This window comes from Mesoplodon mirus (assembly GCF_964341445.2).
Source record: "Mesoplodon mirus genome assembly, chromosome: 2".
In the NCBI taxonomy this organism is placed as follows: Eukaryota; Metazoa; Chordata; class Mammalia; order Artiodactyla; family Ziphiidae; genus Mesoplodon; species Mesoplodon mirus.
The window spans coordinates 78,004,696-78,076,784 of record NC_138977.1 but is presented as its reverse complement, the minus strand read 5'-3'; the positions used below and the strand labels follow the sequence as shown (position 1 = coordinate 78,076,784).

Sequence of the window (72,089 nt, the reverse complement as noted above, 5' to 3'; positions counted from 1 at the left end):
ACTTGTTAATATGGTGTATCACGTTGATTGATTTGCGTATATTGAAGAATCCTTGCATTCCTGGAATAAACCCCACTTGATCATGGTGTATGATCCTTTTAATGTGCTGTTGGATTCTGTTTGCTAGTATTTTGTTGAGGACTTTTGCATCTACGTTCATCAGTGATATTGGCCTGTAATTTTCTTTCTTTGTGACATCCTTGCCTGGTTTTGGTATCAAGGTGATGGTGGCCTCATAGAATGAGTTTGGGAGTGTTCCTTCCTCTGAAATTGTTTGGAAGAGTTTGAGAAGGATGGGTGTTAGCTCTTCTCTAAATGTTTGATAGAATTCGCCTGTGAAGCCATCTGGTCCTGGGCTTTTGTTTGTTGGAAGACTTTTAATCACAGTTTCAATTTCAGTGCTTGTGATTGGTCTATTCATATTTTCTATTTCTTCCTGATTCAGTCTTGGCAGGTTGTGCATTTCTAAGAATTTGTCCATTTCTTCCAGGTTGTCCATTTTATTGGCATAGAGTTGCTTGTAGTAATCTCTCATGATCTTTTGTATTTCTGCAGTGTCAGTTGTTACTTCTCCTTTTTCATTTCTAATTCTATTGATTTGAGTCTTCTCCCTTCTTTTCTTGATGAGTCTGGCTAATGGTTTGTCTATTTTGTTTATCTTCTCAAAGAACCAGCTTTTAGTTTGGTTGATCTTTGCTATTGTTTCCTTCATTTCTTTTTCATTTATTTCTGATCTGATCTTTATGATTTCTTTCCTTCTGCTAGTTTTGGGGTTTTTTTGTTCTTCTTTCTCTAATTGCTTTAGGTGCAGGGTCAGGTTGTTTGCTCGAGATGTTTCCTGTTTCTTAAGGTGGGATTGTATTGCTATAAACTTCCCCCTTAGAACTGCTTTTGCTGCATCCCATAGGTTTTGGGTCGTCGTGTCTCCATTGTCATTTGTTTCTAGGTATTTTTTAATTTCCTCTTTGATTTCTTCAGTGATCACTTCGTTATTGAGTAGTGTATTGTTTAGCCTCCATGTGTTTGTATTTTTTACAGATATTTTCCTGTAATTGATGTCTAGTCTCATAGCATTGTGGTCGGAAAAGATACTTGATATAATTTCAATTTTCTTAAATTTTCCAAGGCTTGATTTGTGACCCAAGATATATTCTATCCTGGAGAATGTTCCATGAGCACTTGAGAAAAATGTGTATTCTGTTGTTTTTGGATGGAATGTCCTATAAATATCAACTAAGTCCATCTTGTTTAATGTATCATTTAAAGCTTGTGTTTCCTTATTTATTTTCATTTTGGATGATCTGTCCATTGGTGAAAGTGGGGTGTTAAAGTCCCCTACTATGATTGTGTTACTGTCGATTTCTCCTTTTATGGCTGTTAGTATTTGCCTTATGTATTGAGGTGCTCCTATGTTGGGTGCATAAATATTTAAAATTGTTGTATCTTCTTGGATCAATCCCTTTATCATTATGTAGTGTCCTTCTTTGTCTCTTCTAATAGTCTTTATTTTAAAGTCTATTTTGTCTGATATAAGAATTGCTACTCCAGCTTTCTTTTGATTTCCATTTGCATGGAATATCTTTTTCCATCCCCTTACTTTCAATCTGTATGTGTCTCTAGGTCTGAAGTGGGTCTCTTGTAGACTGCATATATATGCGTCTTGTTTTTGTATCCATTCAGCCAATCTGTGTCTTTTGGTGGGAGCATTTAGTCCATTTACATTTAAGGTAATTATTGATATGTATGTTCCTATTCCCATTTCCTCAATTGCTTTGGGTTCGTTATTGTAGGTATATTTCTTCTGTTGTGTTTCTTGCCTAGATAAGTTCCTTTAGCATTTGTTGTAAAGCTGGTTTGGTGGTGCTGAACTCTCTCAGCTTTTGCTTGTCTGTAAACGTTTTAATTTCTCCATCAAATCTGAATGAGATCCTTGCTGGGTAGAGTAATCTTGGTTGCAGGTTTCTGTCCTTCATCACTTTAAGTATGTCCTGCCACTCCCTTCTGCCTTGTAGAGTTTCTGCTGAGAGATCAGCTGTTAACCTGATGGGGATTCCCTTGTGTGTTATTTGTTTTTTTCCCCTTGCTGCTTTTAATATGATTTCTTTGTGTTTAATTTTTGACAGTTTGATTAATATGTGTCTTGGCATATTTCTCCTTGGATTTATTCTGTATGGGACTCTCTGTGCCTCCTGGACTTGATTAACTATTTCCTTTCCCATATTAGGGAAGTTTTCAACTATAATCTCTTCAAATATTTTCTCAGTCCCTTTCTTTTTCTCTTCTTCTTCTGGAACCCCTATAATTCGAATGTTGGTGTGTTTAATGTTGTCCCAGAGGTCTCTGAGACTGTCCTCTGTTCTTTTCATTCTTTTTTATTTTTTTTGCTCTGCAGCAGTTACTTCCACTATTTTATCTTCCACCTCACTTATCTGTTCTTCTGCCTCAGTTATTCTGCTATTGATCCCATCTAGAGTATTTTTCATTTCATTTATTGTGTTTTTAATCAATGCTTGATTCATCTTTAGTTCTTCTAGGTCCTTGTTAACTGTTTCTTGCATTTTGTCTATTCTATTTCCAAGATTTTGGATCTTGGAAATAGAATCTTGGATCATCTTTACTATCATTATTCTGAATTCTTTTTCAGGTAGACTGCCTATTTCGTCTTCATTTGTTAGGTCTGGTGGGTTTTTATCTTGCTCTTTCACCTGCTGTGTGTTTTTCTGTCTTATCACTTTGCTTATGTTACTGTGTTTGGGGTCTCCTTTTTGCAGGTTGCAGATTCGTAGTTCCTGTTGTTTTTGGTGTCTGTCCCCAGTGGCTAAGGTTTTCAGTAGGTTGTGTAGGCTTCCTGGTGGGGGGGGACTAGTGTCTGTGTTCTGGTGGTTGAGGCTTGATCTTGTCTTTCTGATGGACAGGTCCACGTCTGGTGGTATATTTTAGGGTGCCTGTGGCCTTATTATGTTTTTAGACAGCCTGTCTGTTAATGGGTGGGGTTGTGTTCCTGCCTTGCTAGTTGCTTGGCATAGGGTGACCAGCACTGTAGTTTGCTGGTCGTTGACTGAAGGTGGGTGCTGGCGTTGAGGTGGAGATCTCTGGGAGGTTTTCACTGCTTGATATTATGTGGAGCTGGGAGGTCTCTTGTGGACCCGTGTCCTGAAGTTGGCTCTCCCACTTCAGAGGCACAGCACTGACTCCTGGCTGCAGCACCAAGAGCCTTTCATCTACCCGGCTCAGAATAAAAGGGAGAAAAAGTAGAAAGAAAGAATTAGTAGAAGAAAGAAAGAGAGAGAGAAAGAAAGGAAGAGCGAAAGGAAGGAAGGAAGGAAGCAAGAAAGGAGGGAGGCAGGTAGGAAGGATGGAAAGAAAGAAAGAAAGAAAGGAGGGAGAGAGGGAGGAATGAAAGAAAAAGGAAGAGTGAATGGAAGAAGGGAGGGAGGGAGGGAGGAAGGAAAGAAAGAAAGAAAGAAAGACAGGAGGGAGGGAGGAAAGAAAAAGAAGTGAAAGGAAGAGGGGTGGGAGGGAGGGAGGAAGGAAAGAAAGACAGGAGGGAGGGAGGAAGGAAAGAAAAAGAAAGAGTGAAAGGAAGAAGGGAGGGAGGGAGGAAGGAAAGAAAGAGAGAAAGAAGGAAAGGAGGGGCAGAGGGAGGGAGGGAGGAAGGGAAGGGAGGAAGGAAAGAAAGAGAGAAAGAAGGAAAGGAGGGGCAGAGGGAGGGAGGGAGGAAGGGAAGGTAGGAAAAAAAGAAAGATCAGGTAAAGTAAAATAGAATAAAGTATGAAATATAGTAGTGTTATTAAAATTAAAAAGTAATTATTGAAAAAAAAAACGGACAGATAGAACCCTGGGACATATGGTGGAAGCAAAGCTATACAGAGAGAATCTTACACAGAAGAATACACATACACATTCATAAAAAGAGAGCACGGGGAAAAATAAAAAATCTTGCTCTCCAAGTCCACCTCCTCAATTTGGGATACTTCGTTGTAAAAAGAGGAAAAGGGCGAGAAGTCTGAAATCTTGCTCTGTAAGTCCACCTCCTTAATTTGGGATAATTCGTTGTAAAAAGAGGAAAAGGGGGGAAAGTCTTAAATCTTGTACTCAAAGTCCACTTCCTCAATTTGGGATGATTCGCTGTCCATTCATGCACTCCACAGACGCAGGGCACATCAGGTGGACCGTGGAGCTTTAATCTGCTGCCTCTGAGGCTGCACAGAGAGATTTCCCTGTCTCTTCTCTGCTCTCACAGCTCCAGGGTCTCAGCCTTGTACCGGGCCCCGCCTCTGCGCATAGGTCGCCGTAGGGCGTCCGTTCTTCGCTCAGACAGGACGGGTTTAAAGGAGCCGCTGATTCGGGGGCTCTGGCTCACTCAGGCAGAGGGGAGGGAGGGGTGCGCCTTGTGGGGCGGGCCTGCGGCGGCAGAGGCCGGCGTGACGTTACACCAGACTGAGGCGCTCCGTGCGCTTTCCCGGGAAAGCCGTCCCTGGGTTCTGGGACCCCAGCAGTGGCGGGGTGCACAGGCCCCCCGGAAGGCGGGGCGGACAGTGACCCGCGCTCGCACACAGGCCCCGCGGCGGTGGCAGCAGCAGCAGCCCCAGCGTCCCACGCCCGTCTCCGGGGTCCACGCCTTTAGCCGCGGCTCACGCCCGTCTCTGGCACTTCCCAAAGCAGCCCTCTTAATGCCCTCTCCTCGGGCACCAGGAAACAAAAGGGAAGAAAAAGCCTCTTGCCTCTTCGGCAGCTCCAGACCCTTTCCCCGGACTCCCTCCGGGCTAGCCGTGGTGCACTAACCCCTTCAGGCTCTCTTCCTGCCGCCAGCCCCAGTCCTCTCCCTGCGCTCCGACTGAAACCGGATACCCGAGCCTCAGCTCCCAGCCCCGCCCGCCCCGGCGGCCGAGCAGACAAGCCTCTCAGGCTGGTGTGTGCCTGAGGGCACTGATCCTCTGTGCCGGAATCTCTCTGCTTTGCCCTCCACACCCCTGTTGCTGTGCTCTCCTCCGCTACTCTGAAGCTTTCCCCCTCCGCCACCTGCAGTCTCCGCTCGCGAAGGGGCTTGTAGTGTGTGGAAACCTTTCCTCCTTCACGGCTCTCTCCCACTGGTGCAGGTCCCGTCCCTATCCTTTTGTCTCTGTTTATTCTTTTTTCTTTTGCCCTACCCAGGTATGTGGGGAGTTTCTTGCCTTTTGGGGGGTCTGAGGTCTTCTGTCAGCGTTCAGTAGGTGTCCTGTAGGAGTTGTTCCACGTGTAGATGAATTTCTGATGTATCTGTGGGGAGGAAGGTGATCTCTGCGTCTTACTCTTCCGCCATCTTCCCAGGGTCCAAAATACATTTCTTAATTGAGTAGTTATGAATACTACAATTTAGCCATTAAGAAAGTAAAATTAATGGAGAACTTACTGTGTGCCCAGAGGTAAATATTCAACAGTGAACAAGACAAAGTTTCCAAATTCAAGAACCTTATATTCTAGTGGGAAGAAACACAATAACTAGTTAAATAAATAAATATGCAACAACATCTCACATAGTATTTACTGTAGAGAAATGTAAAGCAAGGTAAAAAGATGGTGAGTGATAGAGAATGATTATTTTAAGTAAGGTGGTCATTGGAAGATCTCTAAGTAAAGGTAATATTTGAGGAAAAGACTGAATAAAATGGAGAAGCAAATCAAATGAGTTTTGAGGTTAAAATTGTTCAATGAATGAAAAAGATTAAGTGAACCATTCTTGAACAGAAACCTGTAACTAAAATATGAATTTTGATATGCTAATGATAAGAAGTCTTATCAGCAACTAAAAATGGAAAGGATATAAAAAAGAAAAATGTCAACAAGATGAAAATAAATACTTTTATGAAATGTAACCCATTTAAACATCATCTCTTGTGTTATGAAATTATCTCTAGTAGTCATCAAAATGTTGAGTCATTTTTCAAATGAGGCAGAGTGCCCTTTTTAAGAAGTCAAATGAGTTTTTCTCCAGAATACACATAAAATATTGCTTTCCAATATTAAGTTGTTTAACTTTGTTGTAAATTGTTTCACCATAGTATTATCATTCAAGTATGATATGGAAAGGCATTAAAAGTCACATTTTTCTTGAAAAGTTTATGAAACTGATCATAACAATTATGTTTAGAGTGAAAAATACAAAAAGCTCCTGGAAGTATTTGTTGTCAAATAGCAGTTAGAAGATACATATTTTATTGTCATCAAGAGCACAACAAAATGACAATCACAAGTGTGTTCTGCAAAATAGCTCACTAGAGAGTTGGAAGAAATTACTAATGACCAGATTATAAACCAGTTCTTGATCCTAACAGTACAGTGCCCAATTAATTATCTCTGTTCACCATTGAAACTTTATGCAATATGGCTTTGAGTTTCTTATTCAAATAAATTTTATAGCCAAGATTAATTCTCTCTCTCTTTCTCAACTCTGATCCCACAATTTTTTACATAATCATACTGAGACTATAGGGAATTGGTTCCAGTTATATGATCAGGTGGGTTGAGTTAGCCCTAATATATCACATGATTCTTATTCAGACAAGTAATTCCCACCAACAAAGTGATGATAGGATGAATACTATGCTGGGCAGAACAACTGATGTTCTCTTGTTCTACCCCATGACTGCCCAATACATATGCAACCATCAGTGTGAATGACTGATGTGGTATAATGATAGGTCATCAGTAGGTTGTATATCCACACAGTGGTACTTAAAGAAGAGCTGCACTTAAAAGTCCTCAATACTTACATATAATTTTAATAGAGAATAAGTAGTTTCCCTCAAGAGTGGATAAAAGCAGTATAGGGCAAAAGGGCAGATAGGAATATTAGAAGCCTACTGAAATATCTAGTAAAGGTTATTGATATGTATTTGTGAGAATAATTATCATCTTCTAGTCACAATTTTGGGGGAAAATCCCTGTAATAGTTTTATAAATCTTGAAATCAAATGCAGTAAAGTATGTATTCTACCTGATATTGTGTATCAATTGAAATTGTCGGAAATTAAAATGTGGCTTCTGAGGAAATGCTCTTTTGAGATATTGTAGAATAGCAAGAATTCTGTATAAAAATATGTTTAGAAAAGATTGCATGTTTTACTCCCCACTCCCTTAGTGATTAACAAAAGCTCTTCATATGGTTCTGCTAAGTATTACAGAAAAGAAATTTATTTAGTTTTTTTACCTAGAATTTCCTAAATTTATTTGCCTAAAAAAAAATCTGTTTTCTGGTATTAAAAGCCTGTGTAACCATGTTCCTTGGCATACAGTTTGGGAAAGACTGTTTTAGGCAATCTTTTGCTTTACTGTAAAATAGGAAATTTGTGTCATCTGTTTTTCTTAACAGTGAAATTGAAATTTTGAAAGTGAAAGCACTGTTCAGTAGTGCCAACTGAATTTGGCAGCTAGGATAGTATTTTCATGATGACTTTTGAAGCTAAGAGCTGATATTTCTCTCAGTAAAATCTTATTTAATCATAATCTCTTAAAGCTTCAAAAACATCTATGAGAGCAAATAGCCACGGGGATTGAAAAATGAATGCCTTCATGTGTGGGGTCTCATTGGATCCTGTAAACTTTTACAGTATTTTCTTTCTCTATATTTCAGTGCTCATTGCACCCTAGGGGGAGAAAGAGAGAGATAAACACATACATATATATATATTTCAAAAATCTGCGACTGCAAAGTTAATTTTCTTTACTCCAATCTATCAGTAGTCTCAACTGTTAAATCTGTTGTTTAAATCCCATATCAAAAATGAGAAAATTAAAGGGCATTTGTTCTGAAGCTGTTGACTAGGAGTACAAACTGGACAGATTGATAAAATCCATTTTAAGTGTGAAGTCTTATTTAGTCACTTTATTCATGTCATTTTTGGTTTTTAGCTCTTTTACTCAGGTGCAGGCTATAAATATAGGATGATGGCATTGGGGGGGTGAATACTTGTGCATACTTTTATACATATTTTTTCATCTTATCAGAGAAACTACATTATTGCACTGTTTTAGCAAATTTGGACTTTGAATGGTTATGCATTTGTGTCATGCATGTAATCACATTAGAGATGTATGTTCTTGGAAAGAATGTACAGGTAACCTTCCTATACATCTCTCTTGCATTACTCCTTTCTAAAACTTCCTTTGGGGCTGGTTATCTGAGGCCACCAGCAAAACACTGTCCCACATTTATTAAGTGATGACTCTGGTATTAATGTCCAGAATTGAGTGCTGATTCAATATTATCACTCAAGACAACTTACTTCATATTTTTGATTCTCTGTTTATATATCAATAAAATGGGTGTGATAAAGAGCATACTACATTGAATTATTACAAATAAATGGGATAGTATATATAAAGATTTTGAAGAAGTGTATTCAAAAAATAAGTGCTCAAATAATTGGTGACTATTTTTATTACTGTCTAAAATACCTTTCGCTCTAGCCCCTTCTCATCCTTTTAAAACCTAAAAAACTGAACTACTAAAAAGTCTTCCAAACTTTGTTGTGCATCAGAATCATAATAAGGACTTGTTAAAAAAAAAAAGCACAACAAAGCAAAACAATACAAAAACAGATTCTTGATATCTATCTGTAGTCTTCCTGAAGCCAAATATTGAAGTGGGGTTCCTTGCCATATAGATTTACATCAAGCTTTCCTGGTGTATCTTATGCAAGAATGTGAAGTCTGGTTGTATTTTAAATATGTTTTATTGCCAAGTTATTCTCCTACTTCCACCTCCAAATACCTTAAGTATACTTCCTTATTTTCATATCCCTGGCCAGTAGGTTTTTTTTTTTTTTTTTTTATGGATTCTTTTGTTCCCCTGCCTTTGATTAAAAAAAGTCATAGCAGGTATAGTTTTAAAAACACTTAAAATATTTGTTATATATAGTATATAAACTAATATATTTACCTATTTTTATTCAATAAACTTTTCCCTCTGATTAATATAAATACTATGAAAAGTTTCCCATGCTCTAGGTTGACTCTTACTGTCTTCTATTTCAAATTTTTATAGCTTACTGTGAAGGCTCTCTCTGCAGAAGTCATCTTAACATTATTTCCCATTATCCTTAGGTATAGATTTTGGTTTTGTTTTGTTTTTTTTTTAGCAAAGCAAATCTTTGCTTTCTCTAGAGCATAGATGATTTAATTCATCCTCCCAAACTATACACATCCTCTTCTTCTTTTTAAATTAATTAAACATATTACCTCTTTAGGGCTTCCCTGGTGGCGCAGTGGTTGAGAGTCCGCCTGCTGATGCAGGGGACACGGGTTCGTTCCCCGGTCCGGGAAGATCCCACATGCCACGGAGCGGCTGGGCCCGTGAGCCATGGCCGCTGAGCCTGTGCGTCTGGAGCCTGTGCCCCGCAACGGGAGAGGCCACAACAGTGACAGGCCCGCGTACCACAAAAAAAAAAAATAAATAAATAAAAACCTCAGTCTTAAAAAAAAAAAAATTACCACTTTAAAAGTATGAAGATTTTTCTTATTGAGACGTATGGCTTGCAGCATGAAGTTTCCTGGAAGTAGAAATGATTTCGAGTACTCTGCTTGAGCATGGTGGAGTACATAAAAACTTATGTCATACTTTGGTAATATTACTGTTTTATAAAAAAAGGGTGAGGTGTCACATGTTATTGGGTAATAGTCTATGTTAATTTTTAACATAAGTATTTAATCAAAAATTGGAAATATCAGATTATGATTTGGAACTAATCAAGGTAGAGTCATTTAAGTGAGATGCAAAGAGAAGTTTCTGAAAGAAGAAATCACAAGTGAAAAAGTATGAAAGAGCATAATATGTTTCAGATATTCTCATTTTTTCTGAAATATGGAACATTGAAATCTTACAGAAGAGTAGGGTAGAAGGAATATAAGAGATAGGGACAGGTCCAAAATTCTTTTTGTATGCTTGACTAAATAATCCTAATCCAAGAATTAGAGCAGAATATGAGCTACTCGCTGCAGAGATTTTACTAAAGTAAGCCTATGGATAAGTCATCCAGTGCAACTGAGGTAGGAAATGGTACAGTGAACCTTGGAACTCTTAATTCACCATAAAGTAGAATGATGGCAGGGGTTGGAGATTTAAATGAAACTGAAGACCAAGGATTTGTAGTAGCACCCACCAACACAATCATAATTTTTCTCCAGCAGTGAAAACTACCTGGATTTTGGTAGGATGACTAATGGCCTCCCAAAATATCCAGGTGCTAACCCCTGGAATCTTGTAGCAAAAGGAATTTTGCAGATGTGATTAAATTAAGGCTCTTGAGATGGCAAGATAATCCTGAATTATCGAGGTGGGCCAAAAATATAATCAAGAGTGTTTTCCTAAGAGAGAAGCTGAGGGCGATTTGACTACAGAGACCGAAGACAATGTAGGAATTGAAGCAAGATACTATGCTGCTGTCTTTGAAGATGAAGAAAAGAGCCATGAGCCAAGAAATGTAAAAAATGTAGCTGAAAGCTGGAAAAGACAAGGAATTGATCTTCCCAGACTCCCTAGAGGGAAACTGGCCCTCCTGTCACTTTGATTTCAGCCCAGGAAAACTGATTTTGGATGACCCTAAAAAGTGTGATTTTTTCAAGAGAAGTATGCTGTTTTAGGCACCAAGCTTTGTGGTAATTTGTTAAAACAGGCATGAGAAACTAATGTACTTTTTTTTTTTTCCTAAATAGAATAAGAATAGGCATTGACTGGATTCTGAGGAAATAAGGCCACCCACTAGTGTGGATGAACAAGAAGCTTAGGTATTTGAAGTTATCAGTGTGAGAGAATTGAACTGATGGCAAAATAAGGTAGTTTATTCAGAGTATGTTGAGACTAGTAGCTGGTGCTGTGAAAGTGAGACTCAAAGAGAAAGGAAAGGCCATGCATTAGAAGATTTACTGAGTTGAAAGGAGGTTAAATGAAAGTAAGAATTGAGAGATCTGAAGGAGTAAATTTTTATAATAAGAGTTATTAGAATTTTGGAACCCACAGATGGAGCCCAACATGAGGCAATGGAGAAGTGCTGAGGCTCTCAAATGGAGGAAGGTCAAGGTACTGAGAAGTGAGTATTCTATTCTTAATTCTTTTCTCTCTTTTTCCTTTCAGTCCACCCTCAGATAACCTCAAACTAGCAAAAAAAGAAATGTTCAATGACTGAAAAGTGGAAGCTGTGCATTTGGCTCTATTTATTCACTTATTAAATGTTATTTAAGAGTCTTTGGGAATTATCTATGTTTTCTCATGATAAAAAATGACTGTGAAAAAAAAGCATTCGGGATAGTAAATTCATAAATAAACTAACTCTATCAATTTGTATAGGAATACAGAAATAACTGTTGCTCTAATTGTAGGTATAGAGTGTGGTGTTACTTTACTAATGCATTGTATGAGCATTCATTTTCCTAAAGCTGGAGTGTTCTCTTTTTGTTCCTTAAGGCAATAATATCAGAAGAAAATTGGCATCAGTTTCCCCTTCTTAAAATATATTAACATATGAAAAAGAGATTGAGAGGAGACTAAGAAGATTTATGAGACTAGAAAGATTTATAAAAGATCAGCAGGAAGTAAATATTACTAAAATAACCCCTTTAATAAAGAGAGCCCTCTTAGTCTTTCTAGCCTTTTGAATCCAATTCTTTGTGACTCATCCTAGTGATTCCTTCAAGGGTAAGTTATTGTACCCTGGGACACACAACTGAATGGTTCTGGGTCAGGAAGTACTCATAATATAGAAAGTTCTATGCCACATGTTATACATATCTAAATTTTTAGGTAGTCTTCTTCTGGTCATATAGATATCTACTATATTGCAGTTCTCCTCAGGTTATGAAACTTTGCCTATAGATACTGTGGGGTTATTTACAAAATATCAAATAGAATAGTAAACTTAGCAATAGTACTCCTGGAAAATGATAACACATTTCCTGATTTTTTTTTTAACAAATGAGGCTTACATTTTAATTTTCACAATAGAGGGAAATAAGCTACTCTAATTTAACCCATTCTTAGATTGTCTTTCCGTATCTAGTTTGAGAAGGAATTGCTCATCATATACAATTAGCATTGATTTCAAAATTGGGAGAGTTCCTGTTGTTGACACATTTCACAGGGTATCTGTAAGAATTTATGTATGAATTGGTACACAAGTTTATGTCATTGATGAATGAGTAGGGAATAACTGGAAGGATACTGAAAGACAGAAAAGTGGAATAGTAGAGAGTAGTAGAGAGATGACAAGACTCTCAAAGAAAGATATTTTGTAGAAAATGTAATATTCTGAATGTAGGAAGCTAAAATATTATAAGCCTTACTCTACACTTCATGACACATAGGGCACAATATTTAATATAAGCATAGAGAAATAAGTTTAGATAAATAATAATAATGACATTAATACTAATTTTATGCTTGGCACTGTGCTAAGAGATTAGCGATTATCTCTTAAATTCACCAACACTAATGAATTAAGTGTTATCATTATCTGTATTTACAGATTAGGAACCAGAGGCTCTTAGATTCTGTTGGCTGCCAAGATACAAGGGCAAAAAAGTGACAACCTTGACAGGCAAATGCAGGAAGTGTGCCCGCTAGATGATTTGCTTACCTTTATATTACTACTATCAGTCACTATGCCAAGCATTCCACTTAATTACCAGTATTTGAAATAAAAATATGTAAAAATGTAAACTTTATGTAGATATATAACTAAAATTATAGACATATGACATTGGTACTGAATTTATATTATTTCTTCTCAGCATAAGATTTGAAGGAGCTTAGGTATTAAATGTTCCTTCTAGATTTGCTCAATATCCACATTGGTGGGATGGCTTTTTAGAGATTAGAAGTGCAGTTTCATAGACTGATTGTCTGACTGATCTTGAAAACCCATTAATGACATAAATTCTATTAATTCCACATACTCATTGAATGAGAAAACTGGACCCAGACACATTTTAGGTTTGAAAAATTCAATAAGAATAGAATGTTTTCTAATTTTGCCAACTGCATTTTATAAAATCTCCATACATGTAAATCCACACACACACACATATATATATATATATATATATATATATATATATATATATATATACACTTATGAAAGTAAATTTAGATTCTATCTGTTATTTCCCTTGCATTTCCATTCTCACCCTTTGATTTATGGATTGAAAAAGAGCCACAAGGACATTGCAAGAGAAAATATCCTCTTGGTTTTCCTGGTTTGGAACAGAAGTTAAAGTATAGTAAATCTCATGAGAAAGTCTGCTTTGTGACATTTACAGCTCAATTTTACTGATTCAGAAGGTTTGAATAAGCTTCAGCTAAGCATCCAAACTTATCCAGGGTGAACTTGAATTCTGAAACTTCTAAAGTTCCATCATTGGTAATCTGACCTTACTTGTGAAGATGCCAGCCATAGCTTCCCAGTGGAAATCCTCGTTTGCCATTGTACCTCACAGTCAAGGATGAATAAGGTCATATATTTGCCACTTTATTAAAAATATGACATAAGAGCAGGCCGAGAGGAAAACTCCTTACGAATCAATGATGGAAAGAAGTGGGAAGATGTCTTAATAATGACTAGGTAGTATAAGGTCATGCAATTCATCTAGTACATTTCAAAACTATTTATTAGATAAAGTAATAATACCAATTAGTTAAATGTAATTTTGTCAACAGAATTGATATTTTTATGTGTACAGACCAATAATGTCAATAGATCAGTACTTGGAAGAGCAGATATGCAGAATAGTAAAATAATATACATACTAAAAATTATTTAGTTTTATACATGCAGATAATTTCAATGAATATTAAATTAAAATACTTAATGGAGCCTCTCTCTAATATAAATGTATATATGTAATGTACAGTATCCTTTGCATAAGAATGTTTCAGAATAAGTTGAGGGGCAGTTTGGTTAGGAGTAATTAAACACTTGTATATAATTTGAGGTTTATGTCCACCTTTGTAATGGTCTTCACAACTGAACTTATTTAAAACCCTCTCAACAGAGAAAAGTCAACTGATAAAGCTGTTTCAAATTTAAGTTCTTAAACTTTGGTACAGCTGAATGAAAAATAATTTCTTTATTTTTGATTTTCTGTCTTTAAGTTCATGTAAGAGTAAGAAATAAAAACAGTAAATCATCCACAATGGCTTAGTATGTCTTTTTTAATTACATTTTTTCCCCATATACTAATTAGTTTTCTAAAAGTTGCTTAGATTAATCTCAGGATCTCAGAAACAATTTTCAGTACCACACTTTTATTAAGCTCAATCTACTGTATGCAATTTTTAAATAGATTTATAAGAATTATCAAGTGAAGAACAACTTAATGTGTGCATGTTCTTGTCTCTATTTTCTCTTTGAAGGAAAATCTTAGAATCCTGCTATTGTTTTCTTCCTAGTGTAGCAGACTAACATCTGTGCAGTTACACAAACCTGCAAATTACTTTTTTTTTTCTTGTGGGCTAATTGCTTCAAAATTATAGTGGAGAAAGATTTCAAAATCTAAATATAAAGCAATGATGGGCAAAATTAAATGGTAAACATTCTGATTAACATATAAATTTTAATGAGTGTGTTTTGATAGAAAATCTTGAAAATAATGCAAGGATATAGAACTGTTGGCAAATATTTACATTAATTAATGAATTTCTGTAATTGATAGTTATATTTCACATTAAATGATTATTAACCCACATTCATTTTCTTTTCTGCTTTATAAATGAGAATACCGTTAGGAATCTGAAGAAAAGTAAAACTGAGTTGAATTATGCTCCTTTCACAGACTAAGGAAAAGAATGAAAACATACAAGTTTAAATAACAGTATTATTTTGATATATTTGAAACAGAAAAGTGAGCAAAAGACTGTAGTCCATGGAACAAACTCACTTGTGGGACGTTTACTGTCTGGACCATGAATGTTAGTTAAATGTCATCTTCTATTGTTTCTTGTCTCCAATTTCAAGTTTTCAGTAATGAACTGTTTGTACTCACCCACACAAATGTGCCCATACAGAAGTATTTTTCTAGAATGTTCCTTTGCCTTTCTGTCCCAGCTAGTCTTAGTGTACATATTATTTCCTTCCAAATAATTTTTATACAGTTGACTTTTCCTTTAAGTTTAAGATTTCCTGTCTTCTGGATATGGAGTGGTCTTTCTAAAACCCAAGTATAGTCATACCTTTACTTATAATTAAACAAAGTGGTAACAAACTGGAAACCACTTGAATATTCATGAAGGAATGATTTGATTAATTATGCTAATTATCTAATATGGAACAGCATGCCACTATTTAATAAAATGGTCTAGACATTTCTTAAGTATTAACTATTTACCTGGAATGATAGTTATAATATTTCATTAAATGATGAGCACCAAGTACATAGCAATAAGTGTAATATTAACTTTTTAAAACAAGCATATGTGTGTTTGTGAGCATTAAAAAAAAGTTAGAAAATATATTCACCAGGTGGTGGTTACCTTAGAGAACAGAGTGTGAATGGTAGGTATGGAGTTAGGGTATTATTTTGTCTTCCATGTACAGAAAACAAGTAACCTCTAAACCTAAAGAAAAAGTTCTATATAAATTATTCAAAGACTACAACTTGTGATATGAGATTTTCAAGGCACCATTACAGAATAAAAACAAAGAAAACCATACCTGGGCACATCATAGTCAAGTAAAATAAAACGGAAGATTAAAAAGTAAAAATCTTAAAAGCAACCAGAGACAAAAAGACATTACATAGAGGACGTAAAGAAAATGGCTGAATTTTCACTAGAGAACATGTATAACAGAAAATGGTAGAATCACAACTTTATTGTGTTGAAAGGGATCAAAGTCCTGTCATTGAAAAATTCTATATCCTGCAAACATATGCTTTGGAAATGAAGGTAAAATAAAGGCATTTTCCTATAAAGGAAAAGTGAGAGAATTCTTTGCTGGCAAATCTGCACATAAGAAGTACTAAATGAAGGGATTTAGGCTAAAAGAAAATAGCCAGATGGAAACTCAGATCTATAAGAAAAAGTAAAGAATGCCCAAAATGGTAAATATACATAGCGATATGCATAATGTAGGTTTTTTCTCTATTTTTAAAAATATAGTACTGCTTTCAGAAACAATTATAATATTGTATTATGAGGTTTGTAACATATGTTGATGTAATATGTATGACAAAGTACTATGAATAGAGCATATTAAAACTGCTTTTGCAAGTTTCTAACATTTTACATGAAATAGTACAGTACTAACGTTAAATATACGATAAATTAAAGATGCATATTATGATTCTGAGAGCAAAAGCTAAAAGAAATTGCCTAAGTGTAAAGTTAAGAGATATGAAAATGAAATAACAAAATTATGTTAAGCTCTGAATGTAAGTCTATAAAATATCTTCTTAATATCAAATAAGTAATAGATATATCATGCTTCTCATTAGAATCTCAGGGATAATATTATGTACCATTCATTGTGATGTTTCATTAATATTTCCATAAAGAGCCAAGAAAAACTGCATAGAAATTTAAAGTACAAAGGCAAACTTTATAAAAGTATTCAATTTTTCTAAAAGTAAATATACTATATTATTTTAAAATAATATGAGTATATAAATTGTATAAAACAAAGTCAAAATTAAAAACTATTATTTTTTTCCAATCTTCCCCCAGAGATCACTGCTTTAACTGCTTGGCAAAAGGGAGGGCTCCTTATGACTTCACAATATACATGGTAGAAGATCCACAGAAAAGACTGGGATAACACAAGAAAACATGTGTTTAAGAACAGAAGGAATATTATGGAACAAGAGAAGGGAAACACAGGTTGTCATTCAGGATATGATGAAAGAAGTTGCCACTTACCTCTTTAAAAATCAGCCGTTTGGCCCATAAGGAGATACGGTTCCTATTGGATTTCAAGGGATAGTGTACTTGCCAATAAAGCAAGAGCAGAAGGAACCCATAGACTGATCCTAGGAAAAGGTGAAATAACCAATATGTTATAGTTATGCTCTATCTGTGGGACACCATATCATGAATTTAAATTTGTTGGAATGGTAGCTAACTCAAAGGAGTTACTCAAATTGAATGTAGGTTGAAATAATGTGATCTTGTCAAAATTTAATTGTTTCTTGTTAGCTTGTTGTAAATATCAAAGATTTTAAAAAAGATAAGTTCAAGTCTCTTGATTATATCTCACTCTCCGTTTGATTTTTTTTTTTTTTTTTTTTTTGTGGTATGCGGGCCTCTCACTGTTGTGGCCTCTCCCGTTGCGGAGTACAGGCTCCGGACACGCAGGCTCAGCAGTCATGGCTCACGGGCTCAGCTGCTCTGCGGCATGTGGGATCTTCCCGGACCAGGGCACGAACCCACATCCCCTGCATCGGCAGGCGGACTCTCAACCACTGCACCACCAGGGAAGCCCTCCATTTGATTTTTAAGTGTTCTTTATAATCACAGTGCCTTACTGACATTATTACTAAACATAAGAGTTTTAACTTAAACATTCAACCCTCAGTAGTTATATTTCTTTTTTTTTTACAATAACATAATAATAAATAAAACGTGCTCACTCAAGTTAAATTGATAATACTGGAATAGAGAGAAATTGAGTGATAAGACTGAATTCTAGAGGAATACATACAAAAATAAATTTATTTTATTACTTTAAGAATCCAAGAAGTAGCAACAAAAATGGAATAAACTATGATAATAATAGAAAGATTAACAGCTAGTCCCACATTCCTTCTTATCAGACATATGATCTCTCTAGGTTTCAGTTTTTTGTTTTCTAAGATAGAGGTGAGAAGTTTGAAAGGAGAGACACCTTACAAGAGATTGGGATTGGTAAATCCATAGTACACACACCTGCCTATCCTGTGTCCAGGACAGACACTGTTAATTGATGATTATATTTTTCATTGTTAAGTTTCAATAGTGACTCAAACTTTCCATACAATGCTTTGGGCCATCAGTATCAATTATTTAGAGTTCCCAATAAAGATGAAACTTGTTTGTTATTTATTGCTGAGATGACTTTTATAGTCTCTTTATTGTCTCTTCAATAAAGGTGTCAGTTCAAACACTATTATTCTCATTTTATAGAAGTTACCATCATTATTGTTTAAAAGTGATCTATTGAGATGTATTCAATTGACCAGCATCCCAGTACCAGGACACGAGTTCGATTCAGGTTGATCCAGATTAAAAGTCTATGTTCTGACTTAATTACCTATGATGTGATTTTATGCATCAACCTGACTGGACTGAGAGGCACCCAGATAGCTGGTAAAACATTTCTGAATGTGTGTGTGAGGGGGTTTCTGGAAGAGATTAGCATTTGAATTGGTAAACTAAGTAAAGAGAACACTTTGACCAATGTGGATGGGCATCAAACAATCCATTCAGGGTCTGAATAGAACAAAAGGTGATAGAAGGGCAAATTCTATCTTTCTTTGAGTAGAGACATCCATCTTCCCCTGCCTTCAGACATAGGCATCTTGGTTCCCAAGACTATGGTCTCAGATTTAATTACACCACTGGCTTTCCTGGTTCTCCAGCTCTAAGACTGCAGATCATGAAACTTCTTGGTCTTCATAATTGTGTGAGCCAATTATAAATAAATAAATTTATTAATACTTGGAGATATCTAGACAGATGATCCCTGACTTAACGATCTTTCAACTTTATGAAGATGCAAAAATGATATGCATTTAGTAGAAACTGTACTTTGAATTTTGAATTTGATGTTTTCCTGGGCTAGCAATATGCATTATGCTACTCTTATGATGCTGGGCACTGGCAGTGAGCTGCAGCTACCAGTCAGCCATGTGATCGCAATGGTAAACAAATGATACACTCAAACCCATTCTGTACCCATATAACCATTCTGTTTTTCATGTTCAGTACAGTAAATTAAATGAGATAGTCTTTTTTTGTGAAATAGGCTTTGTGCTAGATGATTTTGTCCAATGGTAGGCTAATGAAAATGTTCTGAGCACATTTAAGGTAGGTTAGGCTAAGCTATAATGTTCAGTAGGTTAGGTGTATTAAATGAATTTTTGACTTACAATATTTTCAATTTATGATGGCCTTATTAGGATGTAACCCCATTATAAGTCAAGGAAGATCTGTATATCTCCTATTGGTTCTATTTCTCAGGAGAATCTTGACTAATATACTATCCATTTTACCTTCTTTAAGTAATATAAAGTTTAGAATGACCCAAGGTAAAATTAAAGTCATGATGCTATTTTTTTCTTATGTCTGAAATCATGGAAGTATTCATGGTAATCTTTGAATATGTACTCTCTTTAAAAAGAATGTCCTAAGTAGAATTATATTTCCTTCTTTTTAAGGGTTGTTTCTGTTTACAATTCAACGTTATTACTGTTTGTTCACAACATTCTAATATCTCCTCATCCTTTCAGTTGACCTTACTATATGTCACTTGAGGGTTTGGAGCAACACAAAACTAATCCTCTTTTTCATTTCTGCAAGTGTTTATAGGTAATAGCACTAATAGCCTCTATGCTTCATTAAGTATTATATTTAATTTTCTCTACAAATTCATGTAATAGGAGCCATTAGCTGTCTTCTGAGTCTTTCATAATTGGGAGTTCAAACCATCAATAATACACTAGCATGACTGATTTTCACAAAGCTGTGATCACAATTCAGATTTCCAAATCAGGGGACATGATTATTTTTAATGATTTAATAATTAATTTAAATAACAATTAGCATTTTTGTTGGTTTTCCTGCTGTAAGTCTTTTCCTCTTAAAGTTTTTTTCTATGCCCTATACAGACATTGATATTCCAGAATCATTTTTCATTACTGAAAATTCAATTTAGAAAGGCATGAAGTTTTAGTGTTGATTTTCTATTCTCAACTCTTATCTAAAGCAGGTATCTACTTTAAAGGTTCCAGCCAGTTTCTCTGGCTTCTGCATGAATATTTTGGTTAGCTGGGAGTATGAATTCTGCAAAGCAATTTATTTTCTATTGTAGAGTTCTAACTAATAGATAATTTTGGTTTTTATTAATTTGAATCTCCATCTGCTTTTGGAAACTGGTTTGAGTATTCCATTTTTATCAATCCCTCCTCTAGTCAAATATTTGCTGACATTTGTTTACAAGTCTTTTCCACAGTGCTCCCCCCATAGGTTTCTTTTTTAAAAGTATTCACATTTACATGGGATTTTTGTGTAATTTATGACTCACCAGTTCTTAGTGTTTTTAGGTAAATTATAGTTGGTCTCAGCTTAAATTTGGATTAGAGAGAATAAATAATTCGTAATGATATTCAGATGATTTCATATGTGCTATACAAAACATGTTAAAAAAGGGTAGGTAATTCTCAAACTCTGTCTTCCACAGGCCTGGGGGAAGGTGGAGAGAAAGAGATGCTGATTGATTTTCAACTTTTTTTTTTTTTTGCAACCCATTGCTCCATTTCAATAACAAGCTTTTGCAGCCATTGTCTTTGGTGCAAAGTTTCAAGCATTTTCATAATTTTTCTGTAACGCCAATAGTAAACATTAAACCTTAAATGTAAGAAGGATTATAAAATATTTTGTTTTTGTAAAAAGCATTTTTAGTATTTAATGTATATAAAGGAAGGTGTACTAAAGAAAACTTGATGGATGGTGAGAGTTTCTAAATGTGTCTAGGTTTTTTTTATTAATTGATATAAGATTAATATACTTTAAAAAAACTCTTCACTATAAGGGCTGTAACTTCTAAGTATATACACATATATGTTATATACACATATATTTTAGTACAAAGCTGTTAAACATATGGGCTAGAATGAAAAGAAGTCAATTTTAACCCATACTTTAATATTCACTTGCTGTGTCTTTGTGTCATTGTGTTGGACAGTTTACCTGAGAAGATGAGAGAACACTGAGAGAAAGTAATGTATGAGGAAAATTGGCTCTACTCTAAATTAATGATTAACGATTCCAATAGACTATCAAAAATGTTTGGCAATCCTACTATATTTCTCATTTACTTTAATCTCCCATTTTCCATAACATCTATTTCAAATTTTATCTACTAAATTTCCTTTTCTCCTCCTTATTCCCAATAGATAATCAAACCTCTGAATTTACAAAAAACATTATTTATATAAGACCTAATTTAAAGAAGCAGTGAGATGAGGGATATTTACCTATGTTTGTACTCATCTTAACATCCTTCTCTCCTGCCTTAATATTGCCCTCGCTCCAACTAAATTAAGTCCATTAACATATGGTATGCCCCATGCCCTTTTTCTGCTTTATACAGTAGCTAAAATGTCATCAAAGTCAGGGAGATAATGAGGTTTTTCTCCTCTGAAACATCAAAGAGTAGGGGTTTAGGATAGGTTGTGAGGCGGTATACATAGTAGATGAAGGGCTCCAGAAGAAAAAATGTGAGGTTTTTGATCAAATTTTACCCACAAATGTTATGCAGAATAAATGAAGTACAAATTTTTAAGATGTTACAATGCTAGGAATTCTCACTTTGGTGTACTCCAGTTACTAATGTCTCTTAATAAGTGATATACAGATCTCAATCCATATATCCAACTGGGTTCACAGAGTTTGGATAAGAGCTATATTCTAGGCCTCCCTTGTTCTTATTCCACCAATTTCATTAGAGGGACAAGTCTCCCACTTGCATGTTCAAAAACTGAGAGTATTCCTTTCTCCAGCACTCCCTGAGAAGGGATCTCCTGTACAAGACTCAAACTTTCTAATGTGTTTTGTGAGAAATCCCTTTAAGTCTTCATGTATTGCCTTGCATTAAAAAAAAAAAAAATTCCTCTAGGAGAGAATTACCTAATTTCCTGGTCTAGAAATTGCAGTGGTGGTTCTGACAATTTTCAGGCAGCAATGACTCCCTGCAACTTGTTACAGAAATTGAGCTTTACAGAAACAATAATAAACTGATTTTGGATGTCCAAGTGGCCCTAAACTGCTCCTTACTGAGAACTGAAACTTCACTTCTTAGCAATTAAATAAACTTGTAACAGTAAACTCCTAGAAAATGGCACAACTTGTTTCTTGGTAGAAAAATCTCACACTGTGAGGGATATTTTGATATGATGAATTTGTTTATATTCTCAATTTTGTATTAATAGGAAATAATGGAAATATTTTTAAATGGGTTATTCTTATTTAACCTAACAAATAATACAGATTAAAAAAAACTTTATCAATACATTGATAAAGACATTCAGAAAAGCAAAATTAAAGACTCTAGCATCTAATCAAATATCAATAGATATAACAAAAAGCAAAATCATAGAGATAAAATTCAGTCCTTAGAAAACTAGGAATAAGAAATTAGCAGACACAGATGTTAAAACTGCTGTTAAAAACTATTTAAAAGTACTTAAAGGAAAAAATGAACATAATGAGCAAATAAATGGAAAATATAAAACAAGACTCAAGTAAAATTCCTAGAGGTAAAAAATATGATATCTGAATTTAAAATCTTACTGCATATGACAGTGGATTAAATACTGCATAAAGAAAGTATCAGGGAATTTAAAAACATAGCAATGAAATGTATTCAGATTGAAACAGAGAAAGAAAAATGATTGAAAAAAAAGCTTTTAAATAAAAGCCTCAATGATCTGTGGATTGATATTCAGTGATCTAACATATGAGTGTAGGTGCTTATAAAAATACTGAGTGAGGGCTTCCCTGGTGAAGCAGTGGTTGAGAGTCTGCCTGCCGATGCAGGGGACACGGGTTCGTGCCCCGGTCTGGGAAGATCCCACATGTCACGGAGCGGCTAGACCCATGGGCCATGGCCGCTAAACCTATGCATCCGGAGCCTGTGCTCCACAACGGGAAATGCCACAACAGTGAGAGGCCCGCATACCACAAAAAAAAAAAAAAAAAATACTGAGTGATACTTTCCCAAATTCATTGAAAAATATGTCCACAAATACATAAATATCAAGGAACTCATTCAAAAATGAAATTAAAATATTCTGCACCAAAACATATCACAATAAAATTGCTTTAAAAACAAGTGATAAAGTCTTTAAAGAAATGAAAAATAGATTTTTTTTTTGTACAGAGGAACACATATAGGGATGACTCCAGACTATGCAAACCAGAAGACAATACAACAACTGCCTTAGAGTGATGAAAGAAAACAAACAAAAAATACTGTCAACATAGAATATTATATCTAGTGAGAATATCCTTTAAAACAAAGAAAAATATTTCCAAAAGTAAAAGCAAAGAGAATTTGTCACCAACAGTTCTGCAATTCAATATATGTTAAGGAAAAGTAGGATTTTAAGATTTTTTAAATAATAAATGTTGAAAAAAAAAAAGAGTCTCAGGCCAAAGGGAAATGATACCAGATAGCAATAGAGATTGATGCAAATAAATGATGATTGGACATGTTGAGTATGTTAATAAATATAAAATAATTGAAAAAAATTAATTAAAATGATTTATAGAACATCCATTAAAAAAGCTAACATATTATTTTCAAATATTAATAGAGCATTCAACAAATTAAACCATAAAATGAGTCATAAAACATGTATCATCAAATTTTAAACATTTAAAATATTTAAATGTTTTAAATGTTAGTCTCAAGTTTTAAAATTAATAGAAATAGTGAAAAAGATTTCATGGAGGGTAAGACATTGATATTATATTTGATTTAGTCATGGATCTAGGAGCAGTTCTATGTTCTATTACCAGAAGTGAAATTCACCTTTGTGAACTGGAAACAAGAGAAACAGATAAAGAAGCCATCATTAGAGGATTTTTCAAGAATCCAAGATTCATAGTATGACCCTGCTAAATACGTATCTCACAAGAGATTATTAAATCTGCAGTGATTTTCTTACATACTAGTGGAGTAATAAGGAAAGACTAAATTAAGATCCACACACCCTGTTTAAGAAACAGAGAAGTTATTCAACATAGTTTTGGAAGTTTTAACCACAGCAATCAGAGAAGAAAAAGAAATGAAAGGAATCCAAAGCAGAAAAGAAGTAAAGCTGTCGCTGTTTGCAGAGGACATGATACTATACATAGAGAATCCTAAAGATGCTACCAGAAAACTACTAGAGGTAATCAAAGAATTTGGTAAAGAAGCAGGATACAAAATTAATGCACAGAAATCTCTTGCATTCTTATACACTAATGATGAAAAATCTGAAAGTGAAATTAAGGAAACAATCCCATTTACAATTACAAGAAAGAGAATAAAATACCTAGGAATAAACCTACCTAAGGAGACAAAAGACCTGTATGCAGAAAATTATAAGACACTGATGAAAGAAATTAAAGATAATTGAAACAGATGGAGAGATATATCATGTCCTTGGATTGGAAAAATCAACATTGTGAAAATGACTAGACTACCCAAAGCAATCTATAGATTCAGTGCAATTCCTGTCAAACTACCAATGGCATTTTTCACAGAACTAGAAAAAAATTTTTTACAATTTGTATGGAAACACAAAAGACCCCAAATAGCCAAAGCAATCTTGACAAAGAAAAATGGAGCTGGAGGAATCAGGCTCCCTGACTTCAGACTATACTATAAAGCTACAGTAATCAATATAGTATGGTACTGGCACAAAAACAGAAATATAGATCAATGGAACAGGATAGAAAGCCCAGAGATAAACCCACGCACATATGGTCAACTTATCTTTGATAAAGGAGGCAAGAATATACAATGGAGAAAAGACAGCCTCCTCAATAAGTGGTGCTGGGAAAACTGGACAGTTACATGTAAAAGAATGAAATTAGAACACTCCTTAACACCATAAAAATAAACTCCAAATGGATTAAAGACCTAAGTGTAAGGCCAGAAACTATCAAACTCTTAGAGGAAAACATAGGCAGAACACTCTATGACATAAATCACAGCAAGATCCTTTTTGACCCACCTCCTAGAGAAATGGAAAAAAGAACAAAAATAAACAAATGGGACCTAATGAAACCTAAAAGCTTTTTCACAGCAAAATAAACCATGAACAAGATGAATAGACAACCCTCAGAATGGGAGAAAATATTTGCAAATGAAGCAACTGACAAAGGATTAATCTCCAAAACTTACAAGCAGCTCATGCAGCTCAATATCAAAAAACAAACAACACAATCCAAAAATGGCCAGAAGACCTAAATAGACATTTCTCCAAAGAAGATATACAGATCACCAACAAACACATGAAAGGATGCTCAACATCACTAATCATTAGAGAAATGCAAATCAAAACTACAATGAGGTATCATCTCACACTGGTCAGAATAGCCATCATCAAAAAATCTAGAAACAATAAATGCTGGAGAGGGTGTGGGGAAAAGGGAAAACTCTTGCACTGTTGGTGGGAAAGTAAATTGTATCAATTTAAATTGTATAAATTTATAGCCACTATGGATAACAGCATGGAGGTTCCTTAAAAAACTAAAAGTAGAAATACCATACGACCCAGCAATCCAACTACTGTGCATATACCCTGAGAAAACCATAATTCAAAAAGAGTCATACACCACAATGTTCATTTCAGCTCTATTTATAATAGCCAGAACATGGAAGCAACCTAAGTGTCCATTGACAGATGAATGGATAAAGATGTGGCACATATATACAAAGGAATATTACTCAGCCATAAAAAGAAATGAAATTGAGTTATTTGTAGTGAGGTGGATGGACCTAGAGTCTGTCATACAGAATAAAGGAAGTCAGAAAGAGAAAAACAAATATCATATGATAACACATATATGTGGAATCTAAAACAAAAAGAAAAAAAAGGTTCTGAAGAACCTACGGGCAGAACAGGAATAAAGACACAGACATAGAGAATGGACTTGAGGATACAGGGATGGGGAAGGGTAAGCTGGGACGAAGTGAGAGAGTGGCATGGACATATATACACTACCAAATGTAAAACAGATAGCTAGTGGGAAGCAGCCGTATAGCACAGGGAGATCAGCTCAGTGCTTTGTGACCACCTAGAGGGGTGGGGTAGGGAGGGTGGGAGGGAGATGCAAGAGGGAGGAGATATGGGGATACATGTATATGTATAGCTTATTCACTTTGTTATAAAGCAGAAACTAACACACCATTGTAAAGCATAATTGTAAAGCAATTATACTCCAATAAAGATGTTAAAAAAATTAAAATGAACACAGAATCAAAAAACAAATGAACCAGAGAAATCCAATAGTTTAAAAATATTTCCCTTAAAATGTTTACATTCAAGAAGTGGCATTTAAACAATTAAACTTTAGTTGTCAAGCAAGGAATTTTTCTTAGAGACCCAGGCCATGACAAAAATAGTAAAACAAAACAAAACAAAACAAAACAAACCACTAGTGAATGATTGTGTGCATAGGGTATTTATAATTTATATGTGATATATACCCCGAATAAAGTAGGTTCCAGAGATGGAAAGGCAGAATTAAGAGTGGGAAAGGTCAGCAATGTTTTTCTCAATTGTCATGGCCTGTAGGAATGAATATGGTGCGCCTGTCTAGGAGAAGCTGTATTTTTTCCTTTCTGTCATTGAACAAAGCACTCTCTACATAAAGCCTATAGGACTCCTCTGCTGCTAATTGTGCTCCTCTTATTTGCAGTATGACAGATTACTGGCTTCAGTGGAAATGGCTGAAGTCTCTACTTTTAATGAAAGCAATCTTATTATTTCTCTAGAGTTTTTTTAACTTTCAGACATAGATAAATGTAAAGATTTAATCATACAGTGTATCATGTTTAGTACATGCTTTTGATTTCAACAATTTCTCAGGGAGGATAAATTATTTTAAGAAAGGCAGTCTATAAGCAATGATTATCAAAAACCTATCTTTAATCATTTTTTACATTATATTTTATATAGTAATAATTCATATCAAATTGTATATGACCCCAATTGACAGTTAATGATAATGTGATATATAAATATATTAAATAATATTGAAACTAACACCTGAGACTGGATTTTTTTCTTATCAATTAAAAATTCCACGAGGACACATGAATTACGCAGCTTTGAATCTAGTACATTCGAGTGTTTCCTGGGGCTAGATCAGCCTTTAGTATGACCCTGATTTAATAACCATATTGACAAAATGCTAAATTATTGTATAGAACTATTGAAAGTAGAAGCAAAGATGACTATGATAGAGCTTTTTTTTTTTTTTTTTGCGGTACGCGGGCCTCTCACTGTTGTGGCCTCTCCCGTTGCGGAGCACAGGCTCTGGAAGCACAGGCTCCAGACTCACAGGCTCCGGATGCACAGACTCAGCGGCCATGGCTCACGGGCCCAGCCACTCCGCGGCATGTGGGATCCTCCCAGACCGGGGCACGAACCCATTTCCCCTGCATCGGCAGGCGGACTCTCAACCACTGCGCCACCAGGGAAGCCCGATGCTTACTTCTTTTTATTTATGAAAAAATTGATTAGGTGAAAATAACAGATTCCATATTAGGTAATGCTTTATATAAAATGGATATAAGCATGTTATACAATCTTGTATTATATGATGGATTCCATTAATATTTCACTTAACACATACCATGTATGTCAGACATTTTACTAAGTACTAAAACAAGATGAACAGGAGAGTTTTTTCCCTTAAGATGATTACTTTTTGATAGGAAAGGTAAACCTACATCATATAAGTAAATATCTATTCACTCATATGATAAGCATAGAATTAAATATTTGGATTATTATAAATATTTACATCATGGAAAAGTATACCAAAATAAATTAAAGGACCTCTGAATCAACAAAATTCAAAATTTGCTGTACATTCATAAAGAATAATATAGACCTACATTTAACCAAGTTGCTACATATATAGCCATTATAACTACAATTGTTTTTTAGTGTTGATTATCAGTCTCCTTTTTACTCCTCCTAGACAGAGGTTACTGCGGACTGTTTGGGATGATGTTGGTGTTTTGCTCCTTCTTTTCTCATGTCTGTTCATGTGTTTCAAGTCTGTGCACTGCCAAATATTGATTTCTGAATATCCATTGGTGTGTAAATGACTTGAATCATAGCAGATATAATTCTTAATTATGTTTAGAGTTGCTTAACTTTCAATCTTTGCAGTGCAAAATTTGTATCACACACTCACACACAGACACACTCATATTTCTTCCCTTCTATTTTGCTGATTTTAGGATGGAAAACTGGCCCATCCTCTTTTGGCCATAATGGCTGGATTGAAAGTAGATATTACAGTGTTGTGCTTTGTTTTGTTCTGTTTTTTGTTTTTTTTAAATTGAATTATTAGATGTTGCTTGTGAGGATTTATATACTGGGTATATGGTTTTGAGGAGATCTCTGTAGGAAACAGATTTCTGCTAGGATTAATTTTAAGCCCACCAAATTTCATCATAGAATAAAAGGTTTTCAACTAATACTGCTTTTCCATGAACCATTCAACCAATTTTTTTTCTACTTAATATCCCTTACATGTATCTCTTTACTATCTGATTTTACGTTTACTAATTGAATTAGTTGTAGTGATAGAATCAAGAACATTCAATTTAGAAAAAGAGGAATAAACTTGAAATAATACGTCAGAATCAAATGAAGCCAAACTTCATTCTAACTTATTGCTTAATATTTAATTTTTAGTATAGGCCTCCCAGAGGGCTTCAGTTTGGTTCAAGATCATCACCTACTTGTGGAGTGCCTTTTATTTTTCTATATTTTCTTAGTATTTGTTTTAGGTGTTTCAGTAGCCTATGTGGATTTGGTGTCTCATGGGAATGTGTTGTGATCTCCTGTAAAACTTGCTCTCTATTTTATTTTATGTTCCTTTTAAAGATGACATAGTAAAGTGTTATTGAAAGTGAAGAAATTCACATCAGGGTAGAAAGTTATTAAAGTACCAGACTTATGTATTTGCCATATATTTCAGATGTAATAAAAAAAGAACAGTTTTCCTTCCTTGTTTTTAAAAACTAATCATTGTTGATTTCTTTTGTGCCACTTAACTAAATAATAATTGTCTTTTAAACTTAATATGAATTTATCAAAGCCAAATTCAAAATAAGTATACCAATGTCAGACCAAGTCTAAAATATTTTAACACTTTTAACACTTTAAGAAGTTTTATTAACTTTGTTGACTCTTGGAAGATTGGCATGTATGTCAGGGTCCAGCATCATGACCATAAGCAATTTAGGATCAGGATCATTTCCTTATTTTTAACATTAAAAGGAGGGGATTGGAGGATGTAGGCTATATGTTCTCCTGAAAATCTAAGCTTTCTCTCTCTTAGTCTTCAAAGTTGATTCTGGCTCTGCTTCTGGTTTTCCAAAATATGTCATAAAATACTGCAGCAGGAGTACTCTATAATTCTTTTTTTTTTCCAGTTAGTGCTTTATTTTTTCATTCTCCGTGGAATACTGATTTTGTAACACTGATTACGTCTGATAGGTACCATTACAACAAGTTTCACTTTATGAAAGATCAGCAAAAATACATCAGCAAGGATATAACTAGTGCATTTACTAAAACACATCATAATCATAAAACCAAGTGATCACACACAATAATCTTTACATTTGACATACCAGCTACATCCTAGCAGAGCCAGTGTGTTTGGCAGGTGATTAAAATATGTAAGTAATGACACTGATCAATCTTAACACTTCTGAAGTGTTAATTATTTATCAGTTAAACTTAAAATAAATCAATAAGAGTATTGAGACATAACAAGGAGGAAATCCAAAATTTGTTGAACAGAGACAGTAGTAAACAGTAGGAAGAGCACTGAATTGGGAGCTAGTACATTTGCATCCTTGTCTAATCTTTGGCCCTGGATGGATGACCTTGGGCAAGTAGTCTGGGCTATATGAATCATTCACTCTTAAAATGAGAGAGTTGGCTGGATGGTTCTCTAAACTCTTTATAGATTTAGCTTTCCATAATTCTAAAATCTTTGACACCAATTCATTTTTGTGTTGTAAAGTGAAATGTCTAACAATACTAACTTAGCAGTTGGGTTGAGTCCAGCTCTACCACACAAATACATCTTGTTGCTTGTGTTCAAGTCTCTTCCTTCTGACAGCCCTATCCTCAAATTAACAAACAGTAATGACAAGCTTCAGGAGTTAAACAAGCTTGTCCTCCACTAGACACAAACTCAAGACCCCCAAAGTCATGGTTTTTAAGAAAAGCTATAATGGAAGAACTAAGGGGGAAACCTACAACATCCTCTTTGGTAAATGGTACAATAACACAATTCACTAATAGAAGAAGGCAGGTACAGATATTAACTACAATACATAGTTTTCAACTGTTATTTGTGAACCTGCACAAAAAATATACACACAATTAGAACTGTATCAATATGAACTATATATTCATGGTCTAGATGTACATGGGAGCCTCTCTCATGCTGCTAATCTGAAGGAGGCTTATTGTAGTTTCACGTGTTTGTAACTCTACAGGAGGAAGCTGGGATTCTTTTTACTAACGTTGGCTTCTATTCCATTATCTGAAAAGTCCACCTCTCTCACATAATCACAGAAATTAAAGATGTCCAAGCCCCCCTTTAGGGCATTTCCTCCATCCCCTACTTTCCTTATCAGATTAATGTCTTTTTGTTCTAAAACACTGAATGACTGGCTTCCATCAGCTCCCTCTCTGAAAATCAAGTAGGCTTTATCTCTTTTAATCTAAGGAATAAATTTGTCCGTATTTCTTCCTAATATTTTAATGTAATTTCTATCTCAATTGTATTTACACAGTTCTGAATATTTAACTATGATATCCATTATAGAAATTAATACAATTTGATGAACATGAATGTGCAAAGCAAAATTACTTTGAAAATGTCAAGTTTTCTTAATAAACATTATTCTTTCATTAAAGTGCTTCCCCTTTGACAGCAGTGATTACTTTAAGCAACTCTATGAGCCTTGAGACATTTTCCAACATCTCTAACCCATGCCCCCTTCCAGAAAATATAAAACACTCACCCTTCACTGTCCTCCTCCCTCCTGAGGGGACTGAGGATGTGTACCCTACAAGGTTTCTTCTCCTGATTGAGAATCCCTGATACTGAAGAAATGGAATCGCCAGCTGTATATTTGCTGAGCTTTGCCTTTCCATAATTTGACTGTAAAACAACAGATTTATTTTTGCCTTCCCAGAAACGTCATTTTTTATATTACCAAATATGCTTTTCAAACTCTACAGCTCCCTTCTATCCCTCATTCCTTACAAGATTTTAATACACTCCTTTATGGGGAAAAGACATCCCCTCTTGAGAATTGCTGAACCAAAATATAATTTCTGAATTACTATTCATGATAAAGCTCAATAACTAAGTTTGAGAAAACAGTATTCAATTTAAAGATGGAAAAATACTGTATCATTGATAAAATGAATAATATAATATTGAGTATATTCTAATTATTAAACCAAATTATTTAAACTTCATTCTTGAAAACTAATGTAGAGACTTGTTTTTAAAATGATCTACTGAAATCATAATGAAATGCACCTTTCACACTGGTAAATTATAGTAACAAATTATATTGCCTTCCTTTGTTGAAATGTTTTCTTCAATTATATAATCCACTCATTTTCAGATATTCAGAGCTAAAACTTTTAGATTTTTCTAAATAAATTTTTATCAGTTTCACCTAGTTTAGCAACTTAGAATTGAATCTATTTCTTCTATAGAATTGCCAACTAGCATAAACATCTCTCTGACTGATGCACAATGACAAGAATATAAAATAGCCATGTTTGCAAGAAATACTTATATTATCTTTATTTTTCCAAATTCTAATAGAGTGAAATTCTGTATACCCTGAAGCTAGAATGATAATGCATATAGAGTTTTAAATATAGTTTTGGAGAAAATATGGATGCATTTCTTTCCAAATTTTAAAAATGATGTTCTGCGTCTCAGTTAAGCAGATTGGAAAGAGGAAACAGGAAAGGTCTACCTTCAGATCCAAGGTGAAGGGCCTAAATAAAATCATTCAACACAGCCCCCAACAAGGCACAATAGTTTAAAATTTTTCACCAGTGACACCAGGGAGGGGTCCCACTCCCGTGGCTGTCAGTATTCCGAATTGATGTGCTTTGGGATGCTGTTCAGCTAGATGTTTGAAGTTCCTTCATATATTTTACCAATCTTCACATCTCGGAAGTATCTTTCCACAGGGTAATTTTTGGTGTAGCCTACTCCTCCCATCCACTCAATACATTTGCCAGTTATTAGGCCCGCAATCTCTGATGCATAGTACTTGGCCATAGATGATTCTTTAATGAATGGCCTTCCAGCTTCTAAAAGCCTTGCAGCGTTGTATGTGAGTAATCTTGCAGCTTCTAGCTGGGTGGCCACGTGAGCCACTTGGTGTTGGTGTCCCTGAAAATCAAATATTCTTTTGCCAAATTGTTCCCTTTCTTTAATATATGGAATAGTGTAGTCAAAACATCCTTGATCCAGTCCCAGCATCTGTGCAGCAATTGCTATTCTACTTTCATTAAGACCCCCAATGGTTTACTTATAGCCATGTCCAATTTGTCCCAGGATATTGGCTTCTGGAACCTTGACATTTTCAAATGTTAATGGGCAAGTAAAAGAAGCTCTGCTTCCCATTTTGTTCTCTGGTTTCCCTATATGAAGGCCCTCAGTATCACAATCTACCAAAAAGCAGGTAATTCCTTTATACCCAAGAGTAAGGTCTACATTTGCCATCACCATGAAGAGCTTGGCATCCTTGGCATTGCTAATCCACATCTTCGACCCGTTGATGACATAATAATTTCCTTTTTTATCAGCTTTGGTCTTCAAAGCAAATGAATCGCTACCTGCTCCAGCCTCTGAAAGGCAGAAACTTCCCATTTGTTCCATAGCTAGCTTGGGCAAATAGATAGCCTTCTGTTCTTCTGTTCCGTATTTTCCTAATTACTGTGTTCTGGATGTCACATACCAGAGCCACAGACGCATCAACTTTGGCTAATTCTTCTATCACTAGGATAGAGGAAAACATGAAGCTCCTGTTCCTCCATATTTTGTGTCAATTTCAATACCCATCAACCCTTGTTGAAATAATCCTTCTATTACTGATTTTTCCATTTTTGAATTTTCATCCATTTTTGAAACCAAAGGAGCAATTTGTTCCTGGACAAACTTTTTAACCGTGCTCTTTATCATCCTCTCCTCATCTGTAAATGTTTGCAGAGGGGCATAGGGTAGGCCGTTATTTGTTTGCTTTGAGTCCAGCTTCTCAAAGCTGGGAATTTCAAGACATCAGGAGGATTTTTCCAGGAAGACAGGCAAATTGGGAAGTTTCTTCTTAGCAGTGCACTGCCACACAGCAGCCGAACCGTGGCTCCCTCCATCTGCGCCCCAGGACAATCGCCCTATAATTCTTCTTTTCGTTTTAAGCATATTTATGTTTTTAAGTTTCTGCAATTTCTTTAGCATAAGATATATTTTAAAAGATATATACTATTCTAAAATCTAAAAATCACACACATTTTCAATAGTGACAAAACATATTTTCCTATTATATCTCCTGTTAAGGTTTTGTGACTCAGAATTAAGTTGGGACCAGGGTAATATTACTACTTGATACACAACTTATTCCTTTGACTTACTGAATGCAAACCCACAGTCAACACATTTATCAGGAGAGGAATAGTTAAGAGCATTTGTTAGGTTTGTATATGTACACAGTAAATAGCAAAATATTAGGTTTATGGGACAGAACAAGATAAACGAAATGAAAATTAAATGTCTGATAGTGTATTTCTAGTCTGTTTCAGCTGCTCTAACAAAAATATCATAGACTGGGTAACTTGTAAACAAAATAAATTTATTTCTTATACTTCTGGAGACTGGGAAGTCCAAGATCAAGGTACCAGCAGATATGCCTGATGAGAGCCAGCTTCTTGGTTCATACACAGTCTTTTCATTGTGTCCTCACATGGTAACAGGGGAGTGGGAACTCTCCGGAATCTCTTTTGTAAGAGTCTCTTCAGAGTATCTTTTGATCTCATTCAATGTGATGGTATTTTGACATGGGACCTCATGACCTAATCAAAGGTCCCATCTCTAAATACCATCACATTGGGTATCAGGCTTCAACATATGAATTTGGGCAGTGGGGAGGGGGCATAAATATTCAGTCTTTAGCATAGTGACTAAAGAATAACATAATATCTCTTCCATACCATTCCACAGAAAAGGATGTAATGCAGAAGAAAGGAAATAGTGGAAAGTTTGAAGGTCTGGGTTCTAGTCTTTGGACTGCACATGCTGCTTTCCTTTTGTTGTAGACAAGCTGTGTAGCCTCTATTAACCACAAAGTCCTCATCTAGGAAATATACTTGTTAGCCCCCATGAAAATCCTTAAGGTCTCTTCAAGCCTTAAGATTTTTTTTTGTGTTAAATTAACAATAGATCAAAGTAACATGAACCATGAATAGCTAAAATAACACGAAAAGTTATGATGCATATAAAGATCTGTGGATTGCTCTCATCATAAATAAATTGTAAATTTTGCATTTTAATTATCCTTCCTCGACCCCTATCTAAAAATATATCTATACTGTTATTTATTTTGTAGTGTTGGGAGAAATGAACAAAGCTTGAGTGCTACACATGGTGATAAATTTAAAATATGTTAAAAAAACACGTTCTGATTTGGCAATCATTCTTTTATGTATATAATGAACCTGTAGTATTTTTCTTACAAATTTTACTTCTGAGCTATAGTTATCTACAAATACATGTGCATACATGCCTAATCTTTGGGTTTCCAAGAGTGATTGTAAAGAATTTTAAAAGTAACTCACTTTACAATCTCTCATGCAGTAAGTATGTGCTAGAGCAACTTATTATGGTGAGAGAAAGGATGTATCACATTGAGGTTTCATTAATTCCATATTGTGCTAAAGCACTGATACAAAAGAAGGACATGAATTAACAAACAGCACATTTTACTATTGAAGTATGTTAGATAATACAGTCAGATATTATAACCTAATTTCCAACTTAGAAAAGTTTTAATGAAAACTGTGGATAGTTGCTCAGATAAGCCAGAGGAGGAATGAAGAGCACAATTGTCCACCATTAATCCATTTCATTAAATTCAAGAATTTGAGCATATTAAGATAAATCAGAATAAAGATAAATGCTGAAAGCCATATACCTTTCAATCAAAAAACAGGATTAGGAGCTGACATTGAGCTGAGAGAGAGACTAATTTAAACATGCTAGCCTCTGAACTTTTGGAGCCCTCCTGAGAATGAAGTTTTATTCATATGAAGCACTTGTTCTGAATAATAGCCATGTTCCTTTGGCACTTATACCTAAAGAGTTTAACTTAGTCAGTCATCACTTCTCTCCATTGTCTTCTTACAGATAATTGTGTCTTGGGGCTGCAAATAATATCATCATTAACTCTTTGAGATAGCCACTGTGTCTTCTGAATAGTGGCAAAATCCATAAAGCAGTTGAGTGGATTTTTACATCACTGGAAACTCATCAGTCAAGAGATGGTAGTCCTGTTAAGCAGGTGACAGACATTAAAGAGATTCATTACATCTGAAAATGCCAACTCCTTGTAACAGCTTACTGAATATCCTTGCCACTACAAAGGTCAGTGTGTAAGATGTGACTAATACTGTTGTCAGAAAGCTCATATACTTCAATGCCAGTTTTCATTGCACCTTTTGTTTGGCACATATTGGATGAAAATTGTATTATTTTTCATCCACTTGAAGAGGTAGATAATAGCTAGTGTTTGTTTATGATCACAGTGCTTCATTAAATATATTCTGCATTAAATGAATCAAACTTATTGGCTTTATTTCTGTAACTTTCTGTTGAAGTGTTTAAGGTTACACTATGAGTGATCAAAAAATACTTCTTGAGTAAGATTCTATGTTGACACCTTCAACAGACCTAAGAATGACTTCTAATGAGTCTGCATCTAGGTAAGTGTTGATGCTTCAAATATGAAGGTTCCAATACCCTGTTTGGATTAGAAGGGGAAAAATGGTATTTTGCCTATAGCTAGCATTTCCTGAAGATCCTTTCATAGGCAATTGTATTAACACAAGAACAGTTCTCTATATAAATCTCCGTGGTATTGGCACAATTCCTGGAATATTATGGTTGTATATATACATATATATATGTATATATGTGTGTGTGTGTGTGTGTGTGTGCATGTGTGTATAAAATAATGACCAAAAATAACACCAAATAAAAGTTATGGGCTCCATTCTTCCTCTAAATTCTGGGGAATATAGGCTCAAAAATACTAAATCAATATACCCTATTTAATTTCCTCAGCTTCAAAATCTCCAATTCACATTAACCAAAAAGTGTGATTATTGATGCTATATGATGCTGATATCACTTACAGTGCCTGGAAGTGTTGCCCTGGTAGGGAATAGAAAATGATCTTATAATGTTTCTCTGAAGTTGGTTTATATATTTGATTCATATTTAAGTATGCTTATTCTTGAGAGAAAGTATAACATTCTCTGAAGAAAATTATTTCTAACATTCGTACCTGAAATGTCTTTCCTATACTCTACACTGGCCATTTTCCTATCTGAATGTAACTTTAAAACTTTAAAAAATATGAATGGATCACTCTACCTTAAAGTCCAGTACACTGGCTTCCTATGAATAAATTGTTCCTATCCACTTTAAGAAAGTCATCTGACCCAGAAATCTGACAAAGTATGCCAGAATATGGCGATTTTTTTTTTCTTTAGAAGAGGTAAATCATATATCCTAGGAATAAAGTGTCTGCTACATTAATGCAGTTGACTTCTGGTCATAGTCTGTCCTTACATAGTGACTACTATATCATTTATATCAAACAAAGAAACATTTTAAAGGAGGCAAGGGAGGTGAGTGGCATTTGTCACACAGCTGTGCAGCGATATCTCAGGTAATTTCTTGAGCCTCTGATGTATTGTGCTATCAGTCTTAATTTTCTCCTGCCATTTCTTCATCAATCAAAGAAAAGGAAAAAATTATTTTCTTAAGATCTCAAGGGAATGTGGAAATAAGATCAAATAACCTATATTTAGCAAATAAAGTTTAAAAAAAAAGGAAAAATGAGGTGGCTTAAATTTTAGAAGATAGTCCTGATATATTATGTCCCCTTTAAATGCTTCCTCATCAGGTTACATGTTCTGCTAATTTTTAAAGAAATCTGAGCTAGAGATTTTATATTACTTAGATTAAAATAAACTTATGTGAAGTAAAATGTACATAATATGGAGCTTTAAGTAATATTTTATTATGTCACTGTATCCCTGCCGGTGAGAGGCAGTGTTATTTAATTCTGAAAGGATGGTATGGTAAACTGTGTACATATTATTAGCTCTTTCTAATGCACACAATATGAAGAAAGAACTGAGATTTAAAGCATGAGACCTTAGTTCTAGACCAATCTGCCACTATCCAGTTACGAAATATTAGTGAGTGAACAAGTGTCTCTGGACATTGATAAATCTTCTTTTAACTGAATATATGCAACGAACAATATCTGAAATTCTATAATCACTAATGTCTTTAATTTTAATCTCTTGAGAATAAGAACAAAATATAGGCTAAAATCACATTTGGGAATGATTTTTCATTATATGTATATATGTATATATGTTTTTCCTATTTCTAATCCCATGTCCCCACTAATATAAACATATATTTTTGGGAAGAAATTTAGAAAGGCATATGTGCACAGATTTTATTGGTTAGTGAGGTAACTGAACCTGCCAAAATAAGCATTTTATTAAAATATTTGGTTGAAATCAAGTAAACACAGTTTTCTTCTTTCAACCTAATAGACTGTCGTCATATGTTTTGGTATTGAAATGATCCTAGCATGCCTCCAGATTACTTTAAATGAGTAACATAAAAGGTACAATAAATCGCAAAGTAAATGGTAGAATAAAGCACTGATCTAGATTCCCTCTCCAGTAAGCTCTAGGGATAATAAGTTCATTTTTTTTTAAGGCAAGGTGTTCAGTGCTAAAAGATTGAGCCAGCTATCATTTACAATCTCTCCGCTCCAAACCCTGCCTTCTTTTTCCCAGTTTTGTGTAACCTGTACGTATTTCTATTTCTCTAGCTGGTACATTGTTGGGCTTTTGTTTCAATAACGAGTGCTGGAGCGACATAGTGAGGTGATAGTGAAAAGAAGCCATTTCCCTCAGGTTGGGTGCTGCATCCATATTTTATCCAGTGCAGGAGGTGAGGCCTTGTGCCTCTCACTTCATGAGACTTTATAGACAGTTTCTAGCCTCACTGTCTTTCACAGGAGCTGTGCCCTTACTTTTAAGCCATGCTTTTCCTACCTGGCTGGCTGCTTTTACAGATGAACTTCATCCATCATCAAGCAACTGACTATCCTTTATGAGGTTGCTTCTAAAGAAGGTCCAGCTGAGACCTCAGGCAACTGTATCGCCAACACATAACTTACTTCTACAGACCAGCTCACATCTGCCCACTTCCTCTGGCAATGGCAGACCCTTTCTGTAGATCAGCACTGGCCTGCATCCTCTAGAAAGCTTTGTTGCCACTAGGAAGACTACTTGTCTCTCTCTAGCCATGCCTTCTGCAAAGAGTTTGAAATCTCAGCCTTGGGTGGAGGAACCTCTCCCAAGTCCTCAGTTTCTTTCACTGTCCAGTATCCTTCAACTTAGTAATAGTATAACGTGTTTATTTGCACTTGCAAATTCTGGACTCCATAGAGTTCCTTATATCTCTTTTAGTAGTTAAAGGCTTTGTATAAGTTAATGATTCTTTATAATAAAGATTCCTTATTTAAATTACTAGTGTATTTTTTGTCTCCTAACTGGACCCTCATTGATATAAAAGTATAATGGAACCCATTGCTTTTGTTCAGCAATTCAACTTTCATATTTTTTGGAAGTATATGCATAAAAACAAAAAAAATGCAGTGAGTATATGAATGTTAGGAAAATAATTTGAACTAAAGTTCACAACATTATTGTCAGAGGAAATATTTGTCAGAGGAAGAAAATTAATATTCCTAGGCACTAGACACCCATGGCTTCCTGAGATATAAATACCCCTTTCACCTGCCAAGATCCAGGATGCCTATATAGGGCTTAGGTATTAGACAAATGAATTATCTGTAATTCATGTCATCTGTATCAACAACTAATTTCATCTTTCTTAAAATGTCCAGGTAATTGTAAATTTTTTGACCATTCCACTTAGCAACATTTTAATCTTTTCTTCTGTCAGTATAGTTTGCCTCCTTTTAGAGAGGGGAAGAAAAGAGGGTGGAATATTAGATTGAGTTATGGTATATAAAAGAGAGACAGAGAGACTTGAGAGAAAAGAGGGGCAAAACTATTAAAATAAAGCTTGGTCTTTATGTTTCATTAACGGCCATATTTCCCAGCAAAATACAACAGAAAATAAATTGAACTGAAGCGAACTACCATGTGATTATTCTGGGAGTTTTAATTGTCCTTACCTTCTCTTGTTCTCAGCTTGCTTTTGTTAACACCCTTACCCACTTTTCCTTTATGTATAACCTCTGCTCAATGTTAAAAGCTAGAATGTCCCCAGTAGATGTTTAAGCTGAACCTCTGAGCCAACTGAGGCAACAAGTTGTGGTTAATAAAGTATAAGAGTTTAGAACTAGAAGGAGTCTTAAAGATTGTCTACTTAGATCCTTAATTTCACAGAAAAGGGGGATAAAGCTAAGGGAGTTAAGAACTCAGAAATAAAAAAAGGATGGTCTGACATAAAAATGGGTAGTTTGGGTTCCTGGGTTCAAACTTGGTTCCATGAACTTGGTTCTCTATCTATCATATACTCTTGAGGTTAACATCAGGCCTAACTTTCAAAGTACATCAGGATTTTGCTCAGAAAACAAAACATTATCCAGATAAAATACACTTTTGTTGATATTAGTAATTATATTCTTAACTCTGGCATTCCTGGAAGATGCTAGTATAATGTTTTTAGGTCAAAAGGATACTCTCACAGTTTTCTAGGCAATTCTCAAATATTCATTCTTTCTTTCTTTTAACAAGCAATTATTGTATGTCCTTAATGTGTTCTTGGTGTTGGCTAGGCATTCGGGGGGAAGAAAGAAAATTAATAGAAAAAGGCAGAAATGTTGATCCTTGATTTCAAAAATCCTAAAACATATATTTTAAACAACATAAGCACATTTGATTGGCATTAATACATTTAAAATATTATAATTCTAAGTAATAAATTATATGGGTCATACATTCTAAACAGAAAGAAAGTAAAGGCATAATCATGGTAAGGTACATTTAACCTGGAAGTTTTTTGAGAAGGCTCAATAATGTAATGAATACAAAGGTGAAGAGGAGAAAAAGTAGGGAAAGGCTTTTTAAATGGTAAAACTCGCACAAAGTCAGAAGAGTGAATTATAAAGGAAAGTAGCAGATGAACTAATGTGGATGAAATAGTAACTAGTTTGAGAAAGTAATTTTAAATGGCAATATTTATCTGCAGTATAAGAAAAGAAACAATTAAAAGTAGATATTCATAACATGGACAGTAATTCTATTAGATAGATAGATAGATAGGTAGGGAAACAGAGCTACATCTGTACCTGTACATATGGGTATGTTTATCTTCTATGTGCATTATTTGAAGAATGGTGTACATAGATGTTAGAGGCACTGTTTCTGAAGACTGACTTCCTGGTGCAGTAAATTCCCCACACGTCCTATGTGAAAGAAAAGGTGCCTACGGCACTTAACTATAATGTTATTGTGTGGATGAAATGAGATAACTTGTGTAAAGTTTAGCATGGTAATGGTATCTCACTCCCTAATAATTCAAATAATGTTAACTATTTTTAGTAAGATACAGAGAAAAACATTAAAATATGAATTTGAAAGGATGGTTAAATTTATTTAAATTGATAATTAGCCAAAGGTTATAAATAAAAATGCACATCTAGTCTCCTTGCACTGGAAAGGCTTTAAAAGCATTCTGTTTCAGCATTTAAGAAACTAAAACACAAATAACATCTAAGAAATCTACATTCCTTGGTGACATCTGGGGGCTGGGGCTGAAAAGCAGCTGCTCATTGTAGCTAGCACATGTTCTTGTTGTTGCTCTTTTCACATGTCCCAACCACTGGTTATTGTTCTTTTACCACTGAGCTTTCTTCATTTATTTTTCATTATCTGCCTGATCCCAACAGTTTTTTAAATTCACAACTTCTAGTTAATCGAATTCTGAAGACCCTACCAAGTAAAGATCTGCATGTGACTAATGAGGGAAAAATACGTGCAAAAAATTATATACTATATTCACTATAGAAAACTTGAAGCTACATGTATATTCTTTGAATGCAATATCCCCAGAGGTAACCTTTAGTTCTCTTACTTTAATATGTTGCTTATAACATATGCATTTCAAACACTCTATAAGATGATGTTACCATAAATATTTCAAGTCAGTAATCCACTGTACAGCATTTACTATAAAAAGCTAACTGATAAAATATGTAGAATGATCATTTACATTTTGGAGAGCATAAGGGCATTGAGCCAATCATGCAACCATGCTTAGTTTCAACAGAATGACACTGTACACCTCTGCCTACATTGATTAGCACAAAGAAAGCCATTGCTTAAGCTTATAATCTTTTGGATGGATTTAATTTTCTAGTAAGGAAAATCAAGACAAAGAATTGTTGAGACTGTATGTTTTCTTATAGTTGTGCCTCATTTAATTGGTCAGTTGCATAAGGACATTCTAAGTATCCAAATCCAGAAGTTATATATTGGGCAGTCTAATGCTTCACTTACGGAAAAGTGCAAAGTTAGGAAGTTATTCAAAAGTCAGCTAGTAAAAAAATAAATAAATAAAAGTCAGCTACTGATTTACTCTCTAGCCTCACTTCCATATATAAAAGCATCTAGATTGTTGAGGGTCAATTGCCATGAACATTCCCCAGGATAAGTGGTTACTCAAATAAATGTATCAAAGTAGTGAATACTTTTTCTCAAATACCAAGTATATTCTCATGGCCATGATACCAATGCTAGAAAGAAAATTAAACAATTAATTAGATACTATTCTGGAGGGGGTAATACATGCAAACAATAAACAAATGAACACATAAGCTAGTGAAACAGTAGCTACAGAAATACATATTTTTTATAGGTGGTAGTGCTAATAGTTTTTACCTATCCCACAGGATATAGAAGAGTATCTTTTAAATCTTAAAAGTATGTATTGTATTGGTCAAGAAAAATCTATAAAATAACACACAGCACACACACACAAAATGATCCCATGTTCTTTCAGTTGTAAACTTAGAAAGAAAATATACATTAAGTGTTAGCAGTACTAAAACTCATTTATGACAAATATAATCTCATGCATTTTGGATAGAAAATATTTTCTGTTGGTGAGAAGGGGTCAGAGAAATATGGTTTGGGCAGGTAAGACAATATTAAAAAAAGTCTAAGGAGAAATCAAAGAAAATTCTAAGGAATTCTAAAAGAAAACTATGTTTATAAACACAGAAATTGATACTTTATAAACAGATCAGGATTGAACATGAGATAATTCTATGTATCTAATAGATTGAATGATTTAACATTTTCATGGACAAAATTACAAATATGCTAGAGAAAATACTGAATTTGAAGTCAGAATTTTGGGGTTTCCATTTTCGTATGTCCAATCATTAGCTTTTTACCTACTTTAGCTCTCTGAGAAACTTTCTACTCTGTGACTGCTTTTCCTACTGGTCCATTTCTCTCATTCTAAACATGTCATTGTATTTCCCATCCTTAGGAAAACAAAACAAAACAGTAACAATTATATCTACACTCCAAAAATAAAACCGTTCTCAGATTCACCATCTACACTTTGGAATAGACTATCCTATTGTTCTCTTCCTCTTTCTCCCTAAATTTATTTTTAGACCACAGGTATAATAGATTGAGTAACCATTTTCATTAGTGTAAAGCACTTTATCACCATCAGTAGAATGCCCCTCTTGTTTTAATATTTAATATTAATTGTATTCCTTTTATAACCATGGATACTCTGATCCCCATTGGCATTTATTTAAACACATATGTATATATTTGAAAAATGATGTGCCCTTGCAAAATGCATACTGCTGTTTTATGTGTATATTACACATGTTAATGTGTAATGTGTAATATGTGAATGGCATTTGGCTATTCTGCCCTTGTTATTCAACACTATGTTGTTAATGTGTTTTTTTTTTTTTTCCTTTTAATGACATCATGGGAGATTCCAGAGCTTTCCAGTTGAGAAACTAAAATAGCTTATCTGAATGTCATTCATTCTGTTAAACAGGGGGAGCACCTCCAGAGGAAAAAATACATAAAGCAGGTCAACCAGACTAGTTTCCTTGTAAATGTATTCTCAAGTAAATAGAAAAAAAAAAGATATCTGCTGAGGGGAAGAGAACTTATCATTAAAGTGCACTTCATAGGGTGACTCTGCCTAAGAATAACCTGTACTAAGTAGAACTTAGGTTCTCTGAGACTTGATACCCTGTAGAATTCTGTGTAAGCTATGCAATCTCTGATATAAAATGGAGATGTGTCATAATTGAAATTCTTGCTGTGTGAAGCCAGCAAGCACTCTACAAACTCATTAAGAACCTCATCTCTCCTGTGCCAGAGACGCATATCCAACGTGGAAAGGTGGGGGCCTGGGGAACTGCCTCAGTTTCCCTGACCTCTTTTTGCTTCACTGCACCTCTTGCTTGCCTATGTCCTTGAATTTATTTAGTAAATTTGACACCCAGTGAGATCTCTGATTTTAGCTGACTGAACAATCTGATCCTGTATTTAGGCCATTAGTCACTTTCTGTTATTAAATGTCTCATTTGATAATTTAAGTACATTCTCAAGCATTAAAACTTTCAGTCTAGTTCAATTTAAGATATCAATCTCACATCCAATTCAAAGCTTCCAAATCCAGTTTGAAACTTGATCTTAAGCTCAAGAACCTGCAGCAGGAAAAGAAGCACAAGCTGCTTTCTCCTTATTCCTTCTCTCTCACCGCCTCCATCCATTCCCGCACTAGTGTCTCTTCTATAAGTTGGGATGAGAGGTTAAGGGATGATGTAAACAGGTTAAATCCTTATAAGACTGCCATTACTTTAATTTAGACTTCAATGAGAGCTCTATCACAGGCATTTAAATGTTGCTGTTTCTAGGATCCCCTTCTTCAATTTACATATTTGGGAGGCCTTATTAAGGCATAGAAAGACAGATTGCTTATGTGACAAGAGCATTTTCATGAAAGTTGACTTCTTGTGATCCCACCCCTCAGGGCTCTTGCTACTGGAACTCAAGCAAGCCTTGCACAGGGTCTGCAAGACAGCTCCTTGGCGAAGTCTGACATGACTGAGAAGAGAGGAGACTTAGCTGATTATCTGCTGAACCTTATAGGCTTATCTGAATGAGCCCTCAAATTGTATCACACGGGAAATTGTATTTCCTGTTCACAAAGAGCATCAATATCCACAGAAAGAACTACTACTTACACCGCATAAATGAAATGCTTTTTCCTATTTTCTGTTAGCTACACCCATCATACAACTCTGTAAGAAACACAAGCTTCAGGGTAGGAAGGGAAGATAACTGAAAGAGTATAAAGAAGAATAAGTCATGCTCCTATACTTTCTCTTGGGAAGGATGCTAAGCCACAGTTCTACTGTGAGCCCAGAATAAAATAAATTGTTGTATTTGCTGTGAGATTAAAGTTTGACAGAGTACTGGACAGGAATTTATAATATCTTAAGATAAATAGCAATCACCAAAATTAGACCAATCGCAGAACAAAAATAAAAGGAAATCTCTGGGATTCACTGAGATCATCAAAGAGTAGATGTGAGAGAACTGGCAGAGCCTAACTGAACACAGGAGTAGAATAAAAATAAAGCCATGGCTTATTTGTGTCCCATTAAAGTCAACTCATTTAGTGCATCCATTACGTACATGAGTCATTTGGGGTTCTTGTCCAAATTGTCTCTTTATAGCCTCCCTACATTTTTCTTTTAGGTTTTCTGGGATTTTTGACTTCTCTATCAGCTAAGTATTGTAATAATTATCCAGTCACTCATAGCTTTACCATACATTTCTCACCCTCAAATATATTAACACAGCTTCTATTTCTTCCACTTTATTAAAGCTGTTTTTCTAACATGGATCCCTGCATGCATATTTTACTGAGACTCTCTAATGCTGTTTAATGGTCAGTTTTTAAACTCTTTGTTCCTTCTAGTTTAATGACACTATTTTGTCTGATTTTTCATCCCCAGTCCTTTGTATCCACTTTTATACTTGACCCTTAAACACTGAATCTTCGAAGGAGTTGTAAACTAGTCCACTGTACTTTTTTCTTTCTCTTTGTTTTAATTTACTCTCCTGACTGAATATTCCATCAATATGCTAATGATTCCCAATGCCTCTCTTTTGCCCCCAACCTGCATTTCTAACTCATCTATTTACCTGCTTATAAGTCAGGTCTGTATGTCTCAAAGATGTCTTAAGCTTATACAGTTCAAATTATAACTGAATACTTATTATGATGTCACTTAAACTTCATATATATATTTAATGGCATATATCTGTTAATTTAATGGCAAAAATTTATCCCAGGTACATGAATCTGTAACCCAGGGTCTATCCTGTAATTCTTCATCTCCTCCCACTTCCAATCAATTATCAACGCCTCTAGAAAACTTCTCTGAAATGCCCTTCCCCTCTTTGTCATCATATCACACCATACATGCTTTTATTTTAATGCCTATATTGGAGTGGACCCATTTATTCATTTGTCTCTCTCATTAAAGTATATGCTTATCCCAGACAGGAATTCTTAGGCACCTCTGTAGTATATTACCTAGCACAGAGTCTGCAATCAAAAAGTATATGTTCCATCTGTATTTTCTGCCCTGAACTGACTTCCAGTTTGCAAAATAGTTTTCTTTTACTTGCTTCTAACATTGATAACCTTTCACTAGATCAAAATATCATTCATGTAAAATATTTTATAAAGAGAAATATGTTGTGCCCTTATTAGCTTTGGCTGAGCATCTGAATTGCTTTGTGCAATGATGTATAATAAACAAACAAATAATTGATCACTAAATTTAATTTATAAATGTTTTTTCCTTCCTTTTTAAACATATGAAGTGCCAATTTTTATAAAATTATTGATTTAATTAGGAGAATGCCACTTTATAGAGAATATAATTAAAGTATAAGAATACTTCACAGAATTGCCATAAAAGTAAATTTAACAAGTTCTCTCTATTTATTTCCATGCTGACTGCATATGTACTATTTCCTTCCTTTTGCATTAACCTAAGTCCCTCCCTCACAAACAAACTTATTTGCCCTTGCTGTGTACTGTATCTATAACCAGGTTTTTACTTCTATTTTCTACAAGATATATTATTTTGCTTTTTACACCTACTACTGCTCTCACTTTACCTTGCTTTCACACTCTTTCTCATTATAATCTGGTAACTATATCCTCTTGGTCTTTGTTCTCCTTAATCATTTTTGTAGGATTTAGCAATGTTGACCATTTCCTTTTGGACATACTTCCTTCTTATCCAAATATTGTTCTATTCAACTGCTCATTCTGTCTCATTTTCTCTTCATAATAGAGAAGGTAATAAATTTCCATTGATTTATTCAGTCAGCCAACAAGCATGTATTAAATGGCTCCTGTGTGTCAGCACTTTGCAAATGATAATAAAATGCTTATTCCTTACTTACTTAAGTTTGGAATGCTTATTCCAAACTTACTATTTGGATCGGAAGACAGATATATAATGAGTTCAAACATAGAGAGGAAGGCATTCTAAATAACATATAAACATCTAGAGGGTTAAATTTAATTTTGACCCAAAAAGCATTAAAGGAAAAATTAGATACCATATACCAAGAAATATGGTGAGAATTACCTATCTAATATTTATTCCTTTGTAAGGCAATGGAGGAGGAAATTCAACTATGAATCATTGATAGAAGAATCAGAAAATATAAGTCAAGAAAGGCTAGCTTTGCATTCTCAAAAGATATTGTTTTAGAAATTCCTATGCTAATTTTCCACTTTTGTAATGAATTTATGTTTTAAAAATAACCTAGTTAGTCAAGAATTATATAATATTTACATAATATTTTTCCCCTTCTGATACACTGTATACCTAATTCAAGTGCAGTAGTCTGCTGTAGCACAAAGGTTTTATCATGGCTTTTGTGATATTTCGTACTGATAGGATGTCTCTTGTCACTCAGAATGATCTTGCACAGTCTTTTGAGGACTCATGCATGTGAAAAATAATCCTTCGTGACAGTTTCCTCCAATTTAAGACAGCAATTTCTCCCACATCTGCCTGTTTTATTGATAAGTGTCATTGGTGAAAAGGAATTGTGTGCAACCCAGTACAGATGAAAATGAATAGTACTGGAGATTATAAATGTAACCTTGTTAGAGAAATTATATCAATTTGAGACATATTGTCTCTTTAAGGTAGACAAATACTAAAGAGCTGAACCATACAGTTTATGAAACAATTTATTTTTGTCATCTCTTTCAGCAAAATCAAAACCAACTTTTTCTTTCTTCCTTCCTTCCTTCCTTTCTTCCTTCCTTCCTTCCTTCCTTTCTTTCTTCCTTTCTTCCTTCTTTCCTTCTTTCCTTCCTTCTCTCTCTTTCTTCCTTTTTAGTGCCGTATATGTTAATCACTCTGTGCCTCAGTTTACTCATGTATAAAACTGGGACACAAATCATACTTCACACAATTATAATTTTTAAAAAGGAAATGTTTTCAACAGTGTCTTTCACAGTAGTAAGTGTTATTTAAGTGTTGTAATATTATTTTTTCATATCCTTATCAACTTCTTATGAAACATTCAAGTATAAACTTCTGTACCTTATATTGTGAGTCAAGAGCTATGATTCTCTCTCTTATGCTATGTGCAGTGGGCAGAATTCCCCTTAGAACTGTCAATGCCCTAATCACTGGAAGCTGTGAATATGTTACCTTACATGGCAAAAGAAAATTTGCAGTTGAGATTAAGGTTAAGGTTCTTAAAATATGTAAAAGATCATAGATTATCAAGATGAGTCCAATATAATTACATGAGCTCTTAAAACACAGTAAACTCTCTTGGTGTGGAGTCGAGTGAGATGAAGTAGGAAGAAAAAGAGATCCCAATCACAAGAATATTGCCACCAAGACAATTTGCCCACCATCACTACACTATTGAATCTCAGAGGCAATAAGATGAGAGAAAGACAGAGGGAGAGAGAGATAGTGCAAGGATAAGAAGGAAGAAAAGGAGGGGAGAAGGAAGTAGTAATACAAGAAAAACAATAATAACTTATTCCAAAATAAAGTAAGACTGTTGAGACATCACTTAAAATAGCAACAAAATTAAAAGATATTTAAGAATGAATCTAACAAAAATTACACAAAACACGATTGAAAGAAAATTAAAAAGCATGACTGAAAGACATAGTAGATTTTCATTTGAAGCAAAACAAAACACAATAGTGTTATAACAAATGGTCTTCAAAGCTAAGTCTCTTATGAGAAACATAAAGAATGGAAGGCGATTTTTCACATTGTCTAGAAATCAAGACATATTATAAAATATACTAATTAAAATCTAGTAGTTTTATACAAAATTATGGAAATAGATTAGTGGACTAGACTACAGAGTCAGAGGACAAAATATACATATATTTTGCTCTAATTTGAGAGAGGAAGCCTTATAAGTAATCAAGAAAAGATTACTTAGTAAATTTTCCAAAAGTTAGAAAAACTAAATACATGAAAAGAACACTTTAGATGTCAAATCACTCAAAATTATATAAACATGATAATAGTTAAAACTTAGAGAAAAATTTCTTATCTTGGTATATGAATATATATCTTAAAAAGCAAAAAGCAGGGCTTCCCTGGTGGCGCAGTGGTTGAGAGTCCGCCTGCCGATGCAGGGGACACGGGTTCGTGCCCCGGTCCAGGAGGATCCCACATGCTGTGGAGCAGCTGGGCCCGTGAGCCATGGCCGCTGGGCCTGTGCATCCGGAGCCTGTGCTCCACAGTGGGAGAGGCCACGGCGGTGAGAGGCCTGCGTATCACAAAAAAAAAAAAAAAAAAAAAAGCAAAAAGCAAGTATATTAAAGAACTGATAAATTTTACCATATTAAAAATAAATACTTTGTGAAATAAAAGACATTCTAAATGTTCAAATAAGCAAAAGACGAATGAGTATAAAAATGGGTATAAAATTAATCAGTGTAAAATTACGGCAAGCAATTTATAAAAAAAAAAAAAAATGAAAACCAATGATCAAAGGAAGAGTTCCTCATAATCATATAATGAGATTCTGTGGAGCAAAAAGAGAAAAATTCCTTGATCTACAAGTATCAACATGGATGTGTTTTCATTATGTTAAATGAAAACAGCAAATTTCTATGAGGCAGGATAATAGGACAGAACTTATGTGAATTACAAATGTTCATAAAAAGTATCATCATAAAGTTTATGGCTATACATATATTCAATATATAGAAATATGCACTGGAACAATACACACCTTTTTTTTTTCCTGGAAATATCTGATGGGGGCTGGAGCAGGAGAAAAATACACATTAATTTTGAGTGTTGTGTACAACTTGTATCTATAATATTAGTTTCTGTGCTTTTAATGTTTTGAAAAAAAACAAATGAAAACACGTGGGGAATAATCAAGCAGGCTTTTTGGCTCTTTTTGCAACATTGTATTTGTTACCAAACTCAAATCTTCCATCACTTTCTGTATTCATATTATTTTGTCTCAAAAGCTCTTATCTCATTTGCATTCAATTTACTTATAAGAATCTCATCATACCAAATTATTTTTCTTGCTGACAAATTTGTAACAGATATAAAAAGATATTATTTGACTTCTACTAAACCTAAGTACAATAAAAGTATTATATTTAATATTGGTGACTCTAAAGACATGTCTGTATTAATTAGATCAAGTAACTAACTTTAATACCAGGTATTAACTTAATATTGAATATTTCCCAGTTCACATGAACCTGAAACTCATTCTGTCTAGTTCCCCCTATATTTTTTAGTATTTAGTTTGTAAGTGCTTATTTTTAAGTCAATTAAATAGGGCTCTTTTATAAGTTCAATTTTGATAATATTTCCAAAAATATTTTGGTTTTTATACATGGCATATGTATAATATAAATAAACAGACAAAACTAGAGGTCTCATATCTTCACTTTAAAAATTTAGTCACAACACAGAACACAAAGTACACATGCACAGCCATCACAGGTTGACCAGTAGAGGCCCTAATCAGACACTCCCTTAAATTCAAGTGTCTCTCAATGGCATATGCATGTCAGAACCAACTGGCCCAAGAGAGCAGCCCTTACCCAAATGGTGCCTGGTGCCCACAAATGATTCTCAATGGCAGATGCACATCAGAATCAACTGGCCATAGAAGGAGGCTGCCTGGGCATGCTCCAATGGGAAAACCTGGTCCTGGAGCTTGTCAGTTCATCCAAATGCATGTTCCCATCTCCACCAACTGAAAGTGAAAATGGGCAGCTGGTGCTGAGCAGGGGAGAGACAGGGAGCATCCCAGGAACGAATAGTTTCAGCAGCTGCTGGGACTTCGCTGATAATACCCCACACTGGCCTGACTAGCCATAACAGCTGGCTCTTCATGGCCAACCCAGCATGGTGCCACAGCTGGCAGCTTCAACCTAGGAAGCCTGGAGGAACTGGATGCTGCAGGAGTGCAGCCCCATGTTGGATGCCATGTTACCAAACTCAGGTCCAGCTGCTTGCCGCTCAAAAAACAATACCCGAGAGGCAGTTATTGGTAGAAAAGAAGGTTGCTTTTAATCAGAATGCTAGCAATCTGGGGAGAAGGTGGACTTCTCTGTTTCCCCCCAGAAACCAGCTCTGAAGATTCTGCTCAGCCATGAAAGTTTTAAAGGGAAAAAGGGAATCAAACTTGTAGCCATCTCCCTCTGCATACAGGCTTGTCAACTCCTTGTGATCCTTCTTTAGATGCTATCTTGTTCACACAATTTGTTCGGGAGATTACTGAAGGGGAAGCTAGGGAAGAGATCTGGTCACCTGTTAGTTATTCTTCATTTCTACTTCTTCGATCTAAGTAAAGAACCAACAAGTTAGGCAAGGTATTGTGTGATCAAAAGATTAGACAAGTGCTCTTGGGCTGGAGATAAGGAGAGCATGGGGGTCCCTGGTTTAAGGTTAGTTATAATATAGCTTTGCTAAAATAAGAGAAAAGGGGTTTCCTGCTGAAGGTGGTTTCCTGCAAACAGCTGCTTACATATTCTCATTAAGAAACATTGCAACACATTTCAATTTTCACCATATATTTTGAAAAAGTTTGAAGTTTAAAAACTTTGACTTGATTTTTATGAGAATATTTGTATTTACAAATTGGCTTAAAATTAACTCTTCTTGTTAACCACTGAAAATGTGGCATAAAGCAAGCAAAACTGCAATTTACATTTAAAATACACAATGCATTACTCAATTGTACTCTGCCTTTCATTTCTAGAGCTTCAAAAGGTGGTGGGAGCCTTATTTTATTCTCAAATAGAAATCCGAAAAATATTTTAGGTGTGCAGACTTTTTGTTCATTGACTGATTCATTCTTTTTTTTTTTTTTTTATCCAGGTGGTGCATATATATTGACCTAAGCACATTGCTAATCTTTGGAAATAAAATAGTGTTTTGAAAAGTACTATCATGACTTCTAGAATTCTCAGTTATTCGGAATTTTTTTTCCATTTTATTTAGGCATAGAGAATGATTGTTCCGACTTATGTTGAAGATCTGCTTGGAAAAGACCAGAGATAATTTTTACTCTGTCAGGTGAGAGGGTTTGAGGAAAGAGGTATGTGAGTAACAGCATGACATATTGGCGGGCCTAAAGTTGGCAGATCTATTAAGTAATACATTCCTGTTGATTACCAAAGAAATCTCCCTTTCATGTTTTAGGTACTGTTTGTTATGCCATCAAAATGACCCTTTTACTAAGGTTTGAGTGAAATAATATTTGTAGATAGTCACATTTAATTATGATAGAAATAAATGCATCATTTATGTTTCTATAAGTAGATGAATAATAAAAATTTTAAAGTATAAAATTTTATATTTTTTACAGTTATATTTCACAATAACCAGAAACCTGACTTATCCTAGCCAACACAATTGCAAAAATGTAATGTGTGTGTACTCATAAAATGTTAAAGTAATGTTTAAAACAATTGTAATCATTTGTTCTTGACAATGAAAAGTCATAATCACTCATTTTGACAACACAATGACAGGTTCTTTTTATAGATCACTCAGATGTTCTAAGAACTTAAGGAATTAAACTTAAATGACTTACATTTAAATACCATTTATAAATCATAGACCTGCTCAGATTTTTTCTTTCTTTTTTTTTTTTTTGGGGGGGTACGTGGGCCTCTCACTGTTGTGGCCTCTCCCGTTGCGGAGCACAGGCTCCGGATGCGCAGGCTCAGCGGCCATGGCTCACGGGTCCAGCCGCTCCGTGGCATGTGGGATCTTCCCGGACTGGGGCACGAACCCGTGTCCCCTGCATCGGCAGGCGGACTCTCAACCACTGTGCCACCAGGGAAGACCCCTGCTCAGATTTTTTTGATCAATCTTAACAATGAAGCCCTAATGCATAATTTAGATTTTTAAAATGTGTAAATTTAAAAAGCTGAATTGAATAGAAGTGTTACTTAGAAATCAAACAAATCTCTCTCACTTAAAGTTGATGCAAAATAAACTTCTCTTAAAAATGTCCTTGGGCTTCCCTGGTGGCACAGTGGTTGAGAGTCTGCCTGCCAATGCAGGGGACACGGGTTCGAGCTCTGGTCTGGGAGGATCCCACATGCCGTGGAGCAACTGGGTCCGTGAGCCACAACTACCGAGACTGTGCGTCTGGAGCTTGTGCTCTGCAACAAGAGAGGCCGCGATAGTGAGAGGCCCGCGCGCCGTGATGAAGAGTGGCCCCCGCTCGCCGCAGCTAGAGAAAGCCCTCACACAGAAACGAAGACCCAACACAGCCAAAAATTAATTAATTTTTAAAAATGCCCTTATATTTTTTACTATATGTTAATGCATGAAGATAGTTTTATTTGCTATGATTTTTTTCTTTTATAGAATTATATTTCTAATAAATATAAAAGTATTAATTACAGGCTTAATTAAATTATCTAGTGATATTGATTAATTACATATTTTAATATCCCAGTATAAACTTTAATTGCCAATTAATCTTTCTAAAAAATTTGAATTTTTTATTGGCTAAGAAAGGGACATCTTTTATGGGCAGTGGACAACGAAGGGACCATTGAATTACTATAAATGCTTTTAAGCTATATACTTGTAAAATTTTGTCTATATTCTGAATAATCTTACAGATATTTGTTTTGCTATTTTTATATGTAGAGGTAGCTGTGATTAATCATTTTTTTCAAAGTAAATTCATATTGTTTCCATTAAATTAAGTACATTCTAAATCAATGAATACTTAGAGCATAAACAGTATCATGTGGTTGTCTGAAAATACTTAGACATAAAAATTGTTCTTCACATTGGATCATTTAGAAGATAGTTCTGCCATTGTTTGCTCATTTTAAGAATTATTAATGTTGTTTATTTTTTTCAATGCACTCTATTTTTTCATGAGACATTTTATTGTGATGTCTCCATTAAAATTATTCTCCTGCTAAGGAACTAGAAAAATAATTATTGTAATATTCTCTCAAGACAGCAAACAGCTAATGAGAAAAAATTAATTTTACCGGCAATGATAAATTACATTTAAAAAAGAGTTTCTGAGGGAGATAAGATATGTAGATTGACTTAATTATATATTTAGTCAATCTAAACAACTATTGTTTCCATGTATAGCAAATATATCTCACATTTAGAGCAGACAGAAATGAGTATTAAATTACTGTTATCTACTACTGCTATTATTGTATTTTGCCAGATTACATTTTGAACAATATATGATGTTAAGACTTAGCTGAGCAGAGTTCTGAAGTCTAGCAGTGTGATTCATTCTGTTACATGCCTTGCTCTGTATATATAACATCTGAAGTTCATGAATAGAATTAAAAAGAAACAAAATTCTAAAATAAAATATGTTCTTAATATTTAGTCAACTTTTATAACAATTAACATGTGGCTGTTCCTTCACAGGGTGCATTCCTATGTCAGGTGTAATAAACATTGTGTGGTGAGGCAAGATAGTAGTCACTGATGTATTTTTTAGTGTTCTAAATTTGGTAAGAATGGTTTGCCTGATTTAATACTTCCAGATTTTTTCCATTATATCCATGACTGGTCTGATACTCTGATATTTTGCTAGCATTTTTCTTGTTTTTAAAGATTAAGCCTCTTATAGTATTTTATCATTAATACAATCTATAACCAATCATGATGTCTCAATATAATTATCTCCCTGCTATTAGGCTAAAATCTATTTAACTGGGAAAACCTTTCCTAATTAATAGGGCAATACTTATTCTTATACAAATGAGGAACTGCTTCTCATGAAAAGAAATTCACATAATGTGTGTGTGTGTGTGTGTGTGTGTGTGTATGCCATGGTATACTTTGTAAATTTGCAACCTTTTCATTCGTGTGACTACCTCGTAAACGATTCACATGGTGCCCAGAGGTACACTTTAAAAGGGCAAACTGATGTCATGAATGCTTGTTTGCATAAAGCTCTATTAATAATAAATTAGTTCTCTCTTCTAGAGTCAGGATATAGTGCCTGTGTCTAGTAAATGGTAAGCACAAAATCGGGCAATTCTTTACAAAGAAAATGTAGACTTCCAGAAATATATATGTATCCTTTGGCTCTTTGTAATGATTGTCTCAGAATAATAACAGTGAAAATATAACAACACATTTAAAATAAGTTTTCTACTGTATATTGTTGGAAAATAAATAGGGAACCTCCATTTTCTATTTCAGCACATTGTTCTTTTTATTTTTAAATCTATGCTGGTAAGATACTACTACAAATTGACCCACTGTGCTAAAAATATGCTATGAAAAGAATAACAAGAAAGACATTTTATATTTAACCTTCCATTTGGCGGACTTCTTATAGCTGGATGAGCTTATAGTGTGTCTGAGAGTCATTTTCATAATGTATTCCTTTATATGCATATGTGTAGTAGTTATGCTATAGCTATAAAGTGTTACACTTCTTATTTTTTTACCAAATTTGAATTATTTTTACTTAGTGTAACATGAAAATCAAAAGTACTTAAGAAAAGTAAAACTTCTGATTAAAATCAGTGAATTGAACATTAAGTTCCACTATATCTGCAAATCGCCAAAATGACCATAATGGAGTTTTTAAAGGTATTTCCCACAAAGACATAAGAGAGGAAAGAACAGCAGTATATATCTTGAGATGTGGTTTGATGTTAGATGAATGGAAACTGGGCTTACCTGAACAAAAATCTCTAATCTAAACAAAACAAACAAACAAAAAAGAAAACCAATTTATATCATAAATACGTCAGAAGATTGAAGAAGATATGAGTGGGGAGATGTGATGGTGGAATAAGCATGATAGGATTATGTGGCAGTCTTTTAAGGAAAAGACCAATGTATCTACCAGGTTAATTCTACAACCCTGTGTTGAACCCCAATGTTCCTCTACCCCTTGGGAGAAGTCTGGAGATTTAAAAATATTTAAATATTTCTGGACATCAGGCACAATGAAGGACCCAGACTGGACATTAAAGGAATGTTTATAGAATGTATAGACCACTACTTATTTTCCCCATGTGCTAACCACAAAATTGGTAACGAGGTGGTTTACAATCCATATATGATATTGGAATAGTCTGCTCTCTGAAATGTGATGAACCCAAAAGAAAATTCACAAAGATATTCTAATGGAGTGTGTGTATGTTGGATTGATGGGGAATGGTCTTTTTCAACCAGATTCTTAGTTTTCTATCACAAACACAAAGTGACCCGTAAGGATCACCACACATTTAAGAAAAAAATAATCTAAGGAAAATATCTTAAGAAAATTATCTAAAATTAAATGCAGAAACAAAAGAAAAACAAAAGAAACAAATGTAAATTGAAGGAAACAGCTTAGATAAAGCTGGAGTAATCAAACTTAAAAGATCACCAGTAATATTTTTAGCCTTTTGAGTATCCCTAATAAAATAAAAAACATGCTGTAATAATTATTTACCAAAAAAAAAAAAAAAAAATGGAAGTTAAAAGTATGATGGCAGTAACTAATACTTAGTAGAAATATTGGAAGAAAGATGTGAAACAACCTCCCAGAAGGAGAGAAAACAAAAGAAAATTAGAACACTGGTCTGGAGAGCCAATAAATGTTGTTTGTCAGAAGAGGGAACTCAGAGGCAATGCAGTCTATTTTCACTAATTTTTGAACGATTCCTGCATGTTTCAGAGAGAGACAAGGCCCATGACTCTTGTGAATTACTGATCCCTGGAAGGTGATAGTGAAGCCTTTGATATACTCTTTACTTAGAGCAAGTGAGATCACTGATTCCTTAGAAGCTGAAACGTGTATCTTAAACACATCCCAGTATCTCTGATGTTTGGTGTTCAATTCTGTGATAATCCATAGAAACTAAGGGAGCCTTCCAGAGCTTTCACTTCAAGACGCTGAAAGAACAAAAGGCATCCCTGGCTGGGTAGTCAGGACTTTCCAAACAGCTCAGAAACAAAGGTAAAAGGGGAACCTTCCACGCTACCCAGGGAGGCACTATTCATTCCATCTATTTCCAGTGGTAGATGAATATGTTATAATCTTTTTTCTTTTTCCCTTCTAATCTATTTCACTTTGAGGGCTGAGAAAATGTTAAAATTTAGGTATCCCCTAGGCATCAAGAATATCACTGGACTCATTTTTGGCAGGTTATTATGTATATATTTTTGTAATTTAACCTGACAGTCAACAGTTTTCTTCCATTCAATGGTCCCAGTTTCATATATGCTTGTACTCTGTAAATTCTTGTCCGTAACCTCAGCAAGGTCATTTGGAAGGGAATTAGACATAAATTTTCATGCTACACAACAATCACTTATTGATTTGTTTGGCTCCAGTAAAAAGAATAGAAAAGTGTTACTTAGGAAATGGTCCCAAACTAGTTTCCAAAAAGTAAAAAGTTCATATTTTAACAAAACTTTGAAAAGAAAAGAATCACTTTACTTTTGATCTTGTAAACGTAGGCATCTTCTTTGCTTACATGATATAAACTCTCCTGGTATGTGTATAATATGTTGAATGTAGTTTTAAAATAACCTATAACATAGGTGGAGAATATTATGAAATTTACTCAAAAACTTCCTAAAACTCTTTCTTATGCAATGTTAAAGGCATAATGTGGAGGACTGCCACTTCCAGCCACAATGAAGTAACAATTCTTGCCTGAAATAACTAAAAATCCAGGAAAAATATATGGAAAAATTGTTTTTAGAAACAAGGTAACAAGCAGCACAAGGCAGTGATCACTGAGAGAGCGAAAATAAGCAAGGGGAGCCCAGTGTCTGCTTCAGTTTATTGCCTGGAAGAGTCCCAGATCAAAGCACAGGGAGTGGGACCTCAGCTGTTCTACCCTGGGCTCACCGGAGTATCTTGTGCACATGCACATCCAGCCAAGGATGTGAGGGGGTTTATACTCAGAGCTTTTGTATTCACATTATATGACACCTTCCTTTCCAGGTTTCTCCCCCCAGGGACAGCTATGAATCCCTCTGACACCTTACGCCAGTGACAATGAAGATTTCCCAGAGAGCTCTTACCACCCCTTGCTAATCAACTGGAGAGTGGTGTTAGGGGCCAAGCCACATAAATGTGGACTTCACCCTCTGCATTTCACTTATTTCAAGGACTGAACTCTTCCAGATTCTGTGTGATTTAGGTCATTCCAATTCCATCAAATAACCATTTTATTTTTTGGTCCAGTATATAATGGTCATCAAAGTTAGAGTTGAATCCAAAACCAGTCATGTGAAATTATTTTTCTCATAACTGTTTACACATGTTTCTCAACTTGAATTGGAGCATATATATATGAAAATATAGGTATCTACTTATATTCATTATAAAACATGGCAATGCTTAGCAGTCTACCATCTAGTACTCATACTGGAAACATACAAACTCATTTAGTATACTGGAATCTCAAATATTTCACTTTCTGATCATATTTTTTTACCCAGGTACATTACTGATGAATAAGTTCATAGTTATGGTCTCATTTTATAATCTTTCATAATTTTAAGCATAAAAGGTAGCAAGCAGAATAGGTGACATTTCCTTCTGTAAACAATCTTTGACCAAGCTATTCCCTATCTTGTTCACTTATTTGAATCTAAACATATTATTACCAGTCAACAGTTAGTATTCCAGTTTGGGACACAGACAAATAAATACAAAAGACATGAACGTATAAAGTAAGCGCTATATTTATTTTGGGACTCATCCATGTTGCTGTGTGAATCCCTAGCTCTGGCTGTTTGTTGCTGAGCCATACTGGAAAAAAAAAATATGTATATATATATATACTATAAAATTCCAGTTGCACAAAATTCTATAAAACACAAACTGATGGAGTCACAGATAGCAGGTCATAGTTGCCTGGAGGTGGCAGATGCAGGAGGGAGGGATTGCAAGGGGGTATGGTGGAACTCTTGAGGGAGATGTGCATGTTTGCTGTCTTGACTGTGGTAATGGTTTCACTGGCACGTACGTATGTCAAACATTTATCAAATTGTGCACTTTAAATACACATGGTTTATTGCATGTCAACTATAACTCAATTGAAAAATTTAAATTAGAGTCATTAAAACATTAATGATCCCCTAAAAAAAAGTTAAGTACATATTGAGATGAATGCCGTTGGGGAAATACACAAATATTATGAAAGGTATGCCCCTCCTTCATGCAATGTTCAGAGACAGCCTCCTGGAGAGCGTAACATTTAAGTACATCTATGAAGATGAGACAAAGTCACTTTGCTACACTTTGCTGGAATGTTTTCCATGCAGAATGAACAAACTATGCAAAGATGGACTATAGAGACCAGTGTGACCAGATTATGATAAGAAGGTAGCATGAGATGAAGGGGAAAGCTCAAGAGGGACCAGATCATAAAGATCCTTATCTCTATGGTATGGAATTTAGACTTTTCTTTTAAGTATGAGAAAGGAAAATCTACTGGATTTTTTGTAAGGAAATATGATTTAAAATTTTAAAAATAAAGTCATTCTGTGTTAAATGGAGAAGGGAGTATGAAACCAGCAGAAGATAAGCAGGGAAAAGTTGCTTTCATGGGTGGCTGATTGGAATTTTGCTGATTGAGGAGGTGAAGAGAAAGTGAATTAGATTAAAAACATAGATTAAAAATATAATCTGAGAGTACAACAGAGAGATTTAAAATGATAGATTGAATGTATGTGGCTGATGAACAAGGTAATTCTTTGATCCCTTTGAATTCATGATTATTACTATAATGATGGGGGGGTTTGATTAGGAAGTTGGTTATTTCATAATCCATCTGATTATAAGAAGCCAAATTTATCATGCATCTTAAAATAATTTGATGAGTTTCTATATGTTTTAGCAAATTCCTCCTGTGCATTTTAGATATGGCACCAAAACCACAGTCAGGGCTGGTATATAGCTATTGTCTTGTACATCTAAACCACTTGTGTAAATGTTGAATTTCAATACTTCTATACTGGTTGGTCACTACTTCAAGTCCTGATATGCTCCCTTTTCCTCTCTCAGGACCTCTAGATTTTCTTGTGATCCAAAAATTAGAGGACTAAAACTTAGCATGGTAGGAAATGTCCAGAACTCTGCTCTAGTTTTATGGTTTAGTTCCTGTGTCTACTCAGAACACTAAAGCCCAAGCCATGTATTTTCGATAGTACACAAGACCAATTCTTTACAATTATTCAATTTTTCTCTAGATAAAATTTCCTAGCTATATTCATTACACCTTTTAGAGCATTTTTCCATCTCTAAAAAATATTGTTCTAATATTTGTATTGTGATTACATTACATATATAGATACATTTAGAGACATTAAAATTCTTTACAAAATTGAAAATAAACCAATTTTATCCTAGGTCTTAAAATAGAATTTTATAATTTTATTTATGTAAGTTCTATACATTTCTAAAGAAGTTTGTATCTCTAGATTTTATGTTTTAAAAATGTAAGTGGGAATTTAAAAAAAAATTATACTTGCTATGTGCTATTAAAATTTAAGAAAAATATTTCTTCTCTCACATTTATTGGTGCAACTGACCACCTTACTAAATCTCAGAATTTTCCAATGGTTTTCATCTTCCTATGCTTTGTGCTTAGTAAATCAAATAATTTTTTAAATGAGTAATGATCATTTTTTCCTTCTTACCTATATTTATGTTTCTTGTGTATATGTTATATACATCAGAGTTTCAATTAAATAATTATGGCTTCTTTCTCTGCAATTGTACAATTACACTCCTTTACTCCCCTCAAATCAGATATGACTATGAGGCTTGCTTTGAACAATATTTATGCATGTCAGAATGGTTAGAAATATTTCATTATGCCCCACCTAAAGAAGACTATACAATCCTGCATCCTGCATGTATTCAATATGCATTATGTCTAGAAGAAATTCTACAAAAATATGCTAAATATGATTAGTATCAATCCCTATTTTCAGCTCAAAGAGGTTTTCCTTCTTATAATTTTTCTATGAAGAAATGTACTTAAATTATCTGATTCAGAAAATAAAACTTGATGACATATTTGCATATATAATTGTGTGTATACATACATATATATTTCTATTTGTGAAAATAGTGCTTAAAATTAAGCAGAGTTGAATCAAACAAGTATATCATCGTATACATATGCTTTATGTATGATATACATCCCCCCACACACACACACACTTTCTGTTGTATAATAAACTCCGTGAGGGAAAAGGATTACTTATTTTAAAATTTTTCTTTATATATCACATGCCTAGTATAATATCTAGTTTAAGAAATATTTCTTGACTGAAGTTCTAACTGTAAATGCTACTGTATATCTTATAGTTTCTGCACTATTAATGTGGTCAAATAATTTGTGCACTTAAATTATGAAAGGCTGTAAAACTTGCCATTGTTTAAAAATTAAAAGAAAAACATTTAGTTTTCTCTCCAGCCATAATAAAACGATATAAGCAAAGCTTTAAATGACTATATAAATGTGTGTAATTCTCTGCTTATAGTTTAATAAGTACTATTATTATTTCATGAGGCACCGTTAACTTTTATGGTAGTTTTTCTATACATATAAAGTCACTGTCCATTTGATGTACTGGGAATTCTTATTTTAAGATTAATATAAATAATTGCATGCACAGGGCTCTGGTTATTTTTTTGTAAGAGCATATTTTAATTGAGTTTGAATGCCTAGGCAAGGAAATAATAATTAGAATACCAAACATAAAATCAATCATCCTTATCCAGGACTGTTCATTTGTGCTAATCTTTAGGATTGGAATCATTAACAAATAAAATATATATCCTGAGTATGAAAACCTGAAGGCAATGGATTTATCCCAAGTCCAGTGGTCTTACCTCCTTTTATTTAAATTTTCTTGTATAAAGCATTGCATAAAACCTGGGAACTTGCCTGCTGTGTAACTATTCCAACTCCAAAGCTAACTTTGCTTTATCTCTAGATATTTAGAAACAAAATGTTCTTTACAAAAGTTGTCAGCTTAAGGTAGAAAATTAATTTCTTCTTACTCTATGAAATAAGTTTAAGGAGTGTAGCTAATGATTTTTAAAAATGTGATGTGATCCAAGAATAATGTAAAAGAAATGAGATGAGTTATAAGGTAATAATAGATGAAAAGTGGTGATAAATATAATTTGTATGGCAAGATAGCTAATACCTGAATCATAAGCACTCTAAAAATTATAGTTAAATTTTAAGAAGAGTAAAAGTAATGTTATTAATTTACATAAATATATCATATCTAGAAGACATCTGTTCCATATGTCTGGAAGTTACCAGAAAAGAATCTTAAGGGGGAGAATATACTCATTCTCAAATGCCTTATGGATTATTATAATCTCATTTAAAAATATAACTGGAAACTATCTTGATATTTTCAGTGTGAGGGCTTTGGGAGGGAAATTAATTATCATATTATTTCCTCCTACCTTCCTTTTAATGCCTAAAATCCAAAAATCATACTTCCACCTGTTCCAGGGTTCTCAGCTGAAGAGGCTCATGGAATGGATGCCATTGATGATATGGCTCAGCTCTCTGTGATGCTCAGATGTTGTGTGCTGTATTTTTAATCCTAAATTCCTAGAAAGGTAAATATGAATGTTCAAGGTGAACCAATCAGTTGGTTCTGGGACACAAGGTCCAAAATCAGGAATATGAGAGGAAACCATTATTGTGAATACGGCAGACTTTTCCAGCAACTACATACTGGTTTCTTCTAATACATATCCATGAGTCTTTTTCTGACTACAATCTCACCTTGTATCATAGTTTCCAAGTCGCACCATTCTGCAGATATTCTGGTCTCCCAGTTTCTCAACCATATGCAACTATTTTCTCAACTGTGGGCTTTTCATTTGTTTCTTCTAACTGGTATATGTCCTTCTATGCTTATTGCCACACTTAACCTAGGGGATTGGGGGGGGGTCTTTATCTGCATGCTGAAATTTCACAGGTAAATTACTCTTTTGAAATTAGCATCCTACCCCTGTGTGGTCTTTCATATCACCCTTTAATCATCCTGCAAAGACTCTATTAAAATCTGTAGATTTTTTCTTTGTAGAAGAAACATGTAGGTTTACATGTTTTATTCTGATTTTGCCATCAGAATTTAAGATCCATAAAGGCAACATTTTTTAATCCTCATTATTGTTATATCTCCAGTGATTAGCACTATCAATACATGTGCATATGAATAAATTTAAATAATTCAATAGTGAAAAGTGAGCTTGAATGTATGATTCCTGAATGTCCTCCTCCCATTTCACAATTTTAAAACAGAATTATCAACTACATTAACCAATTAAATATAATTGGTGAATACATATAAGTTGATATTAAAAATGAAAAATCATACACATTATTAGCATTAACAAGAGTTAATGTTGTTATGAAGACATCTTCATGCTCATATTACAATTAATTTTCAAAATTCTTGTATACTAAAGCAGAGAGGCCTGAGAGTGTAGGGTCTGTAAACAAGCTGAGTTTAAATCCTAGCTTGACACCTTCTCTTTAAGTCACTTAATTTCTCTGTGACTCAGTATTTGTATCATGAAGGTATAATAATAATAAATATGAAATAGATTTTTATGGACATTAAATAAATACATAAAATGATTATAATGTGAAAATTATAATTATGTTCTGTCTTTAACACTGGAATATTCACTAATCATTTGTTTACATATCTAAAAATGAACTACACGGAGAACTAACTGATTTCTTAGTAAATTGGTCAGAAAATTTGTGATCCAATGACAGAATTTATGATATCTTCATGATATCAAGTCCCATGGCAAATGTAAACACAATATTTGTATTTAAGTTTGAGCCACATTTATTAACCTAAATCAGTCATTACATTGATGTCTTTACTTTATAAATCGTGGATTTTTTTCCCACGATATAATTCTAACTCCCTTTTCATCTGTTTTACAATAAATTGCCCTTCAACTTGAACACAGAAAAAATTTACTGCTTTTTAATAGTGTGTGATTATCTTGTTTATTTACGCCTACAGCCAAAAGGATGAATTTGCTGTTTAAACTACATGACTCATCCTAGACAATAATTGTCATTCTACAGCAAAAGTTTCACTTTCATTTTTACTCTAGGCAAAATATGTCTTTATTTGTTTCGAACAGAGAGAATGGAAAGAGATGGTAAGCCTAATTTTTTTTTTTTTTTTTTTTTTGCGGTACGTGGGCCTCTCACTGCTGTGGCTTCTCCTGCTGCGGAGCACAGGCTCAGCAGCCATGGCTCACGGGCCCAGCCGCTCCGCGGCACGTGGGATCTTCCCAGACCGGGACACGAACCCCCGTCCCAGGCATCAGCAGGCGGACCCTCAACCACTGCGCCACCAGGGGAGCCCAAGCCTAACTATTTGAATCCTGGGGTAAATATTAAGAACTATGTTTAGGAATCCAATGTCTCATTTTTTTAAATGTAAGTTTTATCCTTATTTCATTTTTAAAGCAAAGAAAAAAAGTTTATCATAATAGTGGAAGTATGATTGAAAAGATTTGCTCACATAGAGAAAATCATTTATGGTTATCCATAGTTTAAAAAGTTTATTTTAAAAGAGAAATGTAGCCAATTTCACAATTTAAGTAGATAATAAGGACCAGAAGGAATGTTAGATGTATCCAGATGACAACAATAAGCATAAATATTCATGAGAAAAGATCTGCATAAATAATGGCTATACATTTCTCAAATTTGAGAAAAAACATTAACTTATACCTCCAAGAAGTCCACTCAACTCCAAATAAAATCAAACCAAAGGAAATCACATGGAGACACATTATAACAACACTGCATAAAGCCAAAGCTAAAGAGAAAAGATTGAATGCTGCAAGAGAAAAATGATACATCACATACACAAAACAATGAATCAAATAATGGTTGAACTTTCATCAGAAATAACAGAAGCCAGAAAACAATGGAATGACATATTCAAATGTTGAGAGACAAAATCTGTCAAACAAAAATTCTTCATACATTGTAACTATTCTTCAAAAATTAAGTGAAATAAAGACATTTCTAGACAAACCAACAGTGAGAGAATTTGTAAGCAGACCTACATACAAGAAATTCTTAAGGAAAAATTGTTGAAATGATGTCAGATGGTAACTTGAATCCACAGAAAGGAAAGAAAAACACCAGAAGTTACGTTATCTAAATTTATTTTATAGTCTTAGAACCATTTAAAGTAAATAGGAGAAATAAATACATCTAATGATATTGTAATATATAAAGTAAAATATTTTTCAGAATGTAAGAGAAATAAATGTGCCTAATGGCACTGTACTAATATGTAATTTTATATGAAAATATAGTGCTCTCTGCTTAAATGAAGTTATTTATAATTTCAATATCATTCATTTAGACCAGCAGTCTCCAACCTTTTTGGCACTGGGGACCGGTTTCATGGAAGACAATTTTTCCATGGATCGGAGGTGACTGATGATTCACTTCCTGCTGTGCAGCCTGGTTCCTAACAGGCTGAGGACCCGTACTCATCCACAGCCCGGGGGTTGGGGACCCTTGATTTAGATTATACTTTTTATATTCATTCATTGAAAACTTATTTCTTTTAAAAGACAAAACAGGGATAAATTTAAGTATATGCTAATAAGGAAATCAGCTATGTTTCTTCATTTTATCTAACAGCTTTAACTTTTTTCTAAAGTCCATTTGTTTCAAGTATTTGAGTTAATTTTAATTTAATAAACAAGTACAGTTCCTTTGATAAACACAATTTTATTAACCTTTGTGAGAAAGCAGAAGAATTCTAGAAATTGTGTTTTTGAGAAAAACACTTATTTACATCATGGACTGAACTGTGTTCCCCCCAAATTCATATGAAGAAGTTCTAACCCCCAGTACCTCAGAATGTGACTATATTTGGAGATGGGGCCTTTAAAGAGATAATTAAGGTAAAATGAGGTCATTTGGGTGGGCCCTAATCCAATAGGATTGGTGTCCTTATCAGAAAAAGCATATCAGGACACAAATAACAGAGACCAACCATGTGAGGACACAGCAAGAAGTCAGCCATCTGTAAGTCAAGGAAAGAGGGCTCAGGAGAAACCAAACACATTGACTACTAGCCTCTAGAACTGTGAGAAATTTTTTTTTTCTATTCACCACCGAGTCTGTGGTATTTGTTAGGACATCCATTTCAAACTAATAGAACTCAATACCTCAATATTCTTACAATAATAACATAGAAACACCACAATATGATCTCAATCTTACTGATTATTTTCTGACTTAGTATTACTTTCTCAGTTAACTATGTCTGTTTTTAAGTTATTATAAGTTTATAGGTACTGTACACACATGTATACATACACATATAGACACACACATATATATATATAATTTTGCTTTTTAATATTTTGATGATTTTTAGAGAGCTAAAACAAAAAAGTATTAAAGACAACTGAAGATTTATTAATTACAATTATATAATCCAAACAGTAACCAAAAATCATGTAATACAGAGATACCATGAAGCCAGTTGATATTGCATCAATAAGAATAAAATATGACATTTTACCCTCCTTTTCCTTTATATATGTTATTTTTCAAAGATTATTTTAATTGAAACAGTTTTTATAATTAGTTTTTTGTTTCATTTGGTTATATTCTTCATTCATCTGTCATGAGTTATATGTCTTTCCAAAAGTATATACTTATTGAAAGAGAATGTAATTAATAATGTGGTTAATAATTAACTAATATTTACTTTAGATAAGAACATAATGTCAGAACCTGAATAGCCCATGACTCTTAAAGTTCCTTAAAAATTCATAAAGTGTCTAGGAGTTTATATTTGCTCAAAGTCATGAATCACCAAGATGTATGTCACAGTTAATACAATTTACATATATTATTTTCTATTTTTTGTAATATATTCCATATTATTTATGCTTAGTAATGTATATAAGTAGGAAGGTAGGCAGGTAGATAAATAGGTAGATAAATGGATATTGCCAAATTCCTCTTTCCAGAGTTTGTATCATTCTCTCTCTTCATAAGCAAGATATGAGAGTTTCAATTTCTCCAAACTTCACCAACAGAATATGTTTAAAATTTTAATCAATCTGATAGGCGAGAAATGGTATCTCAGTATATACTGATTTTTTATTTATTTTATTAGGAGCAAGGTTGAGCATCTTTTATACATTTAAGGCTATTGGTATTTCTTTTAATCAAACTGTGCATTCATATTTTGACCAGTATTCTATTCAAATTTGGGGTTTCACCTCTTAATTTATAAGAGGGAGGAAACAGGGAAGTAGACAGGTTCTATTTCTATATTTAGAGAATCTAGATTTCTCTGAATGTAAATTATTATAAACTTGAAATTATATGGTAAATAAATAAAACTAAACTTAGTAAAGGGGGAAAGCATTCCCTAATTTGGAATACAAACTTTAAATGTCTTTGGAAAACAATTGTAGAGGAATAATAATTATCCCCCTACCCTTTTAGGTTCTTGGATAAGACTCTCCTGTAATAAAAGAGAGATTAACAGGAGAAAAACAAATAGAAGTCTAATAACTTGTATACCTTCTGTTTATATGGAAAATACCCAGGAAAACTGAGTAACTCCCCCGAATGGCCCAAGCCTCCACCTTAATTCCATCTCCAGGTAAAGATTATAAGAGGATGTTGGGGGGGGGAGAGGTTTCAGGAGGTTACAGGATAAACACAGTAAACAAGGATATATTTGCTATGCAGATTTAAGTCGGTACCATCTTCTTTGATAAGAGTTTCTAGAGATTTGCTCATCCTCCTCTTCCTGGTACAGAGGTGGAGACACCCTCACAAATGGAGATTTTCCTTGTAAATGTAAATGTCTCTTAGAAAAGAGTAATTTCTACTCTGTTTTCAAAGCTTCTCCTATGTCTGCTGTTTCTTGAAATAATCTTTATGCCAAAGAAGCATATTTTGTGGTGGCATATTCTGCTACCCTTCAGCTGCTTTGTGCTTCTGCCACAATCATAAAAAGACATACCTAGACTAGTCCACTGTTCTCAAAAGAGGATAATAAATAGAGCAGAGCCCTTATGCCCAGGTGCCCCCAAAGAGTAGCCCACTCCTAGCCTAAAGCATAAGCAAATTTATCTATGATCAGCACAATCCACAGATGTCCCAATCCTGGATCAGCTGAATTTCAGTCCATCCATGGTAACAAGAGCTAAATAAATTCTTATATTGGGTTGGCCAAAAGGTTCATTTGGTTTTTTCCATAAGATGGCTCTAGTAGCACTTAGTTGTTTTAACTTCATTCAAAACAATTTTTTTAGATTGTATTGTGACAGCTGTCATATCAGCGTGCATTTAAAAAAAAAACTTATCAAAATTGGTGAATATTTGTGTAGCCATTTTAATATTGAAGATGAAAAAAAAGCAACATTTTTGGCATACTATACTTACTTATTCCAAGAAAGGTAAAAACACAACTGAAACGCAAAAGAAGGTTTGTGCAGTGTATGGAGATGGTGCTTTGACTGATTGAACATGTCAAAAATGGTTTGAGAAGTTTCGTGCTGGAGATTTCCCGCTGGATAATGCTCCACTGTTGAGTAGACCAGTTGAAGTTGACAGTGATCTTAATTGAGAACAATCAATATTATACTATGTGGAAGATAGCCTACATACTCAAAATATCCAAATCAAACACTGAAAATCATTTGCACCAGCTTGATTATGTTCATCGCTTTGATGTTTGGGTTCCACATAAGTTAGCAAAAAAACCCTTCTTGACTGTATCTCCTCATGAGATTTTCTACTTAAACATAACAAAAACGTTCCGTTTTTAAAACAAATTGTGGCAGGTGATGAAACATGGATACTGTACAATAATGTGGAACGGAAGAGATTGTGGGGCAAGCAAAATGAACCACCACCAACCACACCAAAGGCTGGTCTTTATCCAAAGAAGGTGATGTTGTGTATATGGTGAGATTGGAAGGAAGTTCTCTATTACGAGCTCCTTCTGGAAAACAAAACAATTAATTACAACAAGTACTGCTCCCAATTAGACCAACTGAAAGCAGCACTCCATAAAAAGTGTCCGGAATTAGTCAACAGAAAACACATAATCTTCCATCAGGATGATGCAAGGCCGCATGTTTCTTTGATGACCAGGCAAAAACTGTTACAGCTTGGCTGGGAAGTTCTGATTCATCTGCCATATTCACCAAACATTGCACCTTTGATTTCCATTTATTTAGGTCTTTACAAAATTCTCTTAGTGGAAAAAATTTCAATTCCCTAGAAGACTGTAAAATGCACCTGGAACAGTTCTTTGCTCAAAAAGACTAAAAGTTTTGGGAAGATGGAATTATGAAGTTGCCTGAAAAATGGCAGAAGGCAGTGGAACAAAGTGGTGAATAAGTTCTTCAATAAAGTTCTTCGTGAAAATGAAAAATGTGTCTTTTATTTTTACTTAAAAGCTGAAGGAACTTTTTGGCCAATCCAATATTTGTATAACCATGAGTTTTGTTCTTGTTGTTGTTTCTTTCACATTGTGGCAATAAATAACTGACAGAAATAATAGGAGAGTCTGTGCTCAAATGCCATCTTTCTTTCACATATGGGCTATTTAATGTTCTGGAAGGTTCTTAAACTCTGAGTTTCCTCATACATGAGATGTGGAAAATAATACTTAATTCAAGAGCATTAAATGACAGGGGCATGTGATTGTTTCATAGTAGGGACATATTTCATGTCAAATACAGCAGTAATAAAAGTATTAAAATATTTCAGTTATTAAATACTCATTTTTCAAAGAATCTTATCAATTTTTAATTAATCATATGTTTTTGATTACTATGTATCAGGCTCTGTGCTAAGCACTGGGAATAAAATGATAAGGATGATAAAACCAGTGTCTGTTCTCATGTAGCTAAAAGTTTAGAAAAAGAAATAAACAACAGACAAATAATATAAGCATGCATATACAATTGCAGCAAGCATTACGAAAGTGCTATATGATGATATGAAATTTAAAGCAGTGAGAACTGCTCTGACATCGAGGTTTACAGAGATATGCCTAAGGAACACTGTTTGAACTGAACTATGAGTAGATAATTTCAAATAGATCTCTTCGTAACCCAGATGAGTGTTGTGTGAGTATGTGTTTGTGTGTGTGTGTATGTGTTGTACCTTACTATTTGGAAAAGTTTGGACTATCTGAATCTTTTAATAGGTATCACTGATTAATTCTGGAAATGTATTTGTTATTATTTTGTGAATGATTACATTTTCTTTATTCTTCAAACTATTTTTCCTGGAACTCTAATTAGGCCAAAGTTGGGCTTTACACTCTTCTCCATTTTTCCTAATGTTACTTCTATATTTTCTAGTTCTTTGATATTCTTTGTTGAATTTAGGATAATATCTTCAGCTCTGTCCTCCAATTTACTAAGTCTTTCCTCACTGTTCATTGAGGTTCTAATTTTTATTGTCATGTATCTTATTTCAAGTTCCAACTGATTATTTTCCAACATTGCTTTATTTGTTAATTTCTTTTACCTTTGTTATACTTCATTCATCTCCTTTTATTCCTTAGAACATATGAAATGTGTCATTTATATTTTTATTTAATAATTTCAATATGTAGATACAATATAGAGGTTATATTTCAAATAATTTTAAACCATCAATGTTTCTGTTTGTGTTTAGTAATATTTTAAAATTATTTGCTCATATTATTTCTAATATTACATGTGGCAGATTTTTGAGGACTAATTTTAAACTGCTTTCCTCCAGAGAGATTTGCTTTCTGTTTCTGCCAGGCACTAAGGCTTCACATTAAACTTTAAGTCAAATTTCTAGGTTCCTTGGTTATTGACATTTTTATTATTGTTTTTATGGTTGTTGATATTTTTCATTATTGTTCTTATTTTAACTGCAAAGATATCATTAAATACAGCTTAAGCTCATGAAAAAGTGTCCTTTATTTAGGAATGGTCAGAAGGAAATTTTGTTCTTTTTTGTTGAATTTATACTTCTTGCCTTCTACCTAGAGCCAAGATTAAGACAGTCAATTAAGTATTCCCTGCTAATTCTGAAGAACAAGTGTTTTCTAGTTCACTCACTGAAGATAATCTGTATTATCTGGGTAAGTCTGAGTTATCTCCTGTATTCTGAAAGTATAGTTCTTGCCTCCTTTGTTGTAGGTTAATTGACCATAAGTGTGTGGGTTTATTTCTGGGCTCTCTATTCTGTTCCATTGATCTATGTGTGTGTTTTTGTGCCAATACCATACTGTTTTGATTACTGTAGTTTTGTAATATAGTCTGAAGTCAAGGAGTGTGATTCCTCTAGTCTGTTCTTATTACTCAAGATTGTTTTGTCTCTTCGGGGAGTTTTGTGTTTTCATACAAATTTTAAAATTATTTGTTCTAGTTCTGTAAAAAATGCCATTGGTATTTTGATAGGGATCACATTGACTCTGTAGATTGCCTTGGGTAGTATGATCATTTTAACAATGTTGATTTTTCCAATCCAAGAACTCAGTGTATCTTTCCATCTGTTGGTGTCATCTTCAATTTCTTTCATCAGGGTCTTATAGTTTTCAGAGTACAGGTCTTTTGCCTCCTTAGGTAGGTTTATTCCTAGGTATTTGATTATTTTTGATGTGATGATAAATGGGGTTGTTTCCCTAATTTCTCATTCTGATCTTTTGTTGTTAGCATATAGAAATGCAACCAATTTCTGATTATTAATTTTGTATCCTACAACTTTACCAAATTCATTGATGAGCTCTGGTAGTTTTCTGGTGGCACCTTTAGGATTTTCTATGTATAGTAGCATGTCATCTGCAAACAGTTTGCTTTCCAGTTTGGATTCCTTTTATTTCCTTTTCTTCTCTGATTGCTGTGGCTAGTACTTCCGAAACTCTTGTCCATTGGTGTAAGTGGGGATCTAGGTGGTTTTGATAAGACAAAATAATAATGTTCCTATGAATCAACATATCACTATCAATTCCATAATATTGTAGATTTGTGGCTTCTCAAAATTAATTAATAAATAATTAATCTTACATCAGTGATTCATGTACATGAATATTTATATTCTATAACCGCTATCCTTAAAGACTGCATTTTTATAACCTCTCCTGCTCACGTGT

The 72,089-nt window shown here is 34.2% G+C and overlaps 1 pseudogene across 1 annotated transcript; it reads right to left on the bottom strand.

Annotated features, from left to right (window-relative positions):
* Positions 1 to 32,095: 32,095 nt before the first annotated feature.
* LOC309795690 (short/branched chain specific acyl-CoA dehydrogenase, mitochondrial-like) lies at positions 32,096 to 33,384 on the bottom strand (annotated as a pseudogene). Its single transcript has one exon. The product of its transcript is annotated as a short/branched chain specific acyl-CoA dehydrogenase, mitochondrial-like (transcript).
* Between the last annotated feature and the right edge of the window lie 38,705 nt (positions 33,385 to 72,089).